At 35.0% G+C, this 72,089-nt stretch overlaps 1 protein-coding gene and 1 pseudogene across 1 annotated transcript; both read left to right on the top strand.

The window, feature by feature from the left end:
- Positions 1-16,261: 16,261 nt before the first annotated feature.
- LOC149537501 (hydroxycinnamoyltransferase-like) lies at positions 16,262-18,095 on the top strand. The gene is made up of 2 exons (XM_089802334.1): positions 16,262-16,699; positions 17,139-18,095. Exons 1-2 carry the CDS (start codon positions 16,262-16,264, stop codon positions 18,093-18,095), a joined length of 1,395 nt encoding a protein of 464 aa, XP_089658460.1.
- Positions 18,096-49,570: 31,475 nt separating this feature from the next.
- Positions 49,571-50,326, top strand: LOC149537500 (uncharacterized; annotated as a pseudogene).
- Positions 50,327-72,089: the final 21,763 nt, after the last annotated feature.

The raw sequence follows: 72,089 nt of genomic DNA, 5'->3' as shown, positions 1-72,089 counted from the left end.
ACATCTCCTCACAACCTAAAGAAAAGAATCATGGATTTGGATACCCTTTTGGGTTTTATACAACATAATTAAGCCTTGGGATCTCAAGAGTAGTATGCAACAACTAAGTTTTTTAAGGCTCACTTAGGAATGTAGGCAATTAGGCATGCATTAACAAAGGAAGTACCCTACCCCTTGAGAAAAAATTCAAACTAGAAATTTGAAAGAGGGGGATCATGTAAGATGATCACATACTAATTTTCAAGCCTCAAAACCTTCTTTGTAGCGAGTTATGGAAGATGTTGCTACAAATTTCTAGCATGCACATGGATCTTGCATGCCTAGGGCATCAAGTTTTTCTCTCCAGCTTCATTCTTTTGACCTAAAACCAAAAGGAACATAAAAAACATTGTCCTAACTCAGAATCCACCAAGGGTCGTTAATTTCCCATGGTGGAATCTGAAGATATGAGGGAAAATAGATGAAACCCTAGGTAATGGCACAAAATGGGGACATCAGTTAGTAAAATGGGAATATCTTGAGTTGTAGAGTGAATTAGAATCTCATTCCAAGTGCAACAGAAAGAAGATTCACAAAGCTATCCAACCATACTAGATATCCATACTTATATGTGATCAACTTGACCAATGAGCAGCAAACATTGAATAAAACTTAGAATTTCTGCCTTTTTCTCTGTTGTTTCAATTTTGTACGGCTTGTACGGATTGGCAGTAGTGAAATTTTGGTATGGTTGGTATGCATGGATTGGTAGTACTCATACTTCCTTTGTAACCCAACCTAATTTGGCCAATTAGGTTTGTGACTCAAAGTGGGTGTTAGTTGGTGCTAGAACAGAATCAGAGTTTGATCTTTTGGAATCTCTATGAAGTGGTTAAAGGGTGTCTAAAGAGGTGAAAAGATAGTGTGGCCCTTTTCTAAGTGTCTAGTTGTATGAATTAATGCTGATCCATTAGCATTGTCTTAGAGAGATATGGAATAGGAGGATGGGCCTTATTTGTCATGGATAACTTAAATTTCTTCAAGAGATAGTGACATGTATTCTAGAGATAAGCACAAATAATTATGATACATGCAAAGGATATTTTTTGGGGAAGTTTACAAAAGCATCTTTTCTAATGAGTGACACTAGATTTGAGGTTGTTCTTGATTTAGTACAAAGGGAATACTAGGGAAGCAATCAAAAGAGATTGAAATATTCCTTATAATATATAGTAGAATGGAGTTGTTGCAAGAAAGAATCATTCTATATATAAGGTAGAAAGTGTTATATGCTACATGACCAGGACATGCCTTGTTACCTATGGGAGAGACATGTAGTACAATAGTATACACATACAAAAAATATCCACACAAGATGTTAGGGAAGATGACACCAGAGGAGCTTTCATAGGGAAGAAGCTAGATGTTAGTTGCTTCAATATATTTGGAAGTTTGATATATTTTCATATTCCAAGTGATACACATGTACTAAGTAAGATCTGACTATAGATATGGGGTACTTTGTTTGGTATAGTAAAACCTCAAAGGAATATAAGAATTTTCTTCCAAACACTAGAAGAGTTATACTCAGATGTGATGTTAAGCTCATGGAGGAAAAGGCATTTAGAAGGTATAAATATTTTCTAATGGATGATCAAAGTGAGTAGCTGATAAAAGCTACAAGGATAAATCGACCAAGTTAAAGGCATCAAATCTTAAGTATAGTTACTAGTACAAAGTAGGATCATGTGGTGAGGATTCACAAAATATGGAAAAGCCAGTGCAACATGAAATGCATCAAGAAGATATAGAGGTTGATATTCCATCCTCTATAGTTGGAAGTAGGAACCATGAGGTTAAAAAAAGGCGTAGGGATACTCAAGAAATTATGGGAGATCCTAGGAAGAGTATGAGATAGTAGAGACAACTAGCCAATTTTATATGCATGATAGAAAGTTAATATTTGATTAGTGTCTTGCCTGATATAGAGTATTCTCACATCTATGGATAAATGATAACCCATGAGGCATGGAAAAAGCTAGAAGCTATTTGTAAAGGTGACATGTATGTTAAGCAATCTGAGTTGTAGGGTCTTTAAGGGAAGTATGAAGATATAAGGGTGAGTGAAAGTGAACTATTTCACCATTTATGTAGAGAGTGAATGATATAGTTTGTTCAATTATAAGTAGAGATGGAAACTTAAGTGATGTAGAGGTCAGTGGTTGACCAATGATTTGATGTAGAAACAACTAACTATCCCTTTTGTTTGAAACAATGCTCTTATATCTTCCTTAAGTGTAACTAAATTAAATGACCCAAGCCACTCAATCTTTTATCAGAGAAAAATCATTCAAAAGGCTTAACCCACTGAAATCCACACCTTTGGATCCACAAGACTAATTTTCCAATTGAGAATCACAAGATCTAGTAGCTGAATCGATATCACAAATTTTCCAATTGTTGGCCAACATTGGTGTAGGAGCACCAAGGTCAAAAGCAGGAGGCAAGATGAGCAGTTGGGACATTGATGGATCCTTAAGTGGATTGGAAGACAAATGGCCTTATAAGGTCATTAAAACTTGTAATGAGTTTAATCATGGACATGTGATTTTTGATCATAGATTGATCATATTGCAATGAAAGCTTTAATGTAAGCCTTAATGGCATTATTGAGCCTACAAAGTACCTAGGGGTCACTGGGAATGGATTTGGATTGATGCTAGGTTAGGGGTGGATAGAAAAGACCTATAAAGGTCTTGAATAATGTAATAAGGCTATCAAAGCCTCTAAAAGATGTAAAAGGCACTAACAATGCAATATTTTGTAAAATTGTCAACATTGGCAATATAAACCAAAATGGGCTTAATGGAGTCATGTAAGAGGTTCAAAGGGTAGATACAAGTTTTTTTTAATTTTTTGTGTTTAATAAGGTCTCAAATGACCATATTGATGTAATGGGATAGTCATGTAGCAAGGAAGATCAAAAACTTGTCAATGGACAACTAAAAGTGTCAATTTGACAACAAAATAAGGTGATTAATGCACAAAGGTGGTTAGAGGGGTAGTTAGAGAGGTTTCATTGGGTTTTGAGAGTCTAAAAAAGTTTAAAACCTCATTCCCATGTGTGGGAGACAAGTTTGGATGGTCGAAATTGATTGGTAATGTAAGAGTTTTGAAGTTTGAGCAATGAATGCATAGTTTTCCCTAAAATTTTGATAAAAAATCTAAACTTGTAATTGTTGTAATTTCATTTTCATAGAACCTTTTGATTTGATTATTTTTGGAGGTGATAGGGAAATGTTTTAACTTTCATTTAGCATTGGTATGAAGGTTTAATCAATCATTTTGTATTTTTCATATTGACTGTCCTAAAATCTGCTGTAGGTGATAGTTTAAGAAGGGTTTGAGAGTCATTTTGTGAATTTGACCCATTCTACTTTATGTGATTACTAGGGCTTGTGGAATGGGTTAGGAATATTTTAAAATATTTTCTTTAATCATTCATGTGCAGGGAAGAACCTGGAGTTGAGTTTTTGATGCCCAAGGATATGGGGTTGAGTGAGAAAGAGTGCATAAAAAGGGGTATGTGATTGCTCCAAAGGTGGATTTAGTGTTTTCTCCAAAAAAGAGTTGAATTTTATGTTGGAACTCATCTAATATAACCAAAGTGAAGGTTTTTGAACCATTTTGGGGTTCTAGAGACGTTGTGAAGTAAGATTTCTAGAAAGCCATAGGGTAAAGGGGCTAGAAAGGAGGGTTTTGTAAAAACCATTGTAAAGTTGACCATGAGACCAAAAAAATAGAAGAATCCTTGAATTTGAGTCATTTCTTAAGACTTTTTGTGTCATGGGAGTTCTAGGAGTCAAGGGTGTGAGTTCCTTTGTAAATGGCCTCAAACTAGGCCTAGTTGGTAGACTAAAATAGCCAGTTTTGAGTGATATTTTACAAAACAAGTGTAGTTGATTTTGGAGTACATTTTAGAGTGAGGAAAAGGGTATTTCAACCACCCAATATTCTAGGAATTTCTATTGGAAAATTTGGAGAAAATAGCAAATTAGTGACTGGCAAGGGCTAGTTGGAACAAGCCTAGAAGAGGCAAAATTGAGAAAGTGTAAGAGATGAGTTGCTGAGAGTGTGAAATGATTTGGAACATGTTATATGGGATGTGTTGAGATTATTCAAGGTGTTGGGGTCATGGTATGAAGCCAAGGACGAGTTTTGGTATGTTGGAGGCACCAGGGTACACTAGGTGCATGGTGAACAATGTGATTGTTTAGAAGACAAACTGAAGATTTGGGTTATAAGCTCTTAGACATGGTTGTAGGAAGATGTTACCAAGTCAGAGACCTCCTCTTGAACCCTAGAAAAGTTTGATTCCTTGGGTAGATTCCAAGAATATAAGAGAATCCCAAAGTTGAGTGGTGGTTCCTAAGGGAATATAGGAGGGCTCTGCATCAAACACACACACTTGTTGTATAGTCATGGATATTGTGATCATTCATGAACTTGAACAACTAACACCATGTTATAAATAGTGTTGTGAAAATGGACTACAAAATAGAGAGAAATGGCCATCAAATATGCATGATTTAAATAGCTACATTAAATAGCCCTTTACTTCATAAATCACTTCAACTCAATCATTATGTTGTACAGACAACCTCATCATATGTCACTTGAAAAAACCTATCATGTACAACATGAGGGAAAAATCCACAAAATTAAATCTTAAAATATTACAAACCTATCATCAGATCAAGACCTATTTTCCTTCTTACTTTTTGATGATTGTGATCCTTTGCAATTCCAGGCATAAGATGATTAACACACAATGGTACTTGAACAAAAAACACTAATAAATATTGAGGATGTGAATTGATAATACCATTTTGTAGATGATTTTGGCGTCTCACCCGTTATCACTGGTGCTTTGACTTTATTAGCCCTCTTCTTTGGTGACCTGCAAATGAAGAATTAACATAGTAGAAAATCTAAGATAAGATTAATCCACTAAAATTAGAGAATGACAAAAATTGAATTTGGCTTGTGATTAAGAATTATCCATTTGTACAAATCCTTTCTTTCTAAGTTGTATGATAACCCTTGCTTGATGAGTATTGAAAACTTCTCCCATTGTATCCTTGCTTTCGCCAATTTGAAGTTTCTGGTTACATGCACACAATCATGACTTTACATCAAAAAGCATTCACATTCTAACAATTTTCATGTTCTTTCATTACATTTTGATCTAAACAAAAAATTCTAAACTTTCGCTTATTCAAACGACTAATCTAAAAATGGGTCCTATTAAAGAATCTAATATAAATTCAAATAATGTATCTAGATTCTAATCAAATAAAAACATAAAATCTATGATTTAAACTAAATCTCATCACTTACACATCATAAAAATACGATCCACCTTAGTCATGTGGACAATCTTGTGGAAGAGGTTGCAACATTGTATTTGGATCCAATTGATCACTCTTTCTCTCTCTCCCTCTTTCTTTATTCAATCTAATGAGCCAATTGGATCTACTCGACATTTTAATGTCTCAAGTATTGCCTTGTGGTCTGACTCACGAACTTTCCAAAGAATCTTATTATGTAGTTTTCCACCATATTTTATCAAGTGGACATTTGATGCGACAACAAGGTTTGAATAATGAAGAATCTTCCTCTCTATTTGCCAATCCTCGAATGACCACAAGTTAGGGTTCTTTATAGAATATCATCTAAGCCATGTATCGATTACAACCACCGCACCGCCATGGTACTCTAAAGCTTCACCATCTATAACCAATTGATCCAATTTTTTTTTTTTTGTCTTGGCCACAATGACACAAATAATAATTTGTCCCTTCTTCATTGTCTTCAGGTGCAATAACAACAAAGACATGGCCTACAGTGACAAATGTACAAAATGTGATCTTTAATTCAAAAAATACTTAGGTAAAATTTATAGAGTTACATATTGAAATTACAAAGATATATAAATATATATATTACCAAGTTGCACTAGATCTGACAAGCAGTCAAAGTCAATAGATGAATCCATCTCTACCATTTCCAGTGCTTGTGGGGGACGATAGGTGTCAATTGGGTCCAAAACCCATATATCCCATTTGTCTACCCATTCAGTTGACTCACAATGATCCCAATTTTTCTCCGCACATGATGGATAATAGCATGCCATTTTGTGTGTGTGGATACTCCATGAACCTGCATCAGAGCTTCTAAAAGAGTGTAACTCACTAGATCCTGTTAGTGTGCAACAATCTTGATATGGTGCAATGTTAGTATTATCTATCAACCAAAAAATTTATGAACTATAGACTCACCTTCCTTACCTGGACCCATTGTAGTGTTACACCATTGGATGATGGATTTTGCATCTATCAATATTGCTCCATCTTTGTACTTTAGTTCTTCACAAGCCAAAGCTCTTTTGATGCATGCGCCTGCACCATCGTGCTCTCCCTTACCATGACCAGCCTCTATGAAATTCCACATATATTGAATTCTACACAACCTGTGCATTCTGCTCAACCAATAGAACATCCGTGCATTCTTGAATTGAGATGCACAATTGTTTGACCAAATAATGTGTTGATGATATGTTATTCCCTGGTTAGCCAAATCTCCATAAAATAGTTGAAACCAACCATGTACGAACTCCGTAGAATGAGATCGATCATCGCTGATGTAAAAATGGTACTCCCTCAAAATTTTCCTGTCATCCTCTATACTTATAGGTGAATGCATGAATGTTATGTGAACAAATATGGAAACCTATTGAGAAGTATAATACTTTGCTTGCACCTCATTTTGTGGTTGTAGTGTGTATTTCTCTATGAAATCTACAACCAAAACAATGTTATACAGTGGAAACGTATCCTTACACAACTTGAATTGCAAATCTAGCCATCAAGCTCTATGGGTATGCCTTGCATACTCGTAAATAATCTTTTCACAAAAAATCTTCATGAACTCATACACTGGAATCTTTTCAATGACTAAATCACATTTTTTACCATGTTTCCCATCTTTTAGAGCATATGCCATTGTCTTAAATTTTCCGTAATCTACTATTTCATTTCCAATTGCATGTGTACTATCCATATGTTGACAAGTTGATAAAAGTTGCAAAGAACCACAAAATAAGCACGTACCATCCAAGCATGATGTCTTGTAAAATTTTTGGTTGTCCCCTATTTCACATTAAATGTTGGATATGAATTCTCTTGAAGATCTTCGTAGGTCATTCATGTCACAATCCTGCAAAAAAAATTGAGAATGCAAAAATATGCATATATGCCTAAAAACATCAAAATGGTTAGAAAGTTCAATATGTATCCTACAACAAAAAGTTGTGCGTGTGTGATTTATCTTCACATAAAAAGGTTTACCCATCTCAAAAAATCTTTGACTTATTCGAATTTGAGGATACATACCAATAAATTTTATAAAAAAATGTGTCTAAGTTGAGTCCAAAAAATGTTTCACTTGTGGGTCACGATTTTGGCTACCAATCCTCCTTCTTACAACATCTCTTTGATTAGGGGAAACACGTGTGTTATTTTTTCAAAAATCTTTGATCAATGATTTCAAAGCTTCACTAATTTCTTTATTCTTTCGCTGTAGTCTACCGCTAAATGTCCATAACTCATTTTTTGTTGGATCTTCCAATCTCTCATGCCTTAGCATGGCTCTCCTTGGAATAACTCTACCGATTTTTAATGTTTTTCTTGTCTTTCTCATGAGTCGAGCTTTCTTCATTTGGCTACTTACTATTGTCGATGTAAGTACTTGTCTTGTGATATTACTATCTTTGGTGCATGATTTAGAACCCACTTTGTCATAAGCACTCATTAGATTCTTTACAATGCTTTTTTTATTTGAATCGTCCATCGTTCTTAGCCCAAGAATCTTCATGATAAGCATAAATTTTAAATTCTTCATCATTTCAACAAATAATTGGCATTGACCTGTAATATTTAATTCTTCAAAAAATAATCTCCACATACGATTAACTTTTCTTTAACAAGCACGCTTGCTAATCTTGTCAGGCATTGATTTCAAAATGTTAGTATCAATATTAATCAAATATTTTGGTCTTCTAAAATGAATTTTAGAAGGTGTTATAATCTCTTCAATTCCCTCAACATTTTGAACATCAACATAAGGTTGAGTGTATTGCGTACCTTGAACTGAAGATGATGTGCCTTGGCAATAAGATGCAAAAGATGGAATATCACCTACTTGATGTGTTGATGTTGTGCCTTCAACATGACATGATGGAGCATGTATATCATTGAATCTACAAATTAGTGTCTCTTCAACATGAGAGGACAATATGATTTCAACATTGGAAGATGGTGTAGCGGATGATATGACTCCAACATTGGAAGATGGTGTAGCTTCACAATTCAATTGTCTTCTTGAGCATAACAATCTCATTCATTCTCTTTGTCTTTCCAATTCTTCCTCTTTGTTTCTTTGTATTAGTGGTTCTTGATCCTCTTCAAAAGTCAATTCTTCATTATTGCTTTGCAATTTTCTTTGTTCATGTAGTAATTTCATTTTATCTCTTTTAATTGCCAAATCTCTCTCCCTATCTTCATTTGTTTGAGTTTTTGGTTTCTTCCTTGGCATGATGATGATTTTTACATGTAAAATTATTCAAACATATGAATTAATTAAATTGTGTAAATTAAAAATTGTTCAAATACATATAAAATTTATAATTATTTGAATGAATACACAATATATATATATATATATATATATATATATATATATATATCAAACAACTTGTCAAATTTCTAACCATTTCGAAATAAAATTTCATTCAAACATACAATTTTCAATGAATTCACTATATATTAAACAACATGTCAAATTATAATCAAATTTGTATCTATATATCAACAAACAATATTTAAAATGGATTGCACTAACCTTTTCTATACAAGGAATATTCAAAAAGTCTTCAAATCGTGTATCCAATGATTGAATTTGGTGTTTGCTAGCTTCAAAAAGTGTTGAAATAGTGTTTTCTATGTTGAAACACGTGATTTTTGTCGGAATAACAGAGTGCACAACATACCAAAAGTAGAGAATGGATGAAATGAGCCCCAAAGTTGCTTTTTGACCATTTTTAGGTGATTTCACATAGTGCGTATGCACTATAGTGCGTACGCACTATGTGAAAATGCATCACTCTCCATCCTCCCTACTCTCTATCCTCCCTACTCTCTCTCTCTCTCTCTACTTTCTCTCCCCTCTCCCATCCCCTACTCTCTCTCTCTCTCTCTCTCGCTCTCCCTCTCCCACCACCTACTCTCTCTCCCTCTCTCACCCTCTCTCCTCTCCCATCCCCTACTCTTTAGATCTCTCACACACACTCCCATCCTCCCTCTCCCATTGCCTACTATCTCTCTCTATCTCTCTCTCTCTCCCCCATCCCCCTACTATCTCCCATCCCCTACTCTCTCTCACACTCTATCCCATCCCCTACTCTCACTCTCACACTCTCTCTCCCATCTCGTTCTCTCTCTCTCTGCCACCTCCTACTCTCTCTCACACTCTCTCCCATCCCCTACTATCTCTTACACACACTCCCATCCCCCCTCTCTATCCCTCTCCCACCACCTAGTCTCTCTCACCCATTTACTACTCTCTCTCTCTCTCTCTCTCCCCCCTCTCCCATCCCCTAAAATCTATCTTTTATAGATACACACTCCCATCCCCCCTCTCTCTCCTCTCCCATCCCCTACTCTCTAGATCTCTCACACACACTCCCATCCCCCCTCTCTCTCCCCCTCTCCCACTCCCTCTCCCACCACCTACTATCTCTCTCTCAAGTTCTCTCTCTCCCTTTCTACTCTCTCTCTCTCTCCCATCCCCTACTCTTACTCTCTCTCTCCAATCCCCAACTCTCTTTCACACTCTATCCCATCCCCTACTCTCTCTCACACTCTCCCCCATCCTTTCACTCTGTCTCTCTCATCCTATACTCTCTATCTCTCTGCTACCTCCTACTCTCTCTCACACTCTTTCCCATCCTTTCACTCTGTCTCTCCCATCTCGTACTCTCTCTTCCACCCCCTACTCTCTCTCACACTCTCACACTCTCTCCCATCCCCTACTCTCTCTCTTTCACAAACACACACACACACACACACACACACACACACACACTCCCACCCCCCCTCTCCCTTCTCTCCCATCCCCTACTCTCTAGATCTGTCATGCACACTCCCATCCCCCTCTCTTTATCTCCCTCTCCCTACTCTCTCTCACACTCTCTCCCATCCCCTACTCTCTCTCACACTCTCTCCCATCCCCTACTCTCTCTCACACTCTCTCCCATCCTTTACTCTCACTCTCTCCCTCTCCCACTGCCTACTCTCTATCCTCCATCCCCTACTCTCTCTCTTTCATAGACACAGACACTCTTATCCCCCCACTCTCTTCTCTCCCATCCCCTACTCTCTAGATCTGTCACACACACTCCCATCCCCCCTATCTCTCTCCCTCTCCCTCTCCCTCTCCCTCTCCCTCTCCCTCTCCTATCACCTACTATCTCTCTCTCCCTCTCTACTCTCTCTCTCTCTCTCTCTCTCTCTCTCTCCCCCATCCCTTACTCTCTCTCTCTCTCTCTCTCTCTCTCTCTCTCTCTCTCTCTCTCTCTCTCTCTCTCTCCCATCCCCTACTCTCTCTCACACTCTCCCATCCCCTAATCTCACTCTCTCTCTCCCATCCCATATGAGATCTCTCTGCCACCACCTACTCTCTCTCACACTCTCTCCCATCCCCTACTCTGTCTCTCTTACACACATTCCCATTCCCCCTCTCTCTCTCCCTCTCCCACCGCCTACTCTCTCTTCCCCATCCCCTACTCTCTCTCTCCCCTCTCCCATCCCCTACTCTCTCTTTCATAGACACACACACACACACACACACACACACACACACACACACACACACACACACACACTCCCATCCCCCCTCTCTCTCTCTCCTCTCCCATCCCCTACTCTCTAGATTTTTCACACACACTCCCATCCCCCCTCTCTCTCCCTCTCCCACTCCCTCTTGCACCTCCTACTATCTCTCTCTCTCTCAAGTACTCTCTCTCTCCCTCTCCACTTTCTCTCTCCCATCCCCTATTCTCACTCTCTCTCTCTTCCATCCCCTACTCTCCCTCACACTCTCTCCCATCCCCTACTCTCTCACTCACTCACTCTCTCTCTAGCCCCCATCCTGTACGAGCTCTCTTTGCCACCCCCTACTCTCTCTCAAACTCTCACACTCTCTACCATCCCCTACTCTATCCCTCTTATACACATTCCCATTCCCCCCCCCCCTCTCTCTCTCTCTATCACACTCCCTCTCTAACTGCCTACTCTCTCCCATCCCCTACTCTATCTCTCTTACACACTTCCATTCCCCCTCTCTCTCCCTCCCACTCCCTCTCCCACCGCCTACTATCTCTCTCTCTCTCTCTCTCTCTCACACTCTCTCCCTCTCTCTCCCATCCCCTACTCTCTCTCTCTCTCTCTACCACCCCTACTCTCTCTCACACTCTCACACTCTCTCCCATCCCCTACTTTCTCTCTTACGCACATCCCATCCCCCCTCTCTCTCCCTCTCCCACTCCCTTTGCCATTGCCTACTCTCTTTCTCTCCCATCCCCTACTCTCTCTCTCTCTCTATCTCTCTCCCCTCTCTCATTCCCTACTCTCTCTCTTTCAAACATAAACCCATCCCCCCTTTCTCCTCTCCCATCCCCTACTTTGTCTCTCACTCCCTCTCCCTCTCCCTCTCCCACTCCCTCTCCCACCGCCTACTCTCTCTCTCTCTCTCTCTCTCCCCTTCTCTCCCTCTCTACTCTCTCTCTGCTACCCCCTACTCTCTCTCACATTTTTACACTCTCTCCTATCCCCTACTCTCTCTCTCTCTCTCCTTCTCTCTTACACAAATTTCCATCCCCCCTCTCTCCCCTTATCCCACTCCCTCTCCCATCACCTACTCTCTCCCCCATCCCCTACTCTCTCTCTCGAGCTACTCTATCTCCCCCTCTCCCATTCCCTACTCTCTCTCTTTCACACACATGCACTCCCATCCTCCTCTCTCTCACTCTCCCTCTCCCACTCCGTCTCCCATTGCCTATTCTCTCTCTCCCCCATCCCCTACTCTCAATCTCTCTCTCGCAACCTATACTCTCTCTCACACTTCCTCTCTCTCCCATCCTGTAGTTTCTCTGCCACCCCTACTCTCTCACACTTCCTCTCTCTCCCATCCCATACTCTTTCTCACTTCCTCTCTCCCATCCCATACTCTCTCCCCTCTCCCATCCCCTACTTTCTCTCTATCTCTTTCTCTCACAAACACAAACACACATAGCCATCCCCCCTAGCTCTCTTGGTCTTGCTTTGTAATTTAGGCCTCAATAGTGCGTGTGCTCTATAGTGCGCACACGCTATTGAGAATTCAAATGGTTCTAATAGCACGTGCACGCTATAGGGCACACACGCTATTGAAAGCTTTGCATTAAAACCAAGCCTAAGGCTTGGTTTTGCCTTGGAGATCCAACCCAAAGGTTGAGAGTTTATAAACAGTTCTGAGACGTGTTTTCCAGCAACATACAAAAAATGATTGATTTTTCTTGTGTGCTCTCCTTCAAGATTCCTCGTGGTTGGGTATTGATAAGATTAGGTTACATGGCATTATAGGTCTCTGTGTTAGCTATCTACCCATATAATTTATTTTTAATTTGAACTATTTCAAGCCTTTCATCTATAATTTCTTTTGAATGTATGTTCATTTTTTGTCAAAAACCACCATGTACTAATTGGGCTATAGATTTTAGCTCGTTCATCGAATTTTGTAACAACTTAGTTTTTTAGAAACTAGACTCCATTCTACACACTTTGAATTTTTTTTTTTTTGATTTTAGATTAGTTTTCGATTATTTCTAGGGGGAGCACATAGATATTTCACATTTTTGGGATGTGTCTAGTTAAAAAATTCATAAAAAAAATACACATTATAAAATCAGCCGAAAAATTTGGGATAAACTACATAGAGTTAAGTAACTTTTGACTAGAGCGATTAAAGAATTTGAAAAAAAAAAGTTAAAATTCTATGGGGGCCACACTTTCTACTTGTTATATTTTTTTGGAATAAACATTACCACTTTTTGTGGCCCCCTTTTTTGAGGACCTAAAACTAAACCATTTTGAAAAAAAAAAAGTAGCTTAGAAACTAGATTCAAAGGACTACGACTTTTGTTTTTTTCATATCTTCAAATTTTGAGTGTAACTATCCTCAAATTCTTGTTGAAGTTCAGAAATTGCTGATTTCAGGAAAATGGTGTCCACTTATACCCCCTTTTGGCACCACAACTTGGTGCACTTACCCTTAAATGGAGTGGTTTTTCTCCCTATGATGAAATCGACAATATTTTTGAGGGTTTTCCACTCGGCACAAACTTTGTGTCTCTATCTCTTGTGAGTTGTATCTTTTCTATTATGATATCTTGCATGTCAACTTTCTTTAAGAGGTTATGAATAAATGTTATTTATGCATTTGCAAATAAAAAGGGTTTAAAGTTAATTGAAGTCACAATTTCGATTCACCCCTCCTCTTAGAACTACAACTAGTTCCAACAGAGCCTACCAGGGATCAAGTCTTGCTATGTGCAAGGCTTCAACACCATTAGGGATGAGGTCGGGATCGTGGCCTAGGTGAATTTGAAGGTGTGGATGCCCCTCAGTCCTTGGCTCTAAGCCAAAGAGGTTTCAAGCATGAGTGGACCCGTATTTGGTCCCTAAAATGTCTATGTGGTGGCCTTTTTTGGTTGGTATCTCACAGGCTTTGTGCCTCACTAGGTTGCCTTGCAGGTCTGAACCCTCCATAAAAAAGAGAGAGTATTGAGCATACCCAATTCAAAAAGTGTGCAATAGATAAGTTCATTATGTTTGGTATGCGCAACCAATTTTGAAAGATTAGAGTAATTTGTAAAAGATAGAACTAAAACAATTACAATTGAAAGGAAAACTTACTTGTTTGGAGAGAAAGGGTAGAAGACAAATACTTCTAGAAGTGAAATTCATCATCTTTAGTGTAAATAACCACAACATAGATAATGATAAGTTTGATCACAACTCTTTTGTAATTTCAAATGCCATTTTCTCAATTGCTAACATAACTCCATTTTTCTTAATTTGCTAACATTTATCATTCCATTAACTTTAATTTTAAAACTAAAGTGAATGTTAAAGAATAATATAACATGTTATGGCATATGATTTTAGGGTGAATTTAATTTATTTATTCATTAGAATTAGATGTTGAACTTGTTGACATCAAATAAGAATGATTTTAAAATAATTTTAAAAATATAATATTTATAGTGCTTTTAATTTCTATAATATGTATAAATAGTATTATATTAGAAATATAAGATGTTATTTTTTTACTTAAGATGTGTAGAAAATAATTTGTTTTTAATAGCTATTTTATTTTACTTTTTACAAATGTTTCATTAAAAAAATACATAAGATTAAGTTTCAAGTAAAGTTATAGTAAGAATTAATCATTTTAAAATATAGATATTTAAAATAGACACATTTCATATTTATTGTAATTACAATTTATTGAAAATTAAAAATATTAAGTAAATAAATAGAAAACACTTTATGTAGATGGAGGTTTATGAATAAATAACATAAATTTATTACATATTATCACTAATTTCCTACACATGTTGCTTAAAAGAAAAAATACATATATTCATATGCATCTTTGACATGTCTTTTCGGTCTCATGCTACTTATGTCTATTTAGTCTCATGCTATTTCTACCATCTCTACTACTTCTACCATCTATCTTCTCACAAATTCTCTCTTTTTTAGTGGCTCTTGGTGTACAACAAACCATTCTTCAACACACTCACACACACACACACACACTCTCTCTCTCTCTCTCTCTCTCTCTCTCTCTCTCTCTCTCTCTCTCTCTCTCTGAAACTCTCGCTCTCTCTCTGAAATGTATACTCATAAGAGGCATAGCTCAATAATTATATAATCTATATATCAGCTTTCTTATGTGTCATAAAAAACTAAAAAGTTGTCAACAGGCCCTTGGTCTGCTGGTGAAGTTGAATGGCTCACAAAGAGCCCACCAGGGATCAAGTCTTGTTGAGTGCAAGGCCCATAGACATCATAAGGGATGAGGCCAGGATCGTGCCCCGGGCGAATTTGGTAGCGTGGATGCTCCTCAGTCCTTCGCTCTTAGCCGAAGAGGTGTTCAGTATTCAGGCACGTGTGGGCCCATATCGGGTACTTAAAACTGTTAATGGTGGCCTTCACTGGTTGGTAGCTCGCAGGCTTCATGCCTCGCTCGGCTGCCTCGCAGGTCTGAACCCTCCATAAAAAAAAAAACTAAAAAGTTTTATTTATTTTTACTGTTTAGTGGTAAAGTTGAATGGTTCTCAACAAATCCACCAAAGATAAGACTTGTTGACTGCTTGGCTATAAAGCCTTCTCTAAAATAATACCTCTAAACTTGTAATATTGCTATCAGGATTTAAATTTCTTGATCCATGTTTTGCTCTAAAATTATACCTCTACACTTGTAATATTGCTATTAGGGTTTAAATTCATTGGCCCATGTTTTGTGAATAGTGGTTCAAAGAAACATGGGTCAATTTGTTTTCAAATTTTGATAGCAATATCACAATTTGACTCGTTCCAGAAAATATCTCCTACTTACATCTAGACTACACCAAGAGAGTCGGCTGATATAACAACTATTCATTAAAAAAATGGATTTATCCCAAAGAAACCACCTTAGGCGGCCGGCCAGAAGTGGGACCTGAAATAGAAATTGAATATATATCAATTCTATCAACATTGTCTTATATCATAATATTATACCATTGTTTTACTTATTTTGTACTATTAATGGAATGCGAATATACCTAATTAGGACAGGCGGGTTCTGCAAGACTGGTGCATGATGTCATTCTCCCTTGGTTTTACAATAATGTCGTGAAATAATTTTACAAAGATTTGGATCAGCCTGCTTGTTTTCTCGGATTAAACTCTTACGCAAGCACATCCAAAAACACAAAAACAGCAAATAATGATCTGTTCTCTTCTCAAGACAAGGCAATAAACACATTAATGGAGGAAACATATGATACTCCCAAAGCTTTTATACTCTCTTAGAAGTTGATCCACTTGGTAGTTTAAACTACCCAGTTGCAGTCATGGAAGAAGCACAAGCACATGTAAAAGTGGAGAGAATTTCATCTGTGGTACCTGAAGTTCCAACAGAGAGGCACTCATTGTTTCTCTCAAATCTTGATATTCTCTGGTTACCAATAAATAATGTTCAAAGGATTCTCTTCTATAGAGTCTCCCCTGAAAGCCAATATACTACAATGGTGGAGAGATTAAAGAAAAGCCTCTCATCGGTCCTGGTGCATTTCTATCCATTGGCTGGTCGGTTAGACATGGCAGAACCAGGCAGAGCTGCGATTGACTGCAATGATGAAGGGGTGGAATTGGTGGAAGCTTCAATAGATATGTCGTTCTCCTCTCTGGAAAGAGATGGGTTTCACTATAAACCCTTTTTTCAAAACCTGGTGCAACAGGCCCATCCTTTACAGGATCATAACTCCCATAGACCATTGCTATCTGTACAGGTATGCATCTATCACTATACTCTTCTTTTTTCAATACAATTAATTATCTAATACAGCGTATTAGCTATCTGATATAAGAACCGAATCTTAGGTTGGGTTAAGAACTAACAATTGAAGAGTATTCATTCTCATGAAGTTATTATAATTAGTTCTCTCTATGGCAAATAATATTACAATTAGTTCTCTTATGAATTGAGAAAAAGTTATAACTGACCTAAATCACATCAAAGAAATGATCAACAATACCTTGACGTATAAAGCATTCCTTCATTCATATGTTAATGCACATATTCTGGTCTAACTTTCTAATGAAGCATATTTTTGGTGGTTGATGTGATTATATCATTATACCTAAAACTCCAAACACTAGTAATCTTAACTAAACAAAATTAGCAATAAAAAATCAACAATCAACTAACCATTTCAGAATCCATTGCAGGTTACATGCTTTGAGGGAGAGGGAATAAGCATAGGAACCACCCTTCACCACATCATAGCAGATGGAAACTCATTTTGGAACTTCATGAAATCATGGGCAGAGATCAGCAGAGGCCTCCCTCTCTCAAACCCTCCTCTACACGACAGAAAACCCTCCAATTCCCAAAACAAGAAACCCATTTCTATTTCCTACAAACCCCATGAAATAGAAATCAATGGAATCAGAGGTGCACAAATTTTCAAGTTTATAGCAGAAGACTTGCAGGGAGAGGACAAAACAATGAGCAAAGAGGAGACCAAAAAGTCTCTTGAGTTATGGCTAGGCCAGAAAGAAGAAGTGGTATACTCAACATTCTGCTTTACACAAGAGAAAATCAGAGGCTTGAAGAAACAGAGTGGGGGAGTGAGTTCATTTGTTGCAGTTGCTGCCCACTTTTGGAGAAGTGTGATGATTTCACAAGAAGTGGGAGATGAAGAAGATGTTATATTTGGGCTGCTGGCTGATTGTAGAGGGCGTGTGAAGCCGCCATTGCCTTCATCTTACTTCGGCAACTGCTTATCCATGGGCGCCGTAAGAACAACTGCTAAAACTCTTCTTTCAAACGACCTCTGCTTTGCTGCAGGGCTCATACAGGAGCTCATCAATGTTTGTACCTCGGAAACTCAGATTAATAATATGATAGATTGGTTGGATTCTCCTGATAGTGGTTTTCTGTCATTGTTTAAGGAATTCGGAGGTGTTTATAGTACCAATGTGGTAAGCTCCCACAGGTTTCCAGTGTATGAGATTGATCATGGTTGGGGAAGGCCATTGAATGTACAAGCTGCATCCATGAATGAGAATGGAGCCATGGTTTTGTTTGGCGGTAAAGATGGAGGAGGGAGTATAGTTGTATCCACTCGCCTTTCCCGAGATCACATGGACACCTTAACTCGCCTTCTCTCTGCCCCTCTTTGATTTTCTTACTTTTCTATGGTATTTTTCATTTGGATCAGCACAACATTGCTCATAATTTTGAAGATTTTTTTATATTGTGGGTCTTTGATGAGAAGGTCAGATCATTCATCATTTCTTCTATCAAATTATTTTTTATAGAATTTCAGATAAAACAGTATCTGTTTATACGGACAACAGTAGTATGTAGCTGGTTGGTTTGGCTAATTCTTGAGAAGCATTGTCATCAAATATTGAGCCAGTGAGTTTAGTTCTAAAACTTTATTGTTTCTGAAGTACATGATTACATTCAATTCAGTTCTAAACCACATAGTTTCTTAAGTATTATTATATTCAACTTGTTTTGTATTTTGAAATTTTATTTTAAATGAAGAAGTTTGATTTTCTATATTTAATTTAGGTGAATTTATTTATTGTAATCAGGACATAGATTTGATAGTGATAGATTGGTAATTTTTTAGTCTATAGACTATTTGTGACGAAAAAAATTAAAATTGTTCAAAAATTGTCATCTCTTATGTTTTTTTACATGAATACAAAACTTTTATTTTTATTTTTAGATGCAACTATAATAATAAGATTATTGCAAAATATAACTAGCAGTTGTGCTAGGAGGTAAAAGGGGTATGTCCATAGGTCGTAGAAGTGAAAGCAACATTCACCAAAATATGATATTGTGTGTGTCGCATGTACCATTTCAATTACTAACACATTAGAAAATATTGTATATGTAAAACACAATTGGATTAGGCAAAAAAATAATGAAATAAGGAAACCACTAGTATTTTTCAAACAACAATTGATGGAAATTAACTTGAATCGTGCACAAAGAAAGCACAAAAATTTGCATTTAATTGGATTTAAATAGTTTCATACTAAATGCACTGTAGTTTTAAATATTCCACAGTTAGTGTCCATGAAGAAGACATGTGGCTTATACAATACCAGAAAGATGAAATGCAGCAAATGAGAAAATTGTTTTTTCTCACATAACACATACTAAAATCATAAAATAATAAAACCACATACAAATACTTGAGGAATTTTGCCAATGGATTATAACTATATATATATATATATATATATATATATATATCTTATAATTTAAAAGATAGCTTCAAATAAAGCAAGAGCCTACAACACAGAAATAAATTGTTAGCCTCTTATTTGGGAGGTCTTGGGTTCAAATCTACTCGAGTTAATTAATAAATAATAATAATTAATCACAACACATAATAATAGCTAATCTTGGCTTCAACCTCTTACCAATTAAAAAAAAAAGATAGCTTCAAATCAAAATTATAGAAATTGATTATCTTCTGCTTGCCCATAGAATTGTAGGGTGCTGATGATTCAACAGGCTCTAGCCTATAAAATTCTAGGCTTAGAAATATAGGGAGTAACCTATAATTTTATGAATTCCCCTACAATAATATGAAGGGGGGGCCCCCATTATTTTGATAGGCCAATGTAGGGTGGGTGCCTACTATTCATCCTCTTGTGCACAAGATATTACTGGAGGTAATGAATAGAGGATTTTTTTTATGATTTTGTAAAAACCAACCATAAGAGCTACACTTAATTATCTGTTTGTTTATATTTACAACTACCATAAATATCATGGATTTCATTTAGCAGTATTGTTTGAAAGAGAAGATAGGTTCAATACAAAGGCATTGTAGGCACTTGACTTTGGAGACTAATGTAAAGGTGAGGCCTTTGCTTTCAATTTTGTGTATATTAATGGTGGCCCTATCTAGAGAAAGTCCCTGTGATTTGTGGATAGTGATAGCCCAAGTTGTAGTTAGTGGTAGTTGTGAGTGCTTGCCTTGGGTTATGGGTTCTATTGGAACAATTTTAGGATGTTATTCATCTAGTGTGGGCCACAATAGTTGTCAAATTACATTGTAACATATGATGGTATTGTGGGGGCTTATAGTCAAAGAGATAAATAATATCTTTGACCTCTCCAAGAGATCCATTAACGAGGCCAAATTCTATCCATAGATTTGTGGTAAGCATAACACATTGAAACCTTTCATAGTAAGACTTTTTGTGAAAGTTGGTCATCATGATCATGTTTTGTAGATTGATGTTATGAATTTAGTGCAAGACATAGTGCAATAGGTACATGTAGTTCCTTTAGTTGCTTCCTATTATGGAGTGCCACTACCTCATTGACAGTGGATACATCTAGTGATTCATCAAACTCTTTTTGTTAAATTATACCTATTTTCTTGTTTTTTCGTGTCATTTACAACTACCAATATTGTTATGTTGGTTCTGCATTATTCATCATGTTTTATAATGCTTTATGGAAATTTATTTTCATCGGATCATCATCCTCTTGTTGAAAGATCGTATGCAATGTTACAACATCACTAAATTTGTGCCATAGTTTTATTGCATGTGTGTGTGTGTGATGCATAGGGAGGCTTATCCATAATAGGCAAGAGTTGGGCAAGGTCTCCTAGTAGAATTATAGAAATGCCACAAAAGGGAAGATGTTGTTGTGGGGGTATTGCTTCTTGTAATCGACTATCAACTTTCAATGTTGGTTTTGGTCCTACAAAGATCATCTCATCAATGAGATTTTCTTGTATAGCTTTCTTGTCTTCTTGGAATATTGTCAATGTCTGTCTTTGTAGTGGTTTCATTTCTTTCATTGGAACTTTGAGAGTTGCATGTATGGTTGATTCTTTTATATTAAGTTGAAATTCTAGTTGGGGCAAGAACAATGAGTGGATTTACTCTTTTTGGGACACAAGTCTAAAATGAATTTCTTATGCAATTGATTAGATAAGATTTTTCAATTCCTATTATTCCTTGTATGACCATGTACAAAGGTTGTGTTGAATAATTTACTATGGAGTGGTCCTTAATGAGGGAAAGGACGATTTATTGTTGAGGCAATAGAGTATAGTTTTGGTTGCAAATATTAGTGAAAAAGAAAATTTGTGGTTGAGACAACTTGCTTCTATGTACAAATTAAACAATAGTTTCATGCAACTATAGTGGAACAATGTGCTCTTCCCACTTCTTATTGTTGTTAAAATCATTCCTACCCAAGAGGTCAAGCTCGTTTGAGCTAACACTATTAGTAAGATCCATATGGGACAATATTTCTCACTTATCCATTGGTACAACATCAGATCTATCCACACCACGATTAGACCCATTATCATCTTCAAAGGTAGTGTCAATATCCTCTCTACGATCTTCATGCTAGGAATTATAGGTTTGTAAATTCAAGTGCTTCCATTTAATAATTATGTCTTGTTTGGTTAGACCAATATCTTGGTCAATCACTCAAAAATATTTGTATAATAGAAGTTCGCTCCAACAAAATATCTAAAAATGCTTAGTTTTTTCTTCTAGAATAGAAAAATACTTAGGAAAGGATTTTTCTATTTCTTTTCCCTTCCTAAAATTTTGTTTTCACCCTCTATAGTTGACAACATTATTGTAAGATCTTGATGATTCAATTAGTGTAACCAATTCTAAGTGATTTGGATATTGCAAGTAGGGTTGCATGTAGCTAAATTGTGTCTCATTTCCATTGGTTGTGTGCTTTAGGTGGTGCAATATATTTTTACCAACATTGAGTGATATAAAATGATGGTTACAAATAATGAAAGACACTTTTTCGTAGCATATGACAATTTTCTTATGCACTAATGTCTCTCTCAGCAATGAGTTGGGCCATGAACTTTTTGGTATGGTTTGATGGAAAAAATATTTTAGTCTTGCATTAGAACAAATTCTTGCTAACATATCAACACAACTTTAAGATATTTTCTTAGCTTTAGATGCAAACTTGGCTATTTATTTGAGAAGAAGATGTCACGAGGTGATAAGTTGGAAATCCATATGGAGATCATATGTGGGTTATGGATGTTCAACCTTTCATCATTTGAAATGGCTCAAATGATTTATATATGGATTTATTGTAAACTAATTTTGACTCTGCACATATTTTCCAAGGAGATTTATATCTACATTCCATATGTGCACCTTTTTACATAGGCAAGTTCTATCTATATATTTTGTGTATCATTGTACACAATTAACAACCAATTCATACTCAATGTAACCTGATTTTCTTCAAATAATTCAGATGTATTTAGTATAAGTCATGGATCATCAATAGGAGTTCTTTGTAGTGTGTTCCCAATTTTAGAGTGGTGCAAGAGTTCTAAGTTGTGACATATTTTTATCAAAGAATGCTCTCTCTATTAACTTCAATAGGGTTACCCCAACTCAGTGTATCCATGTTGGGTACATCTTTGAGGCAAATAAGTTCATGGATATGTATAGAACCATGACTTTTTCATTCATATTGATACTGATAGTTAATTGTGCCCAAAAATATTTCTTCTACACAATGTTGTGGACTGTTGATGCAAATATAAAGTAATTGTAAGTGGGTTTTTGTTAACATTTTCTATGCATTTTTTGTTTGATATAAATTGACAAAGGTATATCATTTGGTGAAATAATGAATTGTAAATAAGGCCATTTGGTGTTTGTTGCACTAAATATAAAGAACAATGTTGGAGAACCTATTTACGTTATCATATTTGTGATTTGATGTGATGCTTGATCCAATATGATCATAAAACCCTCAAGATTGATCCAAAATGCACAAGTTTTATTGAAAAATTGATTGTTAGGAAGCTTGGTCAAGTGACTACAAAGATATTGAATAGTGGTTGGAACATTATCTTTGATTTTTTGTTTAATGAAGACTACATGCAACAAGAGATTGGCTATAATGTTGCATCATAAGGTTAAGAATAAAGTATCAGAAGTGGGGGTGTACGCCATTTTTATTATTATCATGATATCGCATTAGATGTATAATATATTCATGTAGATGCACACCCTTGGATTAAGGGTGCATGGGCTGTGAATTTCCATTTGGAAAAAAAGTAGGCAATGCTGTGTCAAATAAACCATCAATAGTGCACTCATTAACTAGGGTTGAACTAATAGTCATCCAACCAATAACATGATTAGGTTTAGTTGGGAGGTGCAAATATTCTTAAAAAATTTCTAATTCCAAATATTTTTTTGGGAGACTTTCTATAAATAAGGATGAATATTCTATTTTTCCTTCCAACATCTCATGTTCTATAGTTTCTAGTTCTACTTCCCCTAATTCTAGTTTTTGGTTTTCTCTTTGAATTGTGAAAAGAACTTTGCAAATATCAGTTGTTGAAGTAGGAAGAAATGATAGTGTAAAGTCATTAGCTTAAACATCCTTATAGTATGGGTTAAAATTGATCTTTAAGATAGGGCATTATAAACATGACTTCTACTAACATAGTAATCAAAATCCCTCCCATGTGTATCAAGTTTGTCGGAAGTGGTCCAATGTCCTTCATGGGATTCATGAAATGTTTTAACAACCTTCTACGTCTTTTATAAATCATGTGGTTGTATTGGGTATTAACATCTTGATCTTTTAGTACAATGTAAAAATGATTAAAAACAATATCGGATCTTGTTCACAAGTTCAAATCCACGCAAGCCATGATGAGTGATGATGGGAGGGTGATTGTTTGTAGTGGGCCAACATCCCTCAAAAGATTCATGACATGGTTTAACAACCTCCAATGTCTTCTATAAGTCACATGGTTGTATCGGGTGTTCACATGTCAATATTTTAGCACGACGATACTCAAATAGAAGAACAAAGGACATTAAAAGAAGCACAAGTAAATACTCATTCTACTATGATCAATCTTAGATCACTTGAGAAAGATAAGGACATTTACTTACCTTCTACACTAAGTACATCATTGCACTCATTGTTGGCAAGTAGCAATCACTAGTATAAAAATAATAATATGTGACTTAAAAAACTACTAAAAATTGTATATAGGTGACTAAAATTAGTTAGGTGACTAATAGTAGTTAATATCCAGTCATTTATAACAATACCAGATTATTTTAGTCACTTATTTTGTAATATATTTAATAACATATTTAGTCATATAATTGATAGTTGATTAAGTCACATATTTAGTGGTATATTTCATAGCACATTTAGTCATATATTTAGTTACATCTTTAGTATATCCAGTCACATATTTAGTAGTATATTTAGTAGCATATCTAGTCATATTAGGGCATGATTGAATTGAACCACCTTCTTTCACCTTATAAAAAGGTGCTCTTTCATTGAGCTAGCAACCTTTAAAAAATAATCACACTATGTGTACTTTTCTACATTTTCTACAAGAATGATATATACAAATATACCAAGATTTTTTTTTTAAAAAAGAACATGATAAGAAACCTTGAAGGATTATATTATCTTGCACATTTTCAATATCAGAATTAAAATAATACAAGTAAAAATTCAACAACGTGACAATTCAAGGATTAAATAAAAAGCATGAACAACATCAATGAATTCAATATGATCAATTGTCACCCTTTTTACATAACCTTTTGTATGGTTGAAATGACTTCAAAGTTAAGGAAGCAAGAAATAACCATGTAGTCAAACCTAATTGCAAATGAATCTATGAAAGCCTAGTGATGTTCTTCAACCAATAATCAGAGTCAACTCTTTAACTTTCCTTAACATTCATTACCTTAGAAACTAGATAGAATAATGTAGGCAAAAGTATCAATTAAGTTTTAAGACCATTTAAGTATTTTAGAGGTAATATCAAATTAATTATGGTCAAAAATGTTTATAAGCCTTATGTAGTACAACATATGTTTCTCTATAACCTGGAAGTTTATCTATTTATGTCTTAAGCCCATATAAGATAGCTTTTTAGTTTAAGTATGGTTATTAATTAGTTTAATATGCTACAAGTTAGTATGTCATCACTTTATTTGAATGTGATTCATGATCAAGATTTGTGGAAGTATATGTGTGCACTAAAAATAAAACTATATTTTTATTCCTAGTTTTTACTCCCATGTTTGGGGAGTTCCTCTTATTTTTGATGCTATAGAACTAGTTTTTGCGGTTTCTAGGTGTATGATTTTCCTTATGTAGACCAAAGGTTCAACTTGTATTAATGTTGAATCTTATCTTATTGTTCAAATGAATATGTGCTACTTAGAGATCATGTTGTTATATTTTAATATACTAGTTTACTTACATAATTGTTCTCTCTATAGCAAGTATAACTTTAGTGGTGAATATTCACCAAATGATGAATTTCACTCATAGGGGACTCTGAAATTGGTAAAAAATCACAATTTTGGGGTGGCCATGTCTTCCACACTCTTTGAAAATTGGGTCCCATGCTTAGAAAAATCACTAATAATGATACATAATTATTTTTACTTTGGTGATGACTTCTCTAATGTAATCTCATCTTTCCACACAATAAAATATATATTTTTGCCTACAATTTTTGAGGCTTGTCTTATTCAATGATCACATTCACTATTTTGTGGTAAAAAATTAAGTTAGGTTATATGTAAAGTACATAGGCTTGACAAGTGCCTCTATTCTAGGGATCTTTCAAGGAAATTTTTATCCTTCTAATATTTGGCCATAAATATAAATAGAATTGATTGTGGATATGTGTCATTATTCTAGAGACTTCCTCTAAAATTTGTTGTTCTTTAACATTATAGCCCGAAATAGGATTTATATTATTGATCTAGGATCATCTAATGGTAATTAAAAAAGTTATTGTGTTTTGGATGATATAAAATTATGGTTTCTAGGTATTTGTAGTTTTGGTCATGATTTTATTAAATAATTAAAGTTCACCAAGGGTTTTATAAAATTTGCATATGCCTCTGAAAAAAAAATCACCAATAAAGGGTTGTTGTTACCATTTTGTCCTTCAAAAGCAATATTATTTTTTGTAGTTGTGTGTATCAGGTGTTTCAAAGAGAGAAATCCAGTGACATTGAAGGGGGTTATATGGGAGGAAAAAGGAGGAGAGTGGAACCTGCAAGTTGCAAGGAGTGGATGAAGAAAATAGAGGTCTGGGACATTTTAAGGTGCGAGAATTTCATAGGTTATATGGAAAGGCTCAAAGGTAATAATCATGCCATTACTTAGTTATTCATTAAAACTTGGAGGAACCACTCTATCATGGTTGGAAATCAGAGTATGGAAGTGATTGAAGAGGTGATAGCAGAGGCTATGGGGTTGGATATGGACGAAATCAACTTTTTTTGGGATAGGAAGCTGTTAGACAGGGCCATCAACGAATTTGTGGAGTCGGATTATGATAGAAGCTGATTGGTAAAAATAGGTAATCTTATTTCAACATGGCCTCTATTTCTCAACCTTGGAGATTTGTGTTGTTTGTCATTATGGAGTACCTTACTTTGGATGGTAGGTTTACAAAGCTATATGGGTATCATTTTATGTTAGCTAATCACTTTAGCCATGACGTGAAGATCAATTTCCCCTTCTATTTGAGGTAATCTTTGAGCCTCTCCATCCTGGCAATTCAAAATGATCGGAATGGAGAACATGTGTGTCATGAGGGCTTAATGGTTCTTGTTATGAATGTGTTAAAATCCAAAAAGGCTATGAAACCTAGGGGTAGCTTGAAGGCAGTGGATTATGACACAAAGGACAGTCTCTTAGAGAAAGGTTATGACTCAAATACTCAAGATGATGCAGAGGGGGTTAATGAGAGCTTGAAAAGAGGTTCTAGGTGTAGCTCTTAGAAGAAGAAGAATATTGTTGAAGGGAGTGACTCTTAGTGTGAAAGTGATTTTGTGGAGGAAATGGTGATAGATTACTAGAAGAGGAGTGGGGGTAAAGGAAAGGGTTTCAAGGGTCACAATGATGGTAGGGCTTCAACCCTATTTGATGATGAACCTCTTGCTCACATAATGGAGATGAAGCAAAAATCTTTGAGGCTTTAAGGGGAGAAGAGTTAGAGTGCTTTGAAGAATGTGGAGCTGGAGAAAGAAAATGAGGGGGATCAGGAGCAAAATCTAGATTTTGATGTTAAAATAGAGGGTGTGATTGGTTCTTCCAAAGGTTTGTCAAGAAACCCTAGGACCATTCTAAAGGAGATTGGCATCTTGAAACAACAAATGTAGTTTATTAGTAAGGAATTGGAGCAGGTTAGCAAACTGGCTAGAGGAGAGCATACCTTAGGACAACATATTGACCAACTATTGGAGGTAACTAGAAATGCTGAAGAGGTTAAAAACCTTATGCACAAGATTCCACAGCTTGAAGTTAAAAATAGGGTGCTGGAGAAGGCCAATAGTGATAATCAGGGGAAGGTTATTAGGTTGGAAGCCAAACTAAACAATATTGAAAAGATGATCAAGCAAATGGTAGATAATAATAGCAAATATCTAAAGGCTATGGCTGATAAGGTGGGCTATTTTTTGAAAAAGTTTGAGCATGACAAAGAACAGGATTTCCTTTCGGTGGTAGAGAACCAAGGTCCTAGTAAATGCACTTAGGCTCACTCTAAGAAGAATGAGGAAGTGAACAAGATAGAAGAGATGAAGGCCACTATAGAGAATATGCACATTCTAGTAGATTAGGCTACTGACTCGACAAAGACTATTTAGCTAGTCAGGTGCTGGTCTTTTGCTGACTTTTGGCTGTCCTTTACAACTTGGTTTTTGGTTGGCCTATTGTTTGCTCTTCTTGGAGGCCTGCCTTTTATTGATCAATGCTTTTATACTCTGTTGTTAGCTTTTTTCTTATCCTTTTAGACTTCTATTTTTTGTACAAGGTTTCAGGTCCTTTAAAACCTATTTTTACTTAATCAAAACAAAATCACCAATAAAATCAATTTTTTTCCTACTATGAAAAAAATTGCCAATATAAATTAATTTTTTTCCCTCTAAAATAATGTTGGATTCACCATGATTTTATACATTTTTCTAAAGGGGGGTTTCTTAAAGTTATCCCTACTCTTTAGTTGGTGGATTATGTTTTTGGATCAATTTACTGATATAGTGTATTAATTTACCTAGTACATGAATGTGCTAGAAATTTGTACATAATGTGTTATCAAGTTTTCACAACTTTCATTTTTGACCTATTTTCTTTATACATTTGATTTAGAATAACCCTATAATATATCAAATTAGAAGATATTTTAACAAATTTATTTCTATATGGCTAATGCTTCAAACTCTTCCAACCAATGATGACTAAGGATGGCAATAGTGTAAATAAAAATAAGAGGGAAGCAAAGTATCTAATTTATATAGGTGTGAGAAAGAGGCAGTGAGGTATGTGGGTATCAAATATTAGAGAGCCAAGGAAGGAGAAGATGAAATATTTGGGATCATTTACCACAACATAGATGACATTATGATACAACTCCATTTTCCTTAAGAGGAGAGTCAACCAATTTTAATTTCCTTGACTTAACTCATTATCTTCCATGCCCAACAACTTCTTTTGCAATAGACATTCATGATGCAACACTTGAAGTTGCATACTCTTCTTATCAAGATCTTGCAAAATAAGAAGCACCAATCCTATGATTCATGAAAAATAATGGTGATAATAATGATGTAATTCCCAGAGTTGTTACTAGAAAATCAATCCCAACTCACCAATATTATAGTAATTGAAAAATAAAACAATTTGATGGTGGTTCAGTGCTAGATTGGCTAAACTTACCGACGAACATTACAGATGGATTATTGGTCATATCATCACTCCTCTTTGATAATACATACAATGAAGGAGAATATCTAGATGATAATTTTACATCACTTTGAGATTTTAATTATTTAACTAGGTATAGTTAGACAAGGAATTCATGGTGGAGCTTTTAATCCTAGAGTCAATGGCTATAAGAAAAGAGATCATATGAGAAAGTAACTTTTATGTTTGCATTGGCTAAGATTGGTTTCATGTTAATATAGAAACATTGGAATTGTATAGTTTGTTTCATTTGTAATGAGAATCAATTCCTCATATTAATTAATCATTTAATCTACCACACACAAAAAAAGATAACATCTTTGGTTGAATGTCACATGCATGTATGTGTACATGTATTTTATCTTTATTATTCAACCAATAATTATCTCCTTCAAAAATGAGAATTTATTAATCCACAACAATAATAACATTTTAACCCCATGCGATTATATATAGTATTTTATCCTTACAATGATATGCTAAGCTAATTTTTTTTGTATAAATACCTTGAAGTCTTCATCATAATCTAAAGGGCAAGGTCATTAGTTTCTTGTAATAATGCACAATTGACCTCCATACACTAAATAGTTACCATTTCTTGGTCAATACTCTAAACAAAACTGAAAGAGATTGGGTCTTGGATTGATGCGTACTATTTCCTACATAATCTCCACCAAATTTATCCAATGAAAAGTCAAAAATAATTTTGTGTCAAGGTATATAATAAATAAAATATATATGCAACAAATACAAAACAATAGTTAGAGTGAACCTACATCATCCTAGTTAGGGGAACTAGCCACGGTAGTGAAACAACTTAGTTCCAAATGTTGATTCTATTTTTCTTATTCCCTTCTAAGAAAATACAATCAAATCAACAAAGAAATTAACTAATGTCATGGAAACCATTTTCTGAGTTCCCCTACTATGGATCAAGTGTAACTCTTTATGGGTGGAACTCAATTCCACTTATCCCATAAGGAAAGATGGGAAAATAACTAGAAAACAAGAGGAAACTTAAAGCTTATTGTTAGGAATGACCATGACAGAATCAACCACAAAGTACCAAGTCCTTAAGTCCTTTCTCTTTTTTTTGTGTGGCTTGGTTTAGTTCATTTAGCTGTTTGGAGTATAACAATTTGGCATGTACGTTAAGAGTTTACAAGTTTCAATGGCCAACATGTTATATAAAATACCAAATTAATACTTCTATTGAGTTCTCTGATAGGCCATAACAAAGACTCATCTAATGAACCATTATTAAATCAAAACAATAAAGCTATTTTTAAAAAAAAATTAGGAGTTGTGAAATTCAATATATAATAATATCTCATAAATAAATTTAAAAAGTAAGCTAATTTCATTAAAAAGGATGGGATAATAAATTTAACCTATGTGTTAAATTAGCTTAAAAAAGAAACTCCAGAGTTTTAAGTCTGGTAGTGAAAATACTGCACAACTAATTATCATGGAAAAGTAATAGGTGTTGCAACACAAATCAAAATATTTCCGCATACATAACCTATAAAAAAAATGAGAGAGCTACACTAGCATCCCATAAGTTCATTTTCTCTTTTTGATGAGTTGAAAATTACAGAGTCAACTCCAACATCAACTCAACTAATTTTCAGGACATTGAAGAATATCTCCGAATAGAAATAATAGAAAAATAGCAATGTTTTCAATCTAAACAATTTAACTCATGAATTTTTTCAACCAATCACAAGGTAAAATAATGGAAGAACAATAGTTCTATATATTCATAAAATAGAACACTTAAGTTTGTAATGTTTAACACCCAAAAGACAATTCTTATCCCCAATGTATGCTTTGATTCACCATACAACTATAAGATAAATTATTGGTGTGCACCTTGTATACAGAGCTTAAAAATGAAATATCTCGTAAACATGGTGTGTTGTCTTTCATTTAAGAAGAGTGTTTTAGTAGAATTAGTTAATTTTAAACTTGTTAACATTTAAGAAAAATTTGCCAATGTCAAAATCTTTTTATCCTTATTTTCCTATTTTGCATTCAGAATCCTTTCGATGATAGCAAGAAATTGGAAGCACCAAGGAAGTGAGAGCTTAGAAAAGTAGAATCACAATAAAGAAGGCATGGAGATGATTTTTGATTGCCCTATTTATTATATACTTGGTGATGTTGATACAGGTAATTAAGGCAAAGTTTTTTGATTTATACAATGTACAAATATGCATGAAGGTGAGGTCAAATGGATCACACCAAAAATTAGAGAAACATATTTTCCAATGGAAAACATATGGGGGAGGAAAAAATATTTGAAGGCATATGCTAATTTAAGGGTACTTGGTTTACTAGTAATCGACACTCCTAGGCATGAATATCTCACAAATTTTAGAGCTCAAGTTTTTGTTGGAAATTTGGCTAGGTTAGAAATTTTTATGTTGTCATTTATGGAAACATATCAGCTATATGAAGTGACCAAAACAAGAAGATAAAGTTATATCATGTATACTTAGAAAATTGTCTAAGTGTTACATAGTTATATCATGTATACTTGAGAAGTATAACACTATTGTGAAAGGAGAGTTAGCCCAGTCTAAGAAACAAATTGAGAAACTATATTCTGAAAGTGAGAATATTGATGAACAATTGTCTTTATAAAGACCTTATGATAAGTTTGGTCTTGGTCCTTGGATATTTCATTGGAGAAAATTCAACCAAGAAATATGAAGTTAGAAAGGAACCTAATCCTAAAAAACATCAGCCTGTGAACGAAAAAGAATATCTAAATAAGATTGAATCAAATCAATCTAATGATGTACCTAAAGAAGTTGAGAAACCTAAGCAACTTGAGCAAGTTGATGAACCTAAGCAACCTGAGCAAACTGGATCACCTAAAGAAGTGAGATGTGAATTTAAAGGTGGATGTTATGCATGTAAAAATTAGTCATATGAAAAGGGACTATACATGTAAGTCATTTAAACCAATTACTAATTTTTATTGTTATAAATATCATGGTTTTAGTCATAGAGCAGTTGATTGTAAGAAACCTAAATTTGATAATAGTAATAGCAATATTAGAATATTTATAGGTATTGTTGGCCAAATTTTCCTTCCCACCAAAATCACCATATTTGAATTTAAAAGATAAATGACCACTTCCCATGATTTTTAATATTCAATACCATGGAAATATAATATCATAAGGTCAGGAGCTAGAATTCAAAGGCCTATGATGCTATGAAATTTTGTAAGATCACGCGAGGAAACTATGGAGTATTGTGATGGTACGGTGGTTGTAAGATCGGGGAGCCCAAATTGTGAAGGTAAGATGCTATGATGAGGGGTCCATCGTAAGATCATGATATGAAAATGATGTCAAAGGTCATCGCAGAATTAGGGATGTGAAACATAAGGTTTACGATGCTATGATGTGGTGTAGAGTCAGGGATGCGAAACATAAGGTTTACAATGTTACGCTAGAGTCATAAGATCGAGGAATCATAGGCTCAAGAGAAGAGATAGAAAGGCTTAAGATTCTATGTTGGTCAAGTGGTTGGAGGCTTTAAAGGGCTCATTTGTGATGTTATGATAGAGGCCTTAACCATATCATCGAGAGGGAGAAATGTTAGTGATATGCCATAGCATCGAGAGGGAGAAATGTTAGTGATATGATGCTAAAAAAGTCAGAGGATGTCATAAGATCAGGGAATCATAGGATCATAAGGCCAAAAAATGAAGACATGAGATATTATGAAGCTACCAGATTTTGTGAGATCATAAAGGAAAATTTTCTTGGTTTCAATCTTACACTTGAGAGACACATGTCCAAGGAGATAACACTACAGTTGGCATTGACAATTGGGTTGACATTTTTTTGTTAGCTGCCATGGTTAAGTCTGAGGGAGGTGCAGTTAGTTAAAATGATATGGTCAATCGCATGGAGACTTTGCTAAGGTGGAAAAATGAAAAAAGATTATTGGCTCACGTGGCCCATCTTGGTTGCAGGATTTAGTTGACCTATTGACTATGCTAGTTTGTCGAGCCAACTATTAAGAAGAGATTTTTTTGCACGATTTGATCTTCATGATCGATTTCAAACACTCTCCAATGAATGCCATCATGCCTAGTGAATGACAAAAAACACTCCACCATCTTTGGTTTTATCCATCTACTTGGTTAGAATGACTTCATGGTGACATTCTGTCTTCTCAAGGCTCTATTTTGGCATAATATTGGATTTTATTGTATTTGAATATGTACCAAGATAAGATTTTCCCTAGAACTATATGATTATTCTCTAAAGCATTTAAGACAGTGGTTGGGAAGTAACTCTAGTTAGATATATCTTAGTTATGCTTGAGCTATAAAGGCAAATTTTGTAATCTTTGTAAGGGTTGATCTTTCTCTGATTCTTTAGTATTGCTTGCATGCATACTACTATAATTTATTATGCCTCTAAACCATTGTAATCCTCTACTGAGTCTCTTTTAGCCATTAACACACTTTGCAAGGTTCTTTACCTCTGGTTAATGTTTTTTTCTATTTTCTACAATTTACATGATTGTATCTACTTTTGACATTCAAATGGTATTAACTGGAGTTCCTTCTTATAGAATTCCTTTGTTGTCTAATCTACATGTAATTGTTGAATTAAGCAAGGTATGAATCTATATTCTTTGAGGTTACAATAGGTTGACCATGCATTCATAGGTAGAGATAGGTTCAAACACTCTATTTTGGTGCATCACCACTTTAGGTTAGAGTATGTAGATTTTCTTTCATGCCTCCCTTCTCCTTTTTCCTCTCTAAGAGTAGTTAGGTGCACCCCAATAGCAAAGGAAGTCATGATTTTCTAGAGATTCAACCTCATAGTTCAAGTCCCATAGCTTAGAGGTTGTTTCCATGTTTCACAAGGTTGTTCTTAGGTAAGAACTTTGGACAAGGGTGCAAAATTTTGTGACAACAGTTTTTGGCACACCCGGTGGGACTAAGTTCAAGAGGATTTCATATTGATGCTAAGGAAATAGTGTTCCTCTCAGTATTCCAGGCCTTAAGATGCTCATTTCCACAAACACTTGGCGACTCTACACCCTTCATATCTGGTTCTAGACCAAAGTTGCTATGATTCATGCCCAAAGCTGAAATAAGGGCATCTTCTAGAGGTAATTTTCAGTATCGAGAACTCTCATTTTCAAATCCTAGAAGAAGAAAGACTAGATTGTCTCTATCACCAGTTAGGAGTACAGAAGAAATACATAGACATAGAAGGTCAATTTCCACTCCTTTTGTTGTGAGATCTCAACCTAGAAAGTCATAAGCTCATATTAATAGACCACTTGTTTATATGACTAGAGCTCATGCTTTTTCCACCTTTAATGGTGGAAGTCCTCTTTTATTGGCCCAAAGACATGACATATGAATAGCTTCCCTCAAAAGTATACCTAAATTTACTGGTGGAACTTCTATCTCTCTGTTGGAGCATATTCAAGAGGTCACAAATGTCTGTAATATCCATGATATTACAGAAGATGATGTGGCCATTAGATTACTAACTTCGTCTTTAAAAAGAAAAACCCTACAATGGTACATAAATCTATCACATGGTTCTATAATAGATTAGGATGTATTAGGAGCAGGGTTATGTAAACACTTTGAGGACAAAAGTGACTATTTGTCACTTTTAGAGCAGCTAACTACTATAAAAAGAGCTCCCCATGAATGTATCACCAATTTCAATTATAGATTTTAGAAAATATGGGACAAAATACCTACTTCAATGAAGCCTACCCCTGGTAATGCCTTCTTACATTACCTAAAAGCTTTTAATAGTGACATTGCCACCACAATCCAAACCATGGGAGGAGACACTTTACCTAATGCTTATGAAATCACAATAAGAGTAGAAAACATATTGGTACAAGGAGGAAAGTTAGTCCCAAGGCCTCCTATGCCCTTCTTCCCTGATGTCCCAAATCACCAACCAACAATGGCCCCTATTCCCATAACTTTCATATCAAAATCCCTTTCTCTAGTCCCTCAAGCTTTCACATCTTCAAATGGAATAGATGAAATCAAGGAGATGATGTAGTCTATGATGTTGAACATAGATAAAAGATTGCAAGGCCAAGAGAAGAAATTGGAAGATAGCTTCTCTATGATGCAAAAGGTGGGAAACAAAGTGGTGACTTTGGAAAGGCAACAAGATCAAGGTAGTGAGGCTCATCAATTGCAATACCAAACTTTGAACCATGGTAGGCCTCCAAATCCTAATTATGGGAACAATTCTTTTGATTAGAGTAGGCAAAATAGTCATGCCTCAACCTCAAATGTAAACCAAAGTAGGGCCATAGTCCCTCAAAACAATATGGCCCAAGATCAAGATTTTTGTCCCTCTTGTAATTACTCCTATGCCTATTGCATGTGTCAGAATGCTGAATCTTATTTGGCTTTGACTATTCAAGAGCTTGCAGTAGGACAATCATACAAGGAGAACCAATCCAAAGATGCCTCATATATGCCAAGATAGGGTGATTGCTCCTTTATGAATCATCAGGTGGAGGAACATTGTAATGTAAACTAGGATTCCATTGCTCACAACACTAGGAGAAAAAGAAGAGCTATTGAAGATGCTACCCCTCCTCCTAATCAAGATTCAATGTCAAATGTAGTGCCTCATGTACAAGTAGCAGATGATCGAGCCAACACTCCTCTACAACAAAAATAGAGTAATTCTAGAGGAGATGTGAATAGTGCCCAAGTTGTTTCATCTCAACCTCCTACACATGTAGTTCCCAAAGCTTCTAATAAAGTACCTAATGCCTAATTTAGTTTGGTAGAATATATGAAGAAGAAAAATGTGAATATTTCCATGTGGGATTCTCTTGCTACTATACCCATGCAAAAGAAGCTGCTGCAACAGGAGTTGGAAAGTATTGAACCAAAGGATTAGCCACCTAGCATGGAAAGTGCAACAAGCCTAGTACATCCATCAAAGGATGTAGAAACAAGTAAAAATATTAGACCTCCTCCATTTTGTGTTTCTCTAATGATAGGGGATAAGCTAGTCCACAATTACATGACTGATTCAAGGGCTAGTAGTTCAGTGATGCCTAGGTGTGTTGTTGATGCTTTAGAAATGAAACATGAGCCCATTGTTAGGGATGTACTACAGTTGGATGGTAGTACTATCAAGACTATAGGGATCCTTAGGAATGTTTGAATGACCCTACATGCATGCCCTAGTTGTAATATGACTCAAGATATATTTGTTGCTAAAGTCAAGCCGCATTTTTCCATTTGTCTATCAAGAGACTTCACTGCCCAAATAGGTGGTTACATATCTTCTGATTGGTCATATATGTTTTTAAGAACAAGATGTGGGACCAAGGCTTTAATCAAAGTGGAGCCTCTAGCCCTCCATCATATTGAACCCTACATCCCTAATCTCATCAATATGAATTGCATTATCCTAGAAATGGATGAGAATGACATAGTGAATGAGCTTGCCACTTCTCTAGTAGAAATACTTGATTTTGTCTTAGATGAGTGGGCTAATGGATATCAATTTGATCCCATATTAGAAACCCTTGAGACAAGTCTTGTTACATACTATATGCCAAAAAAGGATGCTCTTGTCCCTAACCTTATGAAAATCAAAGAAGATGTGAGTGGGATATGGAGTATGTATTTTGATGGATCAAGGAATAAGAATGGATCAGGGGTGGGTGTGATGTTGATTTCTCTGACACAAGTAAGGTACTACTTCTCTTTTAGAATTTAGTTTAGTTGTACCAATAATGTGGCCGAGTACGAATCCTTCATTTATGGTCTTCTACTAGCTCACAAAAGAGGGATTCAAACTTTGAGTGTATATGAAGATAGTGAGTTGGTGGTTAATGAAGTGAGAAATTAGAATATCACTAAGAATGGCTTGCTCAAGTCTCATAAACATAGATTATGGGATTTTCTTGAAAGTTTTGATGCATTTAATATTTAGAGCATCCCTAGAAAAGAAAATATACATGTTGATAGGCTTGCAATAGTAGGTGCATCTTATGATGTACCAAGGAATCTTGAGGAAGAGAAGAGGCAACAAATCAAAGTGGTAGTTAGGCTTGAAATTCCTAACAAAAAAACCAATTGGAAAGTTTTTGAATTTGATGCACAAATTGTAAATTTCTTGCTAAATGAGGTTGAATTCTCGAAGAGAAACTAGTCTAAGTTACATGACCAATATGGAGATTAGATCATCAATCTCAGTTCCAACAAATTATCTAAAGGTCTTATTACCTTAGAGAGTGTTTTCAACCTTGATGACCAAGCAAGAGGTAGAGTCATGAGCTTAGCTGCTGACAAAGATGATTATACACTAGTTGTGGTTGCTGATGGAAGGACCTTAAACATAAGGAAGGTATGCTCTAAAACGGAGCAAGAAAATTTCATTCACCTATGTCAAGAATTTAATGATATATTTTCTTGGACATATGATGATTGAAAAGGTTTGGACCCAAGGTTGTTTCAGCATACCGTAGACTTAATTGGTAGTGTCAAACTAGTAATACAAAAATAGAGGCTAGTGAATCCTAAAATTGAGCCATTAAAGAGAAAAGAGCTATCCAAGCTGATTGAGGCTAATATAATTTTCCTTGTCAAGCACTCATCATGGGTAGAAAACCTTGTCCTTGTTAGGAAGAAGAATGGAGAGATCAAATTATGTGTGGATTTTAGGGATCTTAACCAAGTTTCCCTTAAGGATCACCATCCCCTTCCTTCCATGGAACAAATTTTGTCCAAGGTTAGTGGCTTAGAGAGGTTCTCATTTCTTAATGGATTCTCTTGTTACAATTAGTTACTGGTTAAAGAGTCTGATAGATACAAGAATACATTCACCACCAAGTGGGGCACCTATGCTTATAGTAAGATACCTTTTGGGCTAACAAATGTAGGTGCCATGTTTCAAAAGGCAATGGATATGGCCTTCAAAAACATGATTGAAAAGTTTGTATTGGTTTACCTTGATGATATCATAGTGTATTCAAAGAATGTAGATGATTATTTTGGTCATCTCAGACACGTGTTCATAAGGTGTAGAGAGTTTGGGGTATCCCTTAACCAAAGAAAGTGTGTTTTTGCTGCCAATCAAGGAAAACTATTAGGACACATTGTTTCAAATGATGGTTTAACTATTGATCTAGAGAGAAAAAAGGTGACACTTGCTCTCCCTCTTCCTATAGGAAGGGTCTACAAAGTTTTCTTGGTAGAATAAATTTTTTGAGGAGGTTTATCCCTAATTTAGCTACCATGGTGAAACATCTTACATCCATGGTTAAAAAGAATATGGTCTTTCCATGGAACAAGGAAGGGAAGGTAAGTTTTGAAGAGATCAAAGCAAAAATAGTCTCAACCCCTACTCTTATCAATCCAAACTTTGAGAAGGATTTTATTCTTTATACTTTAGGTGGTGAGTCAAGTATCTCTACTAAATTGACTCAAACAAATGATAAGAATGAAGAACAACCTATTGCTTTCTTTATTGAGGGGCTTAATGATATGAAGACAAATACAGTTATGTAGAGAAGCAAGTCCTTGTAGTCATAAGAGCCTTGAAGAAATTTAGGCACCTTCTATCTCATAACAAGATCCATTTGTTGGTACCTCATGTTGGTGTAAAGGAATTCCTTTTGAGCAAAGATATTAGTGAGAAGTGTAGAAGTTGACGAAAACCAACTTCACAGCTTGCCAAGGTCACCTGCATGCAATTAACCTACTGAAGGGAAACCAAAGAAGGAAGAGGTGGAGCGTATAAAAACTAAATGGATTGAGAGAGAAAATATTGCAATAATGCAAAAAGAATTGCTATACAATATTGAGTAGAAAGATATGAAATTACAATAGGATATCCCATTTATAAAGGCCTCTAGGAAGCTTGTAGAACAAGCTAGAAGGTGCTAGGAGATAAGGTTGACAACTAAGCATACCTCCACAAAAGGTGGGATATCCTCAATCAAGGTGAGAAGATAAGTATGACTTAGATAGGAAAAAACTCTTGTGTTGTCAACAAATCCTAAACTACAACTAATAAATGAATGCATTAACCTAAGTAATCTTAAGTAAAAGTGTAAATAATAATTATTTACGCTAACACCCCTTCTTAAGTGAAACTTAGGGGAATGCACTTAAGTTCACAAAGGTTAAGATGAAATGCAGAATGGGTCTCAGCAATAAGGCCATGTTAGGTACCCATGTATAATGCAAATAAATGCAACCTCTAAAAATGGGGAAAGAGAGAAAACCACATGGGAAAAATGCTCCCCCAAAAAGACGTAAGAAAACCTAGTGAACGACTGAAGAAGCCTCCAACTAGAGGAATGTCTCAGAAAATAGGAACAAAGAGAAGATCATGAAGAGCATCACTGAAGCATGAAGAAGCCACAAACTCTATTAGAAAGAAACTGCTGATTTGAGGAACCTCCACAAAAAATAGAAGGCATGAACTAAGAGTGTCTATATGGTAGATGATCCATCTCATCAAAATGCATAGGTAGCCAGCCACTACAATGTCCTAGTATATAGGATCAAATACTGAATACATAGCTCACACTATCAAACCATCAAACCAAGGAAGTATTAGAAATAACATAATAACCCCCCCTTAATGTAGACGAGGTGAAGTGATAGGCAACTAAAAAAGTGGGCCAAAATTCTCTATAGAAAGAACTAAGAACAACGAGAGAGAGGAAGAGGTACAAACACAGGTATAAAGGCACATGTCACCGACACATCATGGGGCTAATGTCATGGAAGGGACACTCACTTGACAAAGGAAGAGGGCACAAAAATGGCAAAAACTATCCCCCATAGTGCTTTATAAAATAGTGCGAGTACAACTATCTCAAAACAATGTTAAGAATCTCAAAATGCAAGAGTGACACTTTATCTCAGTGCATTTTCATAAAGATGCTTACAAATGATATCAATAATGATTAGAAATGGAAAAAAGATGATACAAAAGATAGTATAACCCAAAATAAAAGATCCCATGCCATGAAAATGATCCTTAGACCTGGAACACCCAAAATATCCACCATAGAGAATAAATTCTAAAAATATGATAGAAAGAGCATGGGGAAAAATCTGAAGGAAATGATAGCATTTCTAAAAAGATGACAAAATTAGCTTTCCAAAAAAGTAACATTTAAAAAAAATGAAGATGGGATGCATAAAAAAAGCTTGCTGAAGTGAAAAATAGAACTTTAGACTTTGATTGCAAAAATGAGCCATAAAACTACATCAAAACTTGAAAATACCTACACCAATGTCTCCGTCTTGAGACTAGCTTTTTGGTGCTTCTTTCAGATCAAAAAATACCTCCGTATGCTCAAGTTATGGCCAAAAAATTGTGGGTAGGTCAAAAAGGGACTTGAAGGGGTGCTGGAAGGTGTTGATGCAGCGTTGATGTTAGTATTTTACTTGATTAAATTTTATGGCTTGACAACCATCATGACAAAAAATGACTGCCACATGGCATGTGGTAGTACGACTGCAAAAAATGATGTGGCATGACCATGTGGCAAGTGCTGATGTGGCACCCGTGCAGACTGTGCTAAGTGTCCTGATGTGGTTGGCCATAGGTTTAGGGTTGGCGGTGGCTGCAGGGGTGGCAAAAATGGGGCCGTAGTCAGTAGCAGTGGCCACAAGGGTGGCAAGCTCCAGCGGTGCTGCTTGTTAGGCAGAGGGTTGGTAGCGGTCACAAGTGGGTGGTGTTGTAGTAGCTCCATAGTGTTGCTATTGGTGGTAGTGGCACTGGGGTGGTGCGCAGGCCAAGTGGTGGTGGTGCCATAGTGGTGGCACCTGAATTTTTTTATATATAAAATTTTCACCAAAAATTCATCCGTATGGGTCCGTACAACCTCTTGGATCAACTATGTCCAAAATGGACAAATTTTATATGGAAACTGACTATAACAGGCCTTTTGAACTTGATGGTGGCATCCATTTAGGCCCAAAGTGCTCCAAAAAAATGCTCTTCCTCCTGATTGAAGAAAAAATCACAAACAAACTAGGGTTTGTGTCTTTGAATCGCAGCTTAAAAAATCCTTCAGCTAAGAAGAAACAGGGAGGCTCTAATACCATGTTGAAGTTGATGAAAGCCAACTTCATAGCTCGCCAAAATCACTGCATGCAAATAACCTGCTAAAAAGAAACCAAATAAGGAAGAGATGGAGCATGGAAAAACTAAATGAACCGAGAGAGAAAATATTGCAATAATGAAAAAAAAATTGCTATACAATATTGAGTAGAAAGATATGAAATTACAATAGGAAAGCCCATTTATAAAGGCCTCTAGGAAGCTTGTAGAACAAGCTGGAAGGTGCTAGAATATAAGGTTGACAACTAAGCATATGTCCACAAAAGGTGAGATATCCTCGATCAAGGTGAGAAGATAAGTATGACTTAGATAGGAACAAACTCCCATGTTGTCAACAAATCCTAAACTAAAACTAATAAATGAATGCATTAACCTAAGTAAACTTAAGTAAAAGTATAAATAATAATAATTTACCCTAACAAGAAGAGAGCTGGTTGGATTACTAAAGTAATGGAATACATATGATGTTGACATCTAGATTACCAAGTTGATAAGAGGGAAGGGATTGTGCAAATAGATGATTTTGTCTTGGGAGTTAGATGAGAAATTTTCCATGATATTGACATAAAAACAAGAAGCAAGAAATGGTAATCCAAAGAATTGGATGAATGAAATGATGAGCTTCTTGATAGGAAGCGAATACCCTCAAGGATTGGATAGAACTAAAAGCAGACAATATAGGTTGTAGTCAATTCCTTATGTCATAGTTGATGGTATCCTTTTCAAAAAAGATTTTAATTGAGTCCTATTAAGATGCATTGACATAGACCAAGCTAAAAGAATGATTAAAGAGCTTCATGATAGTCTTGATAGTGGCCACTTCTTAGCAAGGGAAACTGCAATGAAGATCATGAGGGCCGATTACTACTAGCCATCCTTGTTCCATGATTATCATAAGTATGTAAGGAAGTGTAAAAAATGTGCCTTCTTCTTTGGTAAGAAAAAGCTTGCAACTCTTCCTCTTCATCCCATTTAGGTGGACCAACCTTTTTCTCAATGGGGATTGGATTTCATAGGCCCTATCAATCCTTTTTCTAGTTCTTGTCACAAGTGAATTTTAGTTGCTAAAAACTACTTTACTAGATGGACATAAGTAATAACATTAAAGGATGCCACACAATCTTCTGTTATTGAATTCCTTTATGGAATCATGACTAGGTTTGGTGCCCCTTCAACCATTATTTCAGATAATGCAAAATCTTTTATAGGAGCTCAGATTTGTGCATGGGTAGTTGATCCTAATATCTACTTGAGCACATCCTCAAACTACTACCCTCAAGGAAATGGATTGGCTGAGTCATCCAACAAAGACCTAATCAAGATTATGAAAAGGACTATAGAGGAAAATTAGAGATGTTGGCATCAAAAGTTAAGGACAACACTATGGGTTGATAGGATAACACCTAGGAGGACAATAGGAAATTCACCCTTTATGTTGGTATATGGCAGGGAAGCAATGCTTCCAATTTTATTAGTATTTCCATCCCTAGAACTAGCTCATCAATTGGAGTTAATGGAAAATGATGCCATGACAATAAGAATACAAAAACTGATGGAACTGGAAGAGAAAAGGAAACATGCCATGAAAACCCTAGAAACACATCAGCAATAGGTGAAAAGGAGTTTTGATAAGAAGGCTAGGGTCAGAGTCTTCAAAGAAGGTGATCTCATATTAAGATGGGATGCAAAAAGGGAAAAATAGGGAGGCACTCAAAATTTGATAAACTATGGAGTGGTCCCTATGTGGTTATTAGTTGCAAATAGGCCAATGCTTTCAATTAAGCAGAGCTAATGGTGAAATTCTGCCTATTCTAGTTAATGGAATATATCTTAAGTTCTACTTCTGATAGGATGAGCATTTCATGTATATAATTTAAGATATTCTCCTTTCTTGTTTCTTATTTTCCAAGAAGTGCATGAGCACGTGTGTTTTGCAGAGGTTGAAGAAGGTTTTTGGGTTCCTAGTTCTAGTTGTAGAGAGGCAGTTTTGAAGTTCTTGGGTATGTTTTCTACAATTTTTGGGGTTTTGCTGGGCTAATTTTTGCATTTTTATGAATTTGTAGCCCAATGGATGCTTTAGGCCATTGGTCTAGCATAGCTGGCTTGCATCCACTCTGAGTTGCTAAAATTGTTGGCCAAATTTGCCTTCTTGCCAAAACCACCAAATTTGAATTTAAAAGATAAATGGCCACTTCCCATGCTTTTTAATATTCAATACCATGGAAATATAATATTGTAAGGTCAGAAGCCAAAAGTCAAAGGCCTATGATGCTAATTTTTTTTGTAAGATTGTGTGAGGAAAGTATGGAGTGTTGTGATGTTACAGTGGTTGTAAGATTGGGGAGCCCAAATTGTGAAGGTAAGATGCCATGACAAGGGGTTCACTGTAAGATTATAATATCAAAATGATGTCAAAGGTCATCATAGAATTGGGGTTGTGAAACATAAGGTTTATGATGCTACGATGTGGCATGGAGTTGGGGATGTGAAACATAAGGTTTACAATGTTACGCTAGAGTCATAAGATCAAGGAATCATAGGATTGGGAGAAGAGAGAGAAAGGCTTAAGATTCTATGTTGGTTGAGTGGTCGGAGGCCTTAAAGGGCTCATTTGTGATGTTACAACAAAGGCCTTAACCATAGCATCACGAGGGAGAAATGTTAGTGATATGATGCTACAAAAGCCAGAGGATATCGTAAGATTGGTGAATTTTAGGATTGTAAGGCCAAAAAATGAAGACATGAGATATTACGAAGCTACCAAATTTGCTTGATTTCAATCTTACGCTTGAGAGAAACATATCTGAGGAGATAGCACTGCAGTTGGCATTGGCATTTGGGTTGACATTTTTTTTAGCCTCCACGATTAAGTCTAAGGGAGGTGTGATTAGTTAAAGTGATATGGTCAATTGCATGGAGACTTTGTTGAGGTGGAAAATTGAATTAAGATTTTTGGTCCATGTGGCCCATCTTGGTTGCATGATTTAGTTGACCTATTGACTATGCTAGTTTGTCAAGCAAACTATGAAGAAGAGATGTTTTTTGCACGATCTGATCTTCATGATCAATTTCAACCACTCTCCAATGAATGCCATCATGCCTAGTGAATGGCAAAAATCACTCCACTATCTCTGGTTTTATCCATCTACTTGGTCAGAATGATTGGATGACACTGTTCTGTCTTCTCAAGGCTCTATTTTGGCAAAATATTGGATTTCATTGTATTTGAATCTATACAAGGATAAGAATTTCCCTAGAACTATATGATTATTATCTGAAGCATTTAAGACAATGGTTGGGGAATAACTCCAGTTAGAAATATCTCAGTTATGCTTGAGCTATAAAGGAAGATTTTGCAATCTTTGTAAGGGTTGGTCTTTCTCTGATTATTTGGTATTTCTTGCATGCATACTACTATAATTTCTTATGCCTTTGAACCATTGTAATCCTCTCTTTTAGCCATTAACACACTGTGCAAGGTTCTTTGCCTCTGGTTAATGTTTTTGTCAATTTTCTGCAATTTGTATGGTTATATCTACTTTTGACATTCCAATGATATTAAGTGGAGTTCCTTCCTATAGCATTCCTTTGTTGTCTGATCTACATGTAATTGTTGAATTAAGCAAGGTCTAGATCTGTATTCTTTGAGGTTACAACTAGTTGACTGTCCATTCATAGGTAGAGATAAGTTCAAACACTCTATTTTGGTGCATCACCCCTTTAGGTTAGAGTAGGTAGATTTTCTTTCATGAATCCCTTCTTCCTTTTCCTCTCTAAGAGTAGTTAGGTGCATCCCAGTAGCAAAGGAAGCCAACCTTCTATGGACATTCAATGTCATAGTTCAAGTCCCATAGCTTGGAAGTTGTTTCCATGTTTTACAAGGTTTTCCTTAGGTAAAAAATTTGGACAAGGGTGCAAAGTTTTGTGACAATAGGTACTAACCTTGCAAGAAGAAGATATGACAAAGGAAAGAATGGAATGAGAAGAAACATTATGTGTTACAAGTGCAACAACTTTGGACATATTCCCATAAATTGCAAAGCACTTGTTAACTAGTCTGGACCTAGATTTGGAAATAATACACCATCATGCCAGTGATGTAACCAATTTGGTCATATAGCAAGATTCTTTAGAATGGACATAAGGAACACAAAAAATCTAAATATTAGAAGGAACATGAATAAGAATGTTAGAAGAAATGATAGCACCAGTGATACCCAGAAAGCCAACATAAGAGAACATGTAGAAGAATTTAAAGAAGTATTTGTCAAAGCTAAAGGTCCATCAAATTCACATGTGGTTTTGGAAAAGTAATCAGATGAAGCACTTGAAGGTAGATTGTAGTAAATTGTAGTGATTGATTCATCCTACTTGAATTAAGAACTTTTATCAAGTAGTGAGAATTAGAAATGTAGAAAATATGTTAGAGAAAGAGTTAAGGTATGCACAGTTAGTATGCAGTATAAAATGATGTGTTAAAGCTATGGTTAAGAGCGTAGAATATTTGGAGTTCATATGTGAGTGCACAAATGAAAATAACTCTCTTGGTAATTAGAAACAACTTTTTTTGATTGGATACTTACACAATTAATGCAAAGATGAAGAAGATGTGAGCATTATTATGGTTCAAATAGTTACCTCACTTAGCACTAGGAGGCTTGGAAGGTTAACTAAGGTCAAACATGAGAAAATGAAATCTCCTTCACACAAGAGAACAAAATAAATGGCAAGTGGATTAGGAAAGACAATAAAATCATTATATGGGACACAAAGAAGGAAGACATAGGTAACTGAGTCTGAATTAGATGAATACGAAGAAGATGAAATAGAGGCAAGCCATTTAGAGAAAGAAAAGGTAGAGGTTAAGGTACCTACTGGAAGGAAGCCCTAGAAGCCTAAGGTAGAAACTCTTAATGTTGCAATCATAAATAATGGTAATTTTGTATAGTTGAATAAATTTTATGATTTGTATGATACTATGGATAGACTATAGTTAGAAATTTTTTTAGTAAGAGATATGATTTTTTTGAATAAGAGGTTCAATGATATATAGAAGAAGATACCTAAAGCTTTGTATAATAGATTGATAAATAAAAAGAGAAGAGTGATTGATGAGGATAAGGACATGAGAGAAAATATGATACAAAAACTATGTGAAGTGAAGAGAAGTGAACACCTTGAGAGAATAATGAAGGGTATTGAGCCCATATTGAGGCATAAAAGAAGAGAAAATTCAACAATGGGAAGTAATTATGAAGAGGTTAATGAGAAAATCAAAGATGAAATTGTAAGATTCACAACCTCTGTACCCAGTCAAGAAGAAGAGAGACAATACTTAGGGGAAGAAATACCTATAAATGAAAAATGAATGGAGAAGGAGGATGAAGTGACACCTTCAGTTGAGGCACCAACAAAAACAAAAATATTAGAGGCACCATCTGCATAAGCTCTTAAAGACACAATGACATTAGAGTCTACACTGCAGGTAACCATTGGTACTAATACCATGCAAGTGGACAATACAAGAATTTTCTTGGATATAGAAAAGGACCCATTCAAGGATTAAAGACAATCTTTTGTTGGCAATTTAGTGAGCTACATCAGTTCCAAAGATGAGGAAGAGAAAAAGAGCAATAAAGAAGAGGAAGAAAGAAAGAAAGAAATAGATAAGAGGAAGAGACTAGAAGAAAGAAATATTAGAGAAGAGGAAAAGAAATGAAAAGAATAAGAAGAGAAGAGGAGAGTAGAAGAAGAAAAGAATAGAGAGGAAAAAGAGAAGATGAAGGAAGAAGAGATGAAGAAGAAAGAAGAAGAAGAAAAGGAAGAAAAGGAGAAAGAAGAAGAGGAGGAAACATATACGAGAAAAAATGAGAAAAGAAGATTAAAATAAATTGGATGATAGTAATACAAGAGTCAACATTATTTCCACAACTAAAGCACACTAAAACAAAGTTTGATAAAGTTGAATTCCACCATGAAGTAGACATTTTATTGTAGACATCTAAAAAAAATGTCCACTAGATTCAACAATAGAGGTTTTGTTTGGAGATGATTATAATTAGTTAGGCTTGGTATCATCTTTGAGTATATTTTTTGAAAGGAACAAGAATATGAAAAGTCCAGAAACAACTTTGAGAGAGGTTTCAAAGACAATGCAAAAAGTTATTTCAGTCAATGTAATTGAGACACATCCTCAATTGAGAGAAAAAAATTTGATAAAATCTTTCGATAATGAGTTTACTCATTTAAGAGGAATAGTAATGGTACAAGCACATATCAAGCATGATGGACAACTATTTTCTACAGTATGCAAAAATATTAGGAATAATTTATTGACACTTTTTGCTTATATCAAGGAGCTAAGGAAATACTTGACAGAAGGAAGGGCATTGTATGGGTAGGGCACCTTGCCATACAATTATGTCAAGGACATAAATGATGAGTTGAATGGAAAACTAAATGAGTTGCAAAATTTGGTAAGTAAACTCCAGCAACCTAACACCGAGATTGATCAAGATATTGAAGTAGCTATAACAGTGTTACATGATATTATAAAGACCATTGAGCTAAAGAAGGAGATAATATTAAAAAGGTGCTCATTATTAAGAGAACACTTGACCTTGAAAATTATCAATGTGCAATAGAAGATAGATGAATGTCTTGCAGCGAAGACATCTTATGAGAAATTTGTGTATTCTAACATGAATGCAACTAAAGTAGCATCATATGGATTATGCACTCTTCTTAGTATATCAGAGGTAGTAAAAGACACATGAAAAAAAGAGTTTGAGTGCCTGAAGTCAAACTTTGCAAACTATATTTCAAGAATGACAAACTCAACTTAAGGAGAGAGGTAATACAATTTTGATTTGTACATAAATTTTGACACCTTTGTCATTGATGACAAAGGGGGAGTGATACGGAAAATTTAATTTGTATATATAAGAGAGAAATGCGTAGAGTTATAATGCAATTAGGAAATATAAGGAAGAGATGGTATGTGTAATGATCCATAGTTTTTGAAATTTTTTGAAGACCTAATTTTGTAAAGTTTTCAAGATTTTGTTTGGGACTTAGCCAATTTTTCCATATGTTGCCATCAATGCCAAAAGGGGATATTGTTGGAAATTTGGATAGGTTAGACATTTTTATGTTGTCATTTATGACAACATATCAACTATATGAAGTGACAAAAATAGGAAGATAATGTTATGGCATGTATACTTAGAATATTGTTTAAGTTTTACATAGTTTATTTGTTCAAAAAAATGAAGTTTTGGTCACTGAAATTTACATAAGCTAAATTAGCATGTGCATACTTAACGATAGATAGTAAAGAGTATGAGGATGCTACAGTCAAGTCTACATAATGGTACAATCAGTATAGATAAAGTTATGACAAATTTATTAGTTTCAACAATGTATAGGCAGAACAAAGTATAATATAGAAATGGGCAATTTTGGGTAAATAATTTTTTTTATGAAATAATTTCTTAACTAATTAGGTACATCTTTGATGTTAAAAAAAAAGTTAAAAAGAGTTAACATTTTATTTTGATTAATGTATAAATGCATGAAGGCCAATGGTCAAATATTTTGTAATTAGCAAGCTATAAATAAAGATTGATAAATGAGAAGTTATGTGAAGTAATGCAATATTGATGATGTGAATTCTGATGTATGATCAAAGGAATGAAAATTTTGTGATGAGTAAAAAAGACAATATTAGATATTGGAGTTATCACCAACAATGTAAAGAAGTCTTTGAATCTATCTCTTTGTATTGAAGAACTTCATTTTATATTGCATGTTTGGGTAGTGGACTCATCTTGCATACATTTTTTAATTGTATATAACAACTGCTAATAGGGTTGAGGCTTCTAACAAGGCCTAAGTCCTCAAATAAGGACCAAGACACTATATAGATGTAATAGACTCCTAACAAGGTCAATATCGTTCACAAGATACTTCCAATTAGTAGATCATTTTATGGGTAGCATCCCTACTAGGGTTTTCCCTTGGCTAAGTTTCCCCTAGTTACAAAATATGGTGTTATGAGTTCTCTTATTGCATGGGTATGTTTACTATTTAACATAGTTAGTTTACTTGCTTATACATGTTATAAAATTGTTAAAGATATCTAGTTTTGTGCTAAAGTTTGTAAAATACTGATTCACCCCCCTCTAAGTGTTTCCTGTTTCTAATAGGTTCTAGTTTATGTGATATTGGTTGTTGATATTGTGTATGACTTGGAACCACAAATTTTTGAGTTACTAAATCTTCTTAAAATGTGACATACCCACTTTGTAGTTTACCTAAATAAGGTGGGTAGGCTTGTCTAAATGCTCCTATAAGACTAACATTTAAGAAACATTCAAAAGATGTTAAAAATGAGTTTGAACACTAGCTCACTTAGGTTATTAAAATAGCTCAAAGAATAAGGGATAAGTTCTACGTTGTATTTTAAAAATAAATAAGTGAAGAAATATGTCAACACTGTGCAAACTAGTGCAATCAATGGAGAAGGTGTGCCAAATCTCCTTATGTTACTCATGCAGTTAACAAAAAAATGATAGAGGAAAGGTTTATGTACATCAACAAAGTTTAGTTAATTTTGTTGGAGATAAAGGTTATACAAGGATTGGAAACTACATATGATGTTATATTGATCACCGATGTTAACTATTTATGCTTTTTGGACTTTGCATTTAATGAATGAAATTTGAGTGAAGGGATATAATCAACATCACAAGGAGTTAAAGGCGATATAAGGAATCAAGATAACTACCTAAGGTTATGAGCATGCCACAATAGGAACTTAAATATATATATTTTTAGACCATATAATGGTTAAATTATGTTAGGAATAAGCAATGCAATATATAAACAATGTAATGTCTTGGATTGAAAGGAGTGGGGAAGGAGTTTATGTTCAAGCTTCAACTCTTGGCTTTTTGGAGACATCACTTGAGTTCTTGAAGACCCAAGTCTTGAATATCCTAGTTATTACAATTGTTATAAGCCATGTGCATAAAAAGGATGTCATGCATATAATAGTAATGCTTGACAAAAATAAGAAAGAGTATGCTGTCATTTTGGAATTCGATGTCAAAATTAATCTTGAAGCTGATGAGCTTATATATGAAATAGTGTCAAGATATTTCAAGTAGACATTTTTTATCATCTATTTGACAAGTTTAAAGAATATATGGATAATCCTAAAATGGAAAGGAAAAATGAGGTTGCAGGACATGATGTTCTCCCCTCTCTTGAGCATTTTGCCAAATTATATTTTCAACAAGAAGGATCCTATAATTTTTGGTGTTGATATTCTTGAAGCAATTGCAATGATTAGAACACCATTATGTGCCCCCACAAAAGATTTCTTTGATATTGGAAAAATATCTCGAATTGAGATCAACCATAAAGTTGTTGACATGGAAATAAAGCATGAAAAGTGGCTATGAAGATGTTAGGAGAAATGCTAATGAAGCACAAAAAATGTTTGGAAAAGTACAGATAACCAGGTCAAAGAGAAAGCCTATAGCTTGTTTCATCCATATTATATCAAAGTGTGATAGCGTTTCTATCTCACAAGCAAGCAAGACACTAATTTAGGATATGAAATTGGATTGTATAACCCCAAATTTGAGTTTATTTTAATTTATATCAAAATTTTTACATTGTTCCAATTGGGTATATAAATATAATATCCATCCACATTCAAACCAGTTACTCATTTATTAGGGCCATATTATCAAGACTAAAAAATCTAGCAAAGAAAAAAGGTACAAAATAACAAAAGCAACATAAATTACCATACCAAGGATAAGAAATACAATGCTACTTGTCACCTTTTTTAAGAAAAAGTACACATTGAGGAAAAAAGATAAAACTAGCAAAGCAAGAGAAGAGAAAAATAGAAAGGCAAAATAGCACATTTAGCACAAGTACAACATAGATGACACAAATTAACTTCATTCAACAATGTACACACATTACAATGCCACAATTTTCCACTATATATGAATGTTACATAAAAATTGATGTAAGTATGACATTTTCTACACCTTACACTTCCAGATGGTCCAAAATCAACACATGTTCCTTCCTATAAAAGGAAAAAAAAAAGTATTTGTATTTGTAAGACAAGATATGATCACTTAAAATTGATGATTGAAATTATTGTAGGAATGAAATAGAAACAAAGGGGAAACTTTCTCTAACCCCATCTAGTGGTTCAACAAGTGAATGAACCATGGCCCTAAGAGAAAAATTGCATCAAGTAGTCATTGACTGAAAATTTGGTAATGCGTGAGTTGTAAATCAAAGACACCTCAAGTGACAATTTGAAATAAAAACTAAACTTGATGATAATACATCCATGTATTCTTCATTCAGAGATCATGGAAGTAAAATGGGATCAAGTCAAGCCTCTACTAATCCATGAACATAGCTCATTAAGAGTGACTAAAACTCCTCAATCAATCTTTGGATGCTTCTTGTAGGAGGTATTGTCATTGGATAAGATGACTATACTATAACTTAGTGACCATCCATGTAGGAAACTTGTATTGGTGCCTAGAATACAATACCTAGAAATGCCTGAAGACCTACTAATTGTGGAAAATGTTGTTGTTGTCTAGGAATTCTAGGTCAAGAGATAGGAAATATATCCTTTCTTCTTCCACAATGTTGGCTACACTAACACCATTAATGATGAAAACATTATGAAGCACCTTTGGTCTTTGCAATACAATAAGCTATCAATATGAAAGTTTTTCAACTTAGTTTCACATTTCTCTGAGATAGTTCATTATTTAATTGACTAACATTGATCAATCAATCGACCCCAATTTGCATAATGAATTCTTTTACTAAAGGATTTCGTTAAGTCTTTTTCATTTTTTATTTTATTAAGCTTATGCTTGATTTTTGAAGTCTTCAATGTTGTTTCTTGCATTTTTGCATGAGTGTTTAGTTGATTTTTATCTTTTTGTTTATTTCAACTTCTTTCTTTCTCTTTTCCCTTCAATTCAATATATCTTAGGGCTTAATCAGACTTAGTAGTCAAAATATATGACTATTTAAGTGCCCAAAAAGTAGACTCTCTAGGTGCAATCACATTTTTAAAATACCATGTTATATTTTAATGTTGACATTCACTTTTTTAAAAATATAACATAAATTGACTTTGTGTTATGTTTTTAAATTTCTTTATCACTTACATTTATCACTTAAGTGACTATAGTGCACTTTATGTTCAATTTTAATGATTAGTTGCTTTTTAATTTTTCACTTAAGTGACTTTATTAGTATATGGTTTTGATTTAATGTTGAGTTTTACTTTATATTTTATTGTAAAACATCTAAGTCAAATATTACTTTTTGAATAATATGTGCATATGATATATAAATTATATAGTGTAAATATTATTTTTGACCCAATTAAGTGATATTAACTCAAGAATCAATTAAACATGTGTTTAATTGGTCAACTATGTTGTGCAAACTCAATAACATGTCTTTTACATGTTTACATGCAAATGCATTTCTAGAGTCTCATTTTGGCTTGAAAATAAATATTTTAAATATGTAATAGACCTCCTAGAGTCCACTTCACATCACATGAAAAATCTCCTTTAGATGTAAGTCACTTTACATGTAATAGCATCTTGAGAGTCCAATTTGCACTAGGAATACAATTTATGGACTTAGGAAAATAAAAAGAGAATTTTTAAAATATGTAAATGCATTCCTAGAGTTTGATTTACATGTAAAAGGTATTTCTTGTTAGAGTGGGGTTGTTGTTGCACCAAAAGACTGATCTGTCAATGCCCGATACAACTACTCAACTTATAGTACACAAGTGGCAGTTAAGCCCTTGTCATGAATCCCAAGGGGAGCACTGAACAAATTTCCACAATCTCTCCCTCAACATTACCTAAGGGTCTAAGGATTCGAACCTGCGACAGTGATATCCCCATTTTGATATATAATTTAATAATAAATAAGTATTATATATTATTAAAATGATTAATAATGTATATAAATTGAAAATATAAATGATCATAAATATTATCATATAACTATACGTGTATACAATATATATACTTAATATATATTAGATATTAAAATACTATATTATTGAATATAAATAATTAATATATATACACATAAATCAATTATTGACAATTACATCTTAGTTACTTATTAAAATAGTATTATTAATTACAAGGAATATGATTTATATAATTAATATAATATATAATCATATTTAATATAATAATATATAATATAATATATAATATATAATATAATTAATATTAATAATGAAATGGCATGACTCTTGGAGATACACATATATATATGATATCAAATAATTAAAAGGGGAGAAGTTAGAAATATTATAAGAATCATACGAATAAAAAACAAAATAAATAATTGCCCTGAAATGGGACATTACAATTGGTATCAGAGCCCCAAGCTAAGCATGTCCAAACTTGAGTAGCACTAAACCTTCCATCCATAATGAAACTAAATAGGTACATAGTGGGTAGGGAGTGTGCATAGGGGGAGGAGTAAATTGGTCACGTTGGGGCAAGAGAATCCCAATAAGGATTAAAAATTTGAGGGAGCCCCATGCTAAGTGTGTCCAAACTTGAGCAACAGTAAATCTACCATCCACTATGGAATTATACACCCTATTATAGTATTAACTATAGAAAAGCCTTTAAAATATGCATCTTCAAGAATTTTGTATTTCGAGGTAGGGGAAAGGAGCACGACATTCATGATCATAGTGGTAAAACATTTCCTTACCTTTTTCTTATTTCAAATTGTAAGTAGGGTTATAACATGTATACTATGTGTCTACGTTGTGTCTTCATGCATTAATATGTCTTCTTCGTGGCTTCTTCGTGTCTTCATGCATTCATGTGTCTATCTCATATTTGCATCGTGTTGTCATGCATTAATGGTGTACTTGTGATTTATGCTTTCGTTGGAATGGTTGTATAACATGTTTAGATGATGTTAGTATTGACACATTTCCTTATTATGATGTTTAAAATGTGATTTGATGATGTTATCTTCTTAGTTGGAGTATCTATTGATTTTGGTTTAGAATGTTAGATTTCATGTTCTTGATGTTATCATGCCTTAGTTGTGACGTCCTTATAAGAAAATTCCAACTATCTAGTTTGCAGTTTGAGATGTTATTTGTGGGAGATGGCTAGGGCCTTCGAGGTCTCACGATGCTATTATGGTTGGGAGGAACCACACACTTAGTTTGGTTGTTTCAATTAATTGTGATGTTTCTTTTGTACGCTGCAATATTACTTTCATTACGTTCTTTTACTACTTTGTTTCAGATGGATGTTGTAGTTTTTGTCTTATAGTTTAGTGTTTGAGTGTCCATGCCTCAATTGGTTGATCCTGTACTCCTTGGTGTGGAGGAAATTCATTTCTTAGCTTTTTAACTTTTTGTTTCTGGCATGCTATTTTGGATACTCGCACAAGATTTCACTTTCTCACGCAGCTCTTAGCACTTCCTCATGTGAAACCCCACAACAGTTTTAGGTGTTTTAGCTGCTAAGCCAAGTAATTCCTCATGCTGTTTGGTGTATTTCCTTGTGCGAAAGATAGTTTCTTGCATGGCATGATGTACTTCCTCATGCGAGATTTCTATCTGTTGTGGTCTTCACATGAAAAATAGGGGGCATCTCCATTGGTTTTCAGGGATCTATTTTTGGTGGTTTAAGTACCCTTTGGGTTTTCTTAATTTTCCATGCTTTGACAAACCTTAGATTCCTTATTTTGTTGTTTTCTTTGGTATTCATTCTCTATTTGTGTGTGTCAATTCGATAGTGGTGTTTGGAGATTTGTTGGTTATTGGGATTGTAGTTAAGTCTTCCATTGTGATCTTTATGGTCCTCATATGTTGAGTGTCATGTAATCTATACTTGTAATTTTTTTAAAAATCTTGGCTTATATTGAATCCTTGTTCCAAGGATCTCTGGGCAGGGCATTACAATAAACACCTCAAGATCATTAAACATGCAAAAATATTTTGCATTTTGAAGGTATTTGTGACTTTCATTTTGCCATTACATGAAAAAATGACCAAGTGTTTGAGCTTATGGATTGTATTTGCAACATTGAAATGGTTCAAGGATTTTGATTTATTGTATGCAAATACACTTGGAGAGTTCGATTTTGAAGAGGAATATTTCATTTCAACTTCTCTTTCCTCCACATTTGACTCTTTGAGCCCCAAGTACGTAGAAGAATTCAACTTTGCTTATGTTTCTTTCTTATTTTGCTACATTATTGCATTATTTGGCTCATATTTGTCCATTTGTTCAAAGACAACCCATATTCTTTTGCATTTTGTTTTTAAATAAATTGAAATCTTCTCGTCACAAATGATTGAAAAACCTCCCAACTCCAAAAATGAAATTGCATGTAGAAGATACTTGTAATGTATGAGTCCATAAAAAGACATATATTTTCATTTTATTTTTATTTTGCATGCTTGCTACTTGTTTTGTTCTTTTTTTGGAAGAAAGTTACAAATTTCTACCCAAGAATGCAAGTGCATCCACATACTTTCACCTTTCATCTTTCCATGTCAATGCACATTCCATCTATTTTCCTACCTATGCAATTAAATCCTCCAAATCCGATTACATGTGTACCTCAAGTAGTTACTACATGTAATTTTTGGAAATATAAGGTAGGCAAGGTTACTAAGAGGGGAGGGGTGAATTAGGAACCAATAAAATTGTTGGTGTAAATAAGTATTTACTTATTACACTTACTTAAGTTTACTTAGGTTTATGCATTATTTAATTATTTTGCATTATTTTATTATTTTTATTTGTGAGACATTTAGGAGTTTGTGCACCTTGTTGAGTTGTCATGTAGACAACATAGGAGTACGCAACTCTATTTTAGCACATGGTATATACAACACTGTTTTGCGTGTCACACCCTTCTAGGCTTATTCTCACATGATTGCACATACTTTCATGCTTAATGGAGGATAAACCATATTTGGTGGACATGTGCTTGGTTGTATGACTTATCATGGTGCTGATTACAAGACATTCTAGATGTATCTTAGAGGCCTTTATATACAAACACTCCTAGTGTACTTTTACATTGCATTAATTATGGCATATTGAAAACATTGTCATTCTAATCATACTCTCTCTCTCTCTCTTTGGTCTATTGTGTGCCTGTGTTTGAGTTCTTAGTTCCTGGGTGAAATTTTCCCTTAGGCAAATTCTTACATGGTATCAGAGCATAGAGAATTTCTCATCACATAGCCGTTCGAGACCACGCTTGCTTCATCACCTCAGCTTGAATCCGGAGTACTGCAAAAATTGGGAGTGTCTAGAACCAGATTTGACCTCGCCATTGCATCCGAAAAATTGAACCGGTGAAAATCGGCTATAAACATGCCTACCTTGGCTCAAAGTTGACCGTGAGGAAATTTTTTTTTAGCAAATTAGAATCTGGAGGCCCCTATTTGCAGTTCGGGTATGATCTTTTTTAGATCTATAATTTAATTATTTAGATCTGCATTTTCTATTTTCTCTACAATTTAAATTTTCTATTAAAATATTTGCAAAAATTTGGAGGATTTTTTTTTAATAGACCTGGGCAATGACACCCCAGATCTGCCATTTTTGGAGGTATACGATTTGTCGCAGGCATTAGTACAAATTAAGCACAGTAGGAAGCTATACAAAATTCTAGCATATTCATCCAACTGCCGGTCAAGACCTCCTCCCTCACCAGTGGCTAAGCCTACAACTAGTGGCAATCTCTTTGCAATGTGGTGCATGACATTTTCCTTTTAAAAGTGCAAAACCAAATTTACTGTTGCATGTGAGATCTTTAAAATGACCCCCCCCCCAGCGCTATTTTTTGCTTTCTCAACCCTGCATTAGCCCGTAGCGACTCAAGTTTCTAGCAATAGCAAAAGTTTTGATGTCGTGAATAGTAGTCTCTGGTGTATCATCCATAACTCCGTGACAGTTCTATAGATTAAGGTTTTCGGCCACCTGAAGATACTCCCATTTCGGTGATGCAATAAGAAAACTGACGATTGTAGATTAAAATTTTTGGCACGTCCTCTCTACTTCTACTAACACATAGCTTTGAAACCCTCCACATAGAGTACTGTCCACCTACCATGTGGACTAGTATGAAGGAATGATTTGGTAACTTGTCCGGTCACAAACCCCTTTACTTTTGTGACACATGGACTACACTTAATGCCATGACAGGCTACCTTAGCTGCCACATAGGCTCCTTGACACATTAGCATTTGGGAATGCCACATCCCTCATGGAACCCTATCTCTATTGCCATGCACCATACGGGTTTGCATTGTATGGACATACAGTCAGTGAAAAATCACCTAACACGTCAGCAGAGGGAACATATTTTTTGCTAATGTCATCAGAATATGATGCTAAATTTGATGGCCGTTTGATCGTCAAACCTAGGTGATTTATAACTACTGTGATGGCCATTTGACCGTCAAATTTAAGCTCTCAAATTTCCTTTTTGACCCCTCTCCAAATTGCTTTTCAGTTTGGTAGCCTGACTTTGTGAGCCCTTATCTTGGACATCTAGACTCAGATTCAAGTGTATTTTTTTTTGAAATTGGGTAGAATTTCTTGAATTTTCTAGTAGTGTTGCTATTTTCTAGTTTTGGTGCACAAATTCTGCACAAATTGCATTTTTTGGTGACTATACCTACATTATCTTGCATTTTGCAACTTCAGAAGCTCCATACGAGCACATCTGGTCACTTTTTCAGGTTCTAATTTTTTTGAAAGCGCGTATTTTTTTGTCTACTTTCTAGATCTAAAGTCAAATTCTAGGGTTGTGTGGACCAATTTTTCACTTTCAAAATTAGGCCTTTTTCGGCATTGTAAAGCTTTGATTCTTTTTTAGAATTGTTGTAAAACTAAGCTATAGTGCTTAAGTGACAGATTTCAACCTCATAAGGTAGTTGTAGAAGCAAAATCAGAAAGTTCACTTTGTTCATTTTGACAAGTGGCCCATTGTAAACACACTACTTATAAAGTGCCAAAAACATCTTTTTTGGAGGGGTCTTTTGATTGAGTAAAGGGGGGGGTTGAGTACTGTGTTTTTTGTGTCTCTCTTTTGTGCTCTTTTCATTTCTGCATCATGGGTTTTAAATGTCCTCCTTTCACTTCACGTAACTATTCTACATGGAAAGATATTGCATGGAGTAGATTAATGGAAAAAGGATATAGTCTTTATGTTGATGGTATAATTACCAAACCTACTGATGCTAAAGAACTCATTGATTGGAAAATTCAAGACCAACAGGCTTTAGGAGTTATCAGGAGTTGTGTACATGGGGATCTTCTCTTCCACATTAAAAATTGTTCAAACTCCAAAGAAGCTTGGGATAAACTTGAACACTTGTATGGTAAAGTGGATGAAGAAAAGGGATTTTAGATTAAGGATGATCTACTTATCTTGTATCCTAAGAATTATGATGTAATTTAGGATTACATCACCAAAGTCAATGAGTATAGGGCACTTCTCAAAGATTGTGGAAATCCCATAAAGGATGACAAGTTGATTCATCATATCCTGAAGAGGCTACCTTCTGAGTACACCAACTTTGTTTTGAGTTTTAATACTCATAAGTTGACCATGGTATCTGCTTACTAGAAGCCTTCCTTTGATGGATTTACAGACATGTTGATTGTTGAACAATCTCACTTGGTGGATTTTGGACTTCTCAAGTCATCTAAGACCAAATCCTTGGTGGCTAGTGATGATCACAAATCAAGTCAAGGGGGGAAAAGCAACAAGAAGAAGAAGTAGTGGAAGTAGAAAACATAATCTAAGACACAAAAATCCTCCTATCAATAAGGTCGTTCTTCTTCAAACAAGAAGGGAAGTAATGAAAAGAAGGAAAAACTCTTTTGTGCATACTGCAAAAAGCCAAATCATGATGAGCATCATTGCAAAAAGAATCGATGAGTTAGAAAATCTGATCAAGAAGAACAAGATTCAAGTGCTAGGTACTTCCAAGGATTCAACTCCAACCTCTTCAAAGGGTAAAGGTCAAGCACTTATGGAAAACACAAGTTCTTCATCGGAATGGATACTTGACTCAGGTGCCTCTTACCACATGGGTTCTTCAAAGGGAGACTTTTCTTCATTGAAGCAGTGAAAGGTACCACACATCTTCGTGGGAGATGATGCTAAGATGGAAGTTTAAGGGAAAGGACATGTGGAAATGGAAAATGGGGAATTTAAAGATGTTCTCTACATTCCAAATCTAAGCTCCAATCTCCTATCAGTTTACCAAATCACTCACCTCGGAGATGGTCACAAAGTTGAGTTCCTTCCAGATTTAGTGATGGTGCGAAGTCTCAAAGATAATTCATTGGTTGCAGTGGGGAAAGTTAATGATGACAAGAGGCTTTACTCCTTCTCTCACTTTGTGCCTAAGAGTCCTTCCAAATCCTTTTTGACTCACTCTACTTCAAACATCAACTTATGGATGAGTGGTTTGGTCACCTTGACTTTCACTCTCTTCAGCAACTTTTCTCAAAACACCTGGTCAAAGGTTTACCTAATATCAACCTTTCTAAGGGAGAGTGTTCATCATGTTCAGTGGATATGAATCTCAAGGAGAAGTATGATATAGGGAAGTCTTCTCGAACTCTAGTTGTTCTTCAGCTAGTTCACATGGTGTTATTAGGACCCTTTGCAGTGACTTTAGTCAGCCAAGGCCGCTACATACTCACATTTGTTGATGAATTTTTGAGATTCACTTGGGTCTTCTTCCTTCATCATAAGAATGAAGTGGTTCATAAGCTTCAAGATTTCAAGACTCATGTTGAACACAAGTCAAGGAAAGCCATCAAAGTACTAAGTGTGGACAGTGAGAACAGATATGTAGACAAAAGACTTAAGAACTTTTGTAGAATTGAGGGGATTGATCTTCAGAACTCACTAGTATTCAGTCTGCACAAGATAGATGTTGTAACTATGAGGATTAGGACTCTCAAGACCATGGAAAGTTGCATGATAAAGGCCAAGTCTCTCAATCCTAGACTAGAAGTTGAAGCCATTAGCAGTGCTACTCACATACTTAATAGGTCTCCTCATCCAACCTTAGATAGCAAGACTCCTTTTGAGGCATGGTGTGGCAAAAAATTGGTTGTGAGTCACCTTAGAGTCTTTAGTTGTCTAGCATGGGAAAACCTATCTTCCATGGGTTGCAAGGCACCAACACCTAGGCCTTGTACTTTCATTGGGTATGAAGAAAATGTGAAGGCTTACAGACTAACAGATCTAGAGACACATGATATCTTTGTGGAAAAGGATGTTCACTTTGAGGAAAGTTCACCGAGCTTATCCTCTACTCCTCTCCACACATCATACACAGTGGAAAATGATAGTGACTCCAGTGATAGTGCTTCAATAGGTTCAGACACGTGGGGTTATATCGACAGTTGCAGTGAGAGGTCACATCAGTCCCATCCACATGCTTACATTGCCACAGTGAAAGGTTCATCTCAGCATGGTACATCTCATCTTCTAGCTACAACTTTAGTTGACTTGGGAGACAGACTTGAGGACTTACATCTTCTCATTGATGAAGGTGATCCTTTTATAGTTGTTGTGAGGGCTCACTCTGACCCTCATGTCCATTCTCTACACGATCAATCTTCACAGGTTGGTGTGATTATGGATCCTTATGTACAAAAATTAGTGGAGGTCTCTTTGTTAATTGAGGAGACAGATGGTTCAGTGGAACAGGTTCAACAGACATCCTTGACAGATCTGCATTCATTCTTTTTAGCATAGTTGGAAGGGGTCAACTTCAGCATTAGTATAGGGATACTTGAGCAGGTTTCAGGGCCTGCATACATCTTCAGCAGTGTACCTTTGGCATTGTTTCTTCCTAAGGGGAGGAACACCATTCTGCATTCATGGACAAACTTCGTCATCGGAGTAGCTTTCACTTGTTGGCATTCTTCTTTTGGGGGGGAGCCTATTCTATCTCTCTTCTTCTCTCATTCTCTTATGTATATACTGGATGTATGTCATAATGGGGGGGTCTTGATTACTCCATCCATCAATGCATCCTTATTTATCTCTCTTTTTGGGGGAGGGTTTTTCCCATGAGGTTTTCCCTCTTTCTCCACTTTATGAGAGATTTGCATCTTCATTATGTAAATGGGTACCTAACATGGCCTAGTAGCTGGGACCCATTATGCATCTTCAACCTAGTTTTCATAAGCTTAAGGGCATTCCCCTAAGTTTCACTTAAGGGGGGATGTTGGTGTAAATAAGTATTTACTTATTACACTTACTTAAGTTTACTTAGGTTTATGCATTACTTAATTATTTTGCATTATTTTATTATTTTTATTTGTGAACACTTAGGAGTTTGTGCACCTTGTTGAGTTGTCATGTAGACAACATAGTAGTACGCAACTCTATTTTAGCACATGGTGTCTACAACACTATTTTGCATGTCACACCCTTGTAGGCTTATCCTCACATCATCGCACATATTTTCATGCTTAATGGAGGATAACCCATATTTGGTGGACATGTGCTTGGTTGTATGACTTATCATGGTGCTAATTACAAGACATTCTAGATGTATCTCAGAGGCCTTTATATACAGACACTCCTAGTGTACTTTTACATTGCATTAATTATGGCATATTGAATACATTGTCATTTTGATCATACTCTCTCTCTCTCTCTTTGGTCTACTATGTGCTTGTGTTTGAGTTCTTTGTTCCTGGGTGAATTTTTACCTTAGGCAAATTCTTACGAAAATCTTATCTTACTTCACCAATTAATCCTTCATATAATATTCTGATCTAATTGCAAGCATGAAAGAATGAAAGAAAAAAAAAATTCATAGCACTTTGATATGGTGACATAGAAACCTTCCAATTAGAAAGTAAAACTAGGATGGGGATGATACCCACAAGCTTTAGTACTATAGTATAAAGTTAACTTGTTAAGGTTTATAATTGGCCACTTTTGGTGATTTGCCTTGTTAGGAGCAATAAGGATTGTAAGGTCCACCTTGTTAAAGGATTTACAAACATACAATGAAGTATGCACTCGGTTAGGAGATTAAGAAAAGACTATTAAGTCTAGCCTATTAAAGGATTTGACTAATGCACCTGTTAGGATGAACCAATGAGCGATCTCTGATCTATAACTTTGATTTGCTAGTTGAGATTCCTTGTATTGCAATGATCACCTGATTGTGATAGATAAATCTTTGTTGTCCCTTATACTGCTTGTAGCCCTCTTTAATTCATACTTCTGCTCATCATATACTCTTCAAATTCTTACTTGGATATGATATAATTAATTACATATATTCTAATCCAAATCACAACTTACTAGAGTCGGCTGCAATACCAACTTCATCATAATTCACAAAGTCAGCCCAATTGTTGCAACTTGCATTTTGAAGACAAACTGGATGATTTTTTGATACACAAAAAGCACTGTTAATGCTCGACAATGTTTGGCACTTGGTTGAACTTGAAGCTTGTTCCATACTAATCACTTCCAAGTAGCTTGAACTCGGTCAACACTGTGTGACTTAGTGAACTCTAAGAAAAGTTGTAGCAACGAGATCACTCAATTGACACTATATGACTCGATCAACACTAGATCCACTTTGTTAACCTTGTGAGCTCGGTAGACACTGTTGGACTTAGTTAACACTACAGAGATCGGTTAACACTATGATCTTCTTCACTTCCACTAACTAGTTTGGTAGCCTCTGCTATGCTCGATTTACACTAAACTTTGTCTCTAAAGCTTGGTAAATGCTGCATAGCTCAACAAATACTACAAACTGTCTCAAGTGCTCAGTAGACACTTTATTCTGACTTCTTAGCTCAGGAACAACTGAATTACTTGGTTAATAATGCAAATTAAATAATAATATTAGTAGCAACTATAGAGCTCGAAAGCAATGTAACCAATTGACTAAGTGTTGAGTCACTGATAGATAAATTTGATCTTTATGCCAATAGTAATTACCTCTAGAGAACCCAATTTTTGTAAAAGGTCACACTTTTAAAAGCAAAAGTCACTATTTTTCACACATCCATATGCATCCCAACTTTCATTCTTGGTCATACCCACAAGATCCCATCTTTTCCCACATGCAATTCACCCTTGAGAGTATGATTTTGGCCCTTTTTGCCCAATTACATATTCTTTCAAGTTCATTTCCAACCATCATATGTGCTTCATACTTGTATCCAGTTCATTCTTTGAATACTCATCCCTCATGTATTCATTATTGTAACTCAAATCCAAAAGTTTTCATGGAGCTAATCTCATTGGAAGATGTTTTCATCTTTATGTTGTAATAGTCTTTTCAAGATATGTCAAAATTTCTTCAATGAATAGTGACATCTCTTCAAGAAAGAGTGCTTCAAATCAAAAGAAGAAGTAATTCATTTGGTCACCATTTTTCTAATGGGTTTTCGAGAACCAAAGTTCATGTGGGAATGCTCCAAGAACTTTTCTTTTAAAAAGAAGAAGTTAAAGGTGCTGATGGAAAGTGGTTTTGTGTTTACATCAAAGCACCACCAGGAAGGTTTTCAAAAGTGTTAGACTCCAAAATATGCTAATCTACAAAGAAGAATTTATGACAACTTGATCGAGGAAAAACTTGATCAAAAAATATTTTCAAATGACAACTAAAAACTCATCAAAGAGAATGCAGTGGTGTAGAATACATGAATCCTTGATCCCATGATCAATCACAAAATAAAAAGCTTTTGCTAATAGTCTATAGGATTTATTCATTCAAAATCAATAGTTAAACATTTTCTTCAAGTGTTTTAAAGCTTTGTAGATATAGAAGATGGATTGCATGTAACTCAAATACATGTAATCCAATCACATGTAACTCAAATGCATGTAATCTGATTACATGTCCTCATGAAATGTAATCCAATAATTCTTCTCACCTACTTTTAATGGGTCCAAGCTGGTTGATTTGCTCCCACTTTTTCCTCCTTATTTTTCTTAGTTATTTTCCTATAAAATGAGTGTTTTTCTCATTTTAAAAATCATCATTTATTGTATGTAAGAAAGCTCTGAAGAATTGTGCAAGCATAACTTTGATTGTGTAGTTCTATTTGGATGAAAAGTGATTATGAAGAAAAAATTGGAGATGAAACTTTGATTGAGTGCAATGTGATAAGTACAAATTGGAAGATTTGACTATAATTTGCATCCATCTTCTTTGATTTTATTTATTTATTTAATGTTTTAAATAATTGAGCATAAAGAGTTAAGAAACAATAATTGCTGAAGCTTTGTATGGGAGAGATTATGGTAATATATTGACTAGAAGATTTCATTGTAGCTTATATTAAATTCTTAATTCACATAAATAGTTACAATTACCTACTTCTAGAAGTCTTTGCACCCTAATAGTAGAGGTTATTCTTATAGAATAGGTTAAAATAGGATTTAGAGCCAAACCAATATGGTTTCAACTAGCCTTTGTGATGGAGAGATCTAATTACTTCTCAAGAGCTCTTCTAGCTCTACCTAAGACCTATCCTTAGGACTTTTTCGGGTGCTTTACTTACCCTACTTAGATATCCCTTCTAGGATCCCTATCATTTTTTAGAACTCTCCATCAAATTCAAAATTTAACTATACCTCACCTTCAACCTATGCACTCATGGGCTTAATTAGTGTTTCTTCTTACCAAATTTTTCTTGGGCTAAGAATAGGTTTTTCCTCTATTAATTTTTGGTTTTCAATCCATATTGATCTATCCTGATAGATTCCTTCCTAGGTGTCTTAACAATTTCTTACTTTCCTAGTTTTAGGCCTTGTAGCCCTTTTGCCCCAATTAGGCCTCCTAGAAACTAGGCTTCTTGGTTTTCTCACAAATTACCTTAAAAACCACTTGAATAAACTATGGATTATTTATACCAGCAATCAAGACTCAAATATTTCTTGAGTCTTAGGCCCTGACACTGTTCGTATACTAGCTTTCTTGGAAACCCCTTCAAGGGTTTTTAGTAACATGTAGGCCAGTCTAACTTTTATGCTTCCATTGGTTTCTCAAAAGAACTACACTACTCCTCTCCTTGCATAAAAACAACAATGACACATCCCTCTACATGATGCCACTATTTATTGGTTCAATCCAATCCATTTAGCAAGTCCTCTTACTACCATTCTTCACAAACCACTAGCCAGGATGCTACTGCACTCGCCTAGGGCTTGGTAGTAATAATAGTTCCCATATGAGAAATGGATCCACACTCCATATATACACTATTTACATAGTTATTTACTTTATTCCAAGTGTCCATGAATTTTGAACCATGGGAACTCTAGGTAAAACCATTATTTACATGACTGGATCAAGATTGGAAAACGAACCAGTGAAACTTAAATAATTTTCAAAATGATTAGTAAATGTGCCAAAATACTAAAATAATACCAAAAATATCTAGCACATAAGTAGAGTCAAAATTTCAACCCTTTAGTTTAGTTCCTCCAATCCATTAAAGGTCTGGATCAAGGCTCTATTACAAAAACTCAGTACAGAATATTGGTTCTCAGTCCACAATCCATACAATAACTTCACTAAATGCCATGTTAGGGTTTGGTTGGCCTTAAATATTATATTCCCACATGTATGGACCCTTAGGTTAGGATTTTGGTACCATTAAATCCATTTCCTAAGTTTTAGGAAATATTGTCATGACAACTTTGAAAAATTGCAAAGTTGTCATGAACAACTTTTACAACTTTTGCAATTTTGTCAAACCAATAACCTCCTGATAGCTCCTTTTTTCACTAAGCTCAATTTTCAAATTTTATGGTGAAAATACCAAATTTTTTGTGATTTTTAGGATTGTATATTTTTGTTTTCATCTACAGAGGAAACCCTGGGATTTTTTACCTTGATCTGTTTAATTATTTATTTATTATTATGGCCCCAAGTATGAAATTTAGTGCCCTAGGGTTTTGATTTTATCTCATATTACAAGAAATCTTCATAAAATTAGAGTCTAGGCCCTAACCCTAGGTTTTAAAGCTAAGTGGGATTTCATTTTTCTTTTACATCATTTTCTACAATATTATGACTAAAGGTTAATGGAGTATCGTGTGGAAGAGTTTTCAATTTCTTGATCTTAAGATAAATGTTGTGTCATAGTATCATGGATGATAAAGTTAGTCTTTCCAATCTTATGATTTCCTTTGTATCGTATGATCATATGGTAGTTTGAATGGTTTGCATTTCATCCTCTACAAAATTATGACAAGGGAGGTGATCATGGGATCAAGGATAATGAAAGAAGGTGTTACGATGTTACGAAGCAGCGGGCATCTTAAGATCGTAAAGGAAATATTTGGCTGCTATGATGTTACGAGAAACTTATGATCATAAGATCATAAGGTGATAGAAGACAAACAAAAGTGATAGTGCACTATCAGACAGGTGTCTAGTTCTAATTGGCTAGATTGTGATATGAATACTAGATGTATGCTTAGCTAGATCAGTGGGACTAGAAAATATTTTTATATTAAGTTTGCATGGTATTTGACAATCTCTGATCTTACAATATATAGTTCATCATAAAATTTCAGGGTAATGAATGATATGTTCTAATGTTATGAGTAAGCTATGATCGTAAGATCACAAATGAAAAATGCAAAGCCCATGATGCTACAATAGAGAAGGTTAAGTTTCTCTCATAGTATCATAAAGTTTTAAAAGGTAACCAAAGATGTTATGAAGTAACAAAAGTGATCACAATCACAAGATTGTAGGATAAAATAGGTTAAAGAAAGATGCTACACAATCTTAAGATAACTTATTTTTTGAGAGATCATAGAAGAATAAAAAGTTAGTGCCAATGCGACAACAACTAAGGAGTTGTAAGATCATAAAAGGGTTTTTCCATGCTTTCCGATTGGTCAACAAGGGTTTTTCAAAGGGTTTTTTAACATTGGGAAACTATTTTTTTAGTTGTAAGATAATACGAGGAGTCTTTTCATTAGTCATGATTGTAGGATCATAGGCCCTATTTTGACATAAACATGTTAAGTCACTTTTCTAAGCTAGAAATGTCAATGAACTTCGTGACCAATAAGATTTCAGCATAGTAAAAAAGTGCATTGTTGGATAATAATGGCGACACTCCCCTGAGTTGATAGAATAAGTTGATATTATGTTTCAAGCATGTTGAAAATTAATATAAAGTGAACGTTGCTTTGCATACATCGAGTTGTAAAGGCTTTCCTACTTCATAATTATAGTTCACCATTTGCAAAGAAAGAGAATTTGATCAGTTTCAGAGCTTTTAGTGTATACAAATTGTTATTTGAGAGCTTTGAGAATGATTTTCATACCCTGTTTGCTAGCATATTGTCAATCTGTCTAATAAAGAGGTGGAAGAAATTCAAGCATCAGATATGGAAGTTACAAAAACTTCAACTTCTAAAGGAGGGAAAACAAGATAGAAGAAACCAAATAGGTTTGTAGAGGAATCGATAAAATTTTTCCCTAGTTCTTCTAATGCCAATGCTGTAGATGATCATGCCTTTATCAATCCATATGCTCTTTGTAGAGATGCTATGTGCCCTATTGTTACTAGTTCAAAGCTTTTCAAGTATTTCTATTATAATAGGGAAAAGAAGAATCTTGTATGTAACCCATGGAAGAAGAACTTAACCAAGTTGATATTTACAAAAGTATTTGTAGATGTAGACTTGATGAAGGCCATGTTTTGTTGCTGCAATCTGGCCACTAAATCCTTTTATAGGAAAGATGGAACCATCCTCTGCACACTTGACCATGAATCATTCATTGAGGCTTTTGGAATGGATGGAGCTATGAGCTAGCCTATAGATTTAAAGGATTTGCAGAGGAAATTTGAGGTGAATACCAAGTCCTCTACTGGGAATTCTATGCTACAACATATTTCCATAGATTTGAAGAATGTGGGTGATTACCCTAAAAAGGTAGAAGAAATGATGCCACTGGAAAAGTTTAAAAATTATTTTGTGAAGATAGTATATGTTGTCCATAAGGTGGTTGGAAAGGATGGAACTGATGTGGTATATGGAGCTAAATTCATAATTTCTAGAGATGTGCAAGACTCTTATCATGGTGGGGAGTATGTCTCTATAAATTACATTCTGGAGGTGATGAAAGAAAATATTGCTAGGTCTCAGATTGGAGAGCTAAAGGATTTCAAGTTCCATCATTATTCACTACGGATGCACCTAATCCTCTACATAAATGTAGGGTATATAAGTTTTGATTTCATTGACCATACTTTCGATGCTAATGGAAATCTACCAGTTCAATTGTGGACACGAGTATGGGATAGCAATTATCATTTTTCTGATTTTGTTTCATTCTTTATTAATTTTAGTACTGTAATAATGAGAATGTTAGATCTAGGTTACTTTAGGGAACCTAAGATTTTAAAGATCTTTTGAGACCAACCCTACTCCCCAAGGGGAAAAGATTAGACCATAACTGGGGGGACATTTTCTTATTCCCAACCTTTTCTTTGATGAGAGTTTATGGTTGTCCTCAGCCACCCCACATATTATGAAATTCTATCCCTCCTAGATTGGGTATACATATGGAAATTGTTTATGGTCAATAGGGAGTATCTAAGACCCAAAGTGCACAAGGGAACATTCTTGTGTAGGTGTTTTAGGGTTGGGGATTTTACAATTGGAAAAGAGGCCCTAGATTAGATCCATTCTTATTTCCATCATTACAATTTATCAATTGGTCCCTATAGAATGTATGACCCTGACAACTAGATGAGGGTAACCCTTAAAGAAATGAGAAATTATGTACTAGCCAACACCAAGGAATTAGCCCATGAGGATGTTATTCCAAACATAGTTGTAGAGTGTGAGGTAGCTGAGAAACTAGCAAAGCTAGGTGATGTCTTGAGGGTAGAGAGAGAGATGAAAATAGTAGATCCCCAAATGATGGGATTTTACATGGATATTCCCTATCCTTAGAGGATCAGGAAGACGGTCACTGACCATGTTGAGATCATGGCTAAGATGCCTGAAGGGTCAATGGGAGAAGAAGATAGGGTTTTCCTTGATAGCCTTGAACCTGATGTGACCCTGGAAATAGAAGAAGATGATGTACCTAAAGCATCATGTGTCACAAAGGGAAATAAGAGACAGAAGATTATCCTTATCCCTGCTAAGGTGAAATAGAGGACATTGTAGATTTTACCTAGGAATATTCATTATTTTGCTGACTTAAGACAAAATTACCTCTAATATAGGATAAATGTAGCTGAGAATACACTCACTAACATGGAGTTAGTGGCAACAAGGCTGGATGATAGGATCATTCAAGCCCAACAGTTTCTGGAAGATGATAAATTCATCAAATCTACTAAATTTAAGAGCTTTTTGTATAATATAAAATAGAGTGAGCTAGTACTATAGATGAAACTAGGGGAATTAGATGAGAAAAAGCTGGATGTGGTGGAAAAGCTACAGGCCTATGATCCTGAAAGTGAAGTTATGACTCTAGAGGAGGCCAGAGATCTCGTACAAAGGAGTGGTATGTTATTCATGCCTAGATGGGACTTGGAATAAGATTTCATGCTTGATAAAATAAGGAAGTAGGAAAATTCCATATCATATAAGGCATTTGGTGTAGATGGATTGCAAAGAGGAACTGGTTTTAACATCGACACCAAATCTCTAGCAGTTTGGAGTATGGCTCACAAGCCAAAATTAATGGAAGTACAAAGCACTGAGCAAGGTAACATGATTGTGTGGACTCTATAGGGAACCTCTGGCACAAAGATTTCTATAGCTATGAAACATTTTTCATTTATGAATGAAACCAAGGTAGAGGAAATGGAGACTAGACTTTCAACATCCATACATGATTACATAAATGTGAGAAAGCTCTATGAAGATCAGCTCAAAAAAATCCATGTGTACAAGGAGAGAATTGTAGAGCTTGAGGCCAAGGTCCAAGCACTTGAAAATGAAGTTGCATCACTTAGGGAGCAACTTGTATAGGTAGAATAGGTGGTTGCTGCAGAACATAGAGAAGAACATGAAGATCAACAACAACCAACTAGGAACACAACAAAGGTCCCAACATAGATAGAAGATTTGGGAGAGGAGGAAGTATTACAACCTAGGAGGATGAGCATTGATGCTCAATCTACTCAGCAAGGAGGTGAGATAAGGACAACTATCCTTAGAAGTATGATGAGCCATAGAATTGAAATTTTGAAAAATATGTCACAACAAGCTCATAATTTCTACATTGCTTTACAAAGTGCTAAGGAGTTTTGCAATGAGGCACTTTCATGGCTATTACCCACATTTAATCTTTGGGGGGAATTTATTCAGCTCTTGGAGAGGCTAATTGTACTAATGGATAAAAAGCCAGATTTACTTGATAAAATGATCACAGTGAAGGAAGCCTTGGAGGTAGTAAAAGAATTGATTGGTTTCTTCACTGGGAATTTAAAAATTATACAAGGAAAGTTAAAGGTTTTATCTTAGGGAGTACAACCCTATATACCATCAATTTTGGATGCTGCTAGCACAGTGATAGAGTGGCAAGAATGGTTAAATTCTTTTGATAGCACTTTAACTCAAGAGGCTACAGTATCAATTTTTGAAGATACTTCTGATATCCCATATAATAAGTTAATTGATTCCCTATTTAAGGAAGAAATAGAATTAAATAAATTTATTGTTGAATCAAAAGTAGTTATGGATGCCAAGTGGACCAAAGCCACTCAAGGTTTGCAAGAGGTTAAAACTACAGAGTGGCCCACAAAAAGGGAAATTTGAGAGATTAAGGCTTTGTTGACAGGAGGTAGTTGAGATATTTTTCATGATGGATAGTGAAGGACAAAGAGGAAAAAAACAAAGGCATGATATAAATGTTCACTTATTGTCTCAACTACTTTTATTTTTTTGATCAATCTTTTGGAAGAATGTTCTGCATATCTTTTTGTTCCCATCTTCTAAGTTTTTGTAGCCATTCTTGTTTTGATATGTGTCCTCCTCTCATCTGTAGCTTGTTGCAATCCTATATATGGATTTCCAAGACGAAGAGTAGAGGTCGGTTGTTTTTTGAATTTTTCCATTGTCATGTATTATTTTTCAGTTCGTCCATTTCTTCTATAATTATATGAATGAGTTCAGTTATTGCATACTTGAATACAAAAAAGTGAACATTTGGTACCCATGGCTTGTCTCTAAGTTATATTATGAGTTTTTTTTAGCATTATAAAGATCTTAATAAGAATGAATTTTCCTTAATTATCATTATCTTTGAGTTTTGTCTCCTTTCTCATTTATCCTTAATCTTGGGATTGAATGAACAAGTTTCATTTAGTTTAATGCAAGTTACACAAGTTGTATATCTCTTATTGACTGCTGCTAATTTAAAGAAATAGGCAATTGCTTTTTGTAATGAATAAGGTTTAGGGTTTGTGAAAGGGATATGATAAAGAATGAAACTTAGAGTTTAATGCTGACAAATTTTAGTCACAAGTTGATTAAAAAGGTCCAAATTTGCTAATCTTTGACTCTATATCCTATTGGATAAGACACTGGTCCATTTAAAAGTTCAAGGATATACTAATGATTCACTTAATTGGAGAATATTCATAACAAAAAATCAATTTACCATTTCATGTATCAAGAACTAAAAGTGTTGGTCATTACTTGTTTGCATCTACTTTTTGGTTGTAGTTAGCTGTTGTACTCAAAAAGTTTATCAGAAAATCATAGAAGAATGTTGACCATTTCTGCTATAGGGAACAATATTTGAAGAAAAGAGTATGAAGTTAACAAATTAACCCCTTAGGTTTTCCCACCTTGGCCCTGTAGAGTCTAAAATGGAGTGTTGATGAAATTATTAATGTTGGCCCAAAACTAAGATTCAACCTTGTTGAATATAGGATTTAGCTCATCCTTAGGCTTGTCCCTATCTTTTGTTTCCTAGTATTAGGTTTAAATCCACCTGATATGTTCCTTACTAGAAAGAACTCCAACAGCTTCATGGTTCAACTTGACTTAAAACCATTACATATGACCTTAAAAAAATTAAAAACATAAAAATATAAAAAAACTAGTCAATTTTGGGGTCTTGGT

This window comes from Cupressus sempervirens, chromosome 9, assembly GCF_028749045.1.
Source record: "Cupressus sempervirens isolate cs-2001-9-10 chromosome 9, ASM2874904v1, whole genome shotgun sequence".
Lineage (NCBI taxonomy): Eukaryota > Viridiplantae > Streptophyta > Pinopsida > Cupressales > Cupressaceae > Cupressus > Cupressus sempervirens.
The sequence above is the reverse complement of the archived record's forward strand: the minus strand, read 5'-3'. Positions and strand labels throughout refer to the sequence as shown.

Bases quoted from the DNA above. Each gene is read 5' to 3' on its own strand.
- LOC149537501 (XM_089802334.1), top strand. From the start codon at position 16,262: ATGGAAGAAGCACAAGCACATGTAAAAGTGGAGAGAATTTCATCTGTG. The intron at 16,700-17,138 runs GTATGCATCTAT...AATCCATTGCAG, and splicing joins GACCATTGCTATCTGTACAG to GTTACATGCTTTGAGGGAGA.